Here is a 72,089-nt window from a genome sequence, read left to right as displayed (position 1 = left end):
GGGCGGCCCTTCGGGCCTAGCTTCGCCTCTCTTCTCTTTGTCATCACTTGAACCTAAAAGCCTGAGTATATCATCTAAGCAAACACATTAGTTCAAGTGTTGCGTGTGTCATCAATCGCCAAAACATTATATTGAAATATGGCATGAGAGGCCATTTTCGCTACACTTGGCCACTGTGACGCCGGAGAGTGCTCATCCGGAGGCTCATTCGATGCCACCCCCGATTGATTCTGCAAAAATGATGAGATACAAGATTACATTCCAAGTCAATATTTAATTTAGGCGGCAGTTGCAAGCAAATACATTAATACTCACGGGAGTGACTGTAGTAGGAAATACCATCGGTGCAAAGGGCAACTGTGGTGGAGGTGGAGTTGGCGGAGGCCACGGCATTATTGGCGGCGGTTGATAGTTTACCGATGCACCTAGACCTTGAATGTAGGCGAACATGGCGGCAACCCTTTGCTCCTGCTCCTCCCTCTGCCGCTCCTGTTCCAACCTCTCCGCCAACTCCTGCCGCTGTCTCTTCTCTTCGTCCAGCTGGGCCTACAAGATTTCACCCCAATGTAACAATGCGAAACAAAGGTACGTAAACAACAACCGATGAATGAAACAGAAATAACCTAGATTGCATGCATGCTGGCCACTGAAGTCTCGGGCCGTGGAAGTATGGGCGGGGTCAAGTCACTGGTCCTTGCCCGAAGCTGGGAGAGAGTGGGCGTACTGGCCGTGTCGACTATGCTGTCGCCGAGCCAGTACCGGCTGTGCTTCTTCCCTCCTCCCGCCCTCATGATGGCTTCTCCAGAAAGGGGTGCGGTGGCCGGATCCCATGTGTCCCCGTGGAGTGCCTTTCCTATATCCGTGTACCGAGTGATGCGAGTGTGGATGTTCGGGTTGATGTAGGCCTCGGGCGGAGCTGCCGGGTCGAAGGCAACGTCGGACGTCGCCTTGCCCATGTGAGCCATAACGTATGCCGGGAACTCGTTGCAAGGCTGCCCTTCACGTCATGCCAACTACAAAGAAAAACCAAGATGATTAGTAAGCAAGCAGAATTTAAAGTTAGAAATAATGAAACAGTGAATTCACGTACCAAAACCTCCTAAAACTCGGGAAGGCTACGGCTGCCTTGATAGTGCGCTACACCTGGCATCATCAAGCGGCGCTCCCGGCATAAGGCATGCTGCCGGGCCCACTCCTCGCTCATCCACTTATCGACCATCATAGCCCAGCACTCAGCCTTCCCGGCGCACCAATTCGGGATCACCTACACGTAATCAGGTGTATGTCATATTGGAATCTCAAATTCAAAAAAAATGAGTAGAGATGTTCCTGATTTACCTTCGAGTATTGATCCGGCCTGAGAAAGAGTTCCCTTGCGGGTCCTTTCTTGATCGACCTTTTCTCGTAATCGGCAATGTATCGGACATTGGCCTGAACGCGCACCTCGTAGTGCATGTCCTTCACCAGTTTGTAGCAGGCTTTGTTAGCCACTTGATTTGCCCTGGCCTCATAACCAGGAGCGCACCTATAGAAATCCTGCATATAGGACCGATACTTGCAGTAAGTATTCCAAGAATTTAAAGTGCATCCGATATATTGACCAATGTAGTGCCACAATTACTTACCCACAATTCCCCGACCACCCGCCTCGCCTTGGTGCCGAAATTCCTCCCTTCCCGATCATCTACATCTGCGGAGGCCATGTAGTGGTCCCACGTGTAGGCCGTCTCCCTGACCCCGGCATGCTCCATGAGCCCAGGGAAGTGCTTCCTACACAGAGCACCAAGGATGTCATTGGGCTTCCGGTTGTGGGCACCTCCAGACAGCATCACCCAATTCCTATAAAAGTGTTCAACATCAAGTATTAGTTTGTATTGTGATTTTGAAAATATCAAATGAAAAAGAATTGATAACATCTGAAGTTACATACCGAGGCCCTGCGGGTCGAATAATCGACCTTCTCTCTAGCGGTATCGGCTGCGGCAGGAGTGTCGACGGTCCTCGTAACCACACTCGCGTACCCCCTGCTGCCCTCCTCCTCACCCCCTCCTCGTCCTCCTCCTCCTCCTCCTCCTCCTCCTCCTCTTCCTCATCCTCATGCTCCTCCTGCTCCTCCTCCTCCTCCGCCTGTACAGGAGAAGGTGTCCTCTCCCTCCTCCTCCCCCCCCCCTTTCCTCCTCCACCACCTCCTCCAGTACCTCTCCTTCTCCCTCCCCTCCTCCAGTACCTCTCCCTCCTCCACCACAGCTCCCAGACGCCTCTGCTACATTGGACCCCTCAGGACGCGCTCCACCTTGATTCCGATACAAGGAGCTCAAGAAAGACTTCTTGCCACCGCCTAGCATCTCGATTCAATGACCTGCAATCAAGATGAGTGAACGAATCAGCAAAGATAAACATAGTAATAAATAGTGTAGATGATACTTAGAAAATGATACAAAATAAACAAACAAAATTGGAAAAAGATGCAAATGAACAGAATATTAGTTAAAATTAACATAGTATTAAATAATGCAGATCATACATGATTTAGAAATAGTCGTCATGATCGGGATTAGCTGGATCATAATCCTCATCATCACTATCATCCATGTCTACATAACTAGGAGTATCTGAAGGAGGAATGTCGCCTTCACTGTCTCTGCCTAAACGCAATCGCTCAAGTAATTCTAAGTCATGAACATTTTCGACCTCATCTCCTACTTCTGCCTCGTGGACAACCCTTTCATTGTCTACTTGCATTTCGATCACGTCTGTTAAGTCTATCTCGAAACTCCCTTCTAGCCCCTCTTCTTGAAAGAACTCTCTATCATTGTTGTAGTCTTCATTGCTTGGGACAGGTAGTTTGCCGTGTGGCGATATCTTGTACACAACATCCCAACCCTTAAGTCGTTTGTCGATTTGGCACGGGTACGAGAGATAATAAACTTGTATGGCCTGTTGAGCTAAAATGTAGACATCGTCGCCTAGTAACTTTGAATCCTGTCGAATTTCGACTAGGCCAACTTTGGGTGTATGCCTCGTTAATTTAGGATCGAACCAGTGGCATTTGAATATGACAGGAGTCAGTGGTACGAAACTATGAAACTGGAGTTCGTATATTTCTAATAATCTTTCGTAATAGTCGACCCCATCTTGGTCCAGCGTAAAAACTCCAATATTAGTGGTTCTTCGATTGGGCCGACTCTGCTCGTACCCCATTGTGTGGAAGCGGTATCCATTCACATTATAACCATTAAATGACTTGACCCTATAGCCAAACCAATCGATAACCTGTCTCAACTCAGCACTCATAGATGAATCGGTCTAGCCCTGCAAGCGCAAGTACCATAGTTCGTCATATTATTCGAACCAAGAAATGAAAGCGGGCTATGCATTGGAGATTACCTTCTGTTTGAACCAAGAAATGAAATCGGGCTGTGAATTTCCCGCGCCATATTTAAGAAGGGCATCCAATTCCTTCGGGGTAGGAGGCCTTGAGAGACGCCAGAATTGATGATGAAATTCCCTGTATCAAACATGAGGGGGTGGATTATGCATCCTATGTATTGGAGGCTAAACAGTGGAAACTTGTGATCAGGTTAGACAAGAACTTACCCTATGTATGGCTACACATCGGAAAGGTTGGTCAACAAATAAAACATGATATGGCGCCACTCTTCATAGTTCATAGTCTTGTACATCGCATCACTTGCACTTTCAAGTTGCCCTCGGAAAATGCTGAGGCTCGATTCATTATCGCCAGTATTGTAATGAGGGGGTGGATTATGCATGCTAGGAAGCTTCTCACCATAGTATTTAGTTGTGAAGTTTGACACCTCCTCAATGTGACAGCCCAGGTTTTTAATTAGCTAATCTAAGGTTGTTAGCACCAAATCATGCATTATTAATCAGAAAACTTTGAAACAAATGCCTGAATGTCTGTGTGTCCAGTGTATATGTGCATAGGTCGAAAACTTTAAATAGTTTTTAAACTGATGCAAATTTGCTTATGAAATTTCATAGGCACCTCACTAAAATCATAATAAACCAAAGTCTAGTTGAATCCATGGGAAGAAAGTGAGTTTTTGCACATGAAATGATAAGTCTATCCACATTACATTTTTCTCCCATAATTAATTTCAGAAAATGCTGAAAAGATCCGAAAATACAAAGTGCAAACCATAGCTTAAATTAATTTTTGCACAAAACAAAAGTTGTAGAGTTTTATATAACAAACAACTTTCATGTTCAAAGTTTTTCAAGTTAGCACACAAAATTTGGAGAAAAATTCGAAAAACAATGTGCATAGGGTAATTTCTTTTGCATTTAAATTTGAATTTGTAACTTTCAAACGAAACCTCAAATGGGAAAATGCCTGAAACAAAAGTTATAGATTTCGACATTTTGAACAACTTTTGTATTCAAAGTTTTTCGAGTTTCAATTGAAAATTTTGATTTTGAATCGAGTCAAAATCGTTGACCAAAGTACCCTTTCTCTCTCCCCCTTCCTCCTCTCTGCGTTGACGCCGCGCGCGCAGAGCGCTCGAGTGCGCGTGCTTGCGCTCGCTGCGCCACTGCCGCCCGCTTGCTGCGCCGCTGCCGCGCGCGCTTGCTGAGCCCGCTGCCGCCCCGCTGCTGCCCTGCCGAGCGCCATCACCACCCCACTCGAGCGAGCATGGTCACCCTCGTTGCGCCGCCCGCCCGCACGGCACCCCACCATGAGTGTGCCGCTCAGCGACGCCGCGCTGCTGCCTCGCCGCCCGCCCGCACGCTACCCCGCCATCATTGTCTCGCCATCGCTGCGCTGCTGCCCCGCTGCTGCCTCGCCGCTCGGCCACGCCATCGCGCCATAAACGCGTGCGCACGCGCCACGGCAACCCTCGCCGCCGACGCCCTACTTCCCTCGCGCACGCGCCCAGTCTTCCCCTCACGCCCTCACTCCACCCTTTAGCTCGCGCAGCACTTGTGCACACACGCACGCACTCCATTCCTCACGCCTGCGCCCAACCCCATTGCCCATTCCCGCTCCGCCGCGCCCCCATTCCCGCTCCGCCGAGCCACGACTCTTGTGGAGAGCCCAGCTCACCGCTCCTCCACCCACACCGAGCACACAGCGAGCTTCCATTCACCCCCATGCAGCTCCCAAGCCCGCCCATTTCCACCCCAACCTTGCCGGAGCTGCAGAACGCCGCTCGCCGCCCGCCATTGCCGCCGCCGAATGCCACCCCGCCGTGGAGACCCCTCCGCCCTCCCTCGGCTGCAATGACCTCGGGAACGGCTTCACCTCGCCCCAACGGAGCTCCCAAGCCCAGCCACCTCCCCCCAAGCCACCGGAGCTCCGCTGCCCACTGCAGCCGCCGCCGGCGCGCCTGCTCCGGCCACCCCGAGCCCAACCGAGAGCGTCCCAAGGTTCCTCTCGCCCTCCTCGTGCTGTTCCCCCTCCCCTCCCTCACCTCCGGTGACCGCCATCACCGGGAGCTGGCCGGCCAAGCCGCCTCCCCTGCTCAACTCCAGCCAGGGGCCATTCTGAAATTTATTTTAATCTTCCAGGGGCCCAACTGCAAGATTTTGTTTTCTTTTTCTTTTGTTTTCAAAAACAGCAAAATAATAAAATTGATATAAATTCATAGAAAAATAGGAAAAATGCATATTCAATTGATCTGAGTTCCTTGTTACTAGATCTACAACTTTCATTACATGCACTTTTTCATTTGCTCATTACTTTTTGTTCTAGATTAAATACAAATTTATTAGTCCTTTATTTAGATCTCAAGTTATAGCCATGATCTGTAGGTGATTTTTGAAAAGATTGTTGTAGACTGCAAGTGTAGGACTCTGTAAAAATTTGAGGTCCATTTGACACTCCTAGCTATAGGTTTTATTTAGGACTTGATGTATGCCTAGGATAAATAGTTTTATTTGTCCAAGTTGTTATGATATATTCATGGGTTCAAACTTTTATAGTACTTTTAGTTTGGTTCCCAGATTCTACAGAAAAAGTTTGAGAAGTTTTAGTTAAACCCAACTGGTCCAAATAATTTATGGTATGAAGGAATGCACTAAATCATGAAAAATAGTTCCTTTGCCTGGAAAAATCTAATATTTTTACTACAGTCTTTACTTATGTTTGGAACAATTCCTGTAAATTTTGAGGCTTATAATCTTGGTATATCAGTCTGTGGAATTTAGTTTTGATCCATGCAGCTATATATTGTGCTATTTTTCATGCCTTGTGTAATGTTAGTTAAATCTGAAATTTTTACAGTAGGTTCATCATCATATCCCCAACACTCAGTTAAAGTTTCGTTACTAGTACTCGCATGGTTTCATCTGTACAAATTGATCTTAATTCTAGTAGTAGCAGCTTACGCTATTTTATTAGTGATTAATCTACTTGATGAAAATGTCTGAAATTTTGACAGTAGGTTTGTGTCTAAGCAAAGTACTTTGTATGAAAATCTCAGCACCGGAAACTATATTTAACAGCAGTTATGAATAATCCATGTTTGCTATTGAAAAATAGCTTTTACGAAAAGGCAAAACCCTCACTTGCTTAATGAGAAATAGTTAATCTAGATAATACTCTATAAACGATTGCCCAAGTAGATGTAAATGAAATATTTTACAACTTTATAGTGAAGTAAATAAAAAGTTGTTACGGTCACACAACTCATGCATGCGCATTTCATATAGATACGCCTACTCTCGCCGACGGTACGTACGAGCTGGTGCCGGAGTCCGAGAGTGAGCAGCGTGAAGCCCAAGCTAATCTAACTGAAGCCGCCGAAGACCCGAACCAAAGTTCGGAAGAGCCCAAGGCTAACTTTGCTTAGCAAGGCAAGCCCCGGTGCATGTCCCGCCTATTTTAAATTTATGCAACTTATTGTTATTCCTATTGACTTGTGCATTTAAGTTTACAGGGGTTGATTGGAACCTTAGTTGCATGATCCTAGGTACCTATGCTTGAATACTAGTATGTATATGTCGTTAGTTGGCTATGCTAATGGTTCGATAGAAGTCGAGTGATTTCCTATCACTCGCGAGCTCATAGGAGTTGAATGTCTACTACGTGCTGCAATCATAAGGTTTACAGGCGGGGTTGTTGTACTTGTGATACCCCGTCTGTTTAGTGAAAATGAATAAGGCCGCGGTGTGTGGTAGTGGTGGTTAAGCGTTTGAACATACTAACCACATGCCGAGAAATATGGTAATCGGTAAGCTTAAGTACCTGATCGGCCCGGGGAGTGGACTTTTCCCTCACCCTCTTTGAACGTTGTTTCTCATGCGGCCACATGCGGGTGCAAGCGTGGTCACGACCCGGCGTCGACCGTGGCGTGGGGCTCTTGTAGTCGAAGGGGGTGACCCTATTCCACGAGCCGGAAAGAAAGGGGAAATGTTGCGTGGGGACTCGGTTCCCATGCGTGTGTTTAGATCTGCCTGGCCAGGGTAACAAATTCGATTCGAATCGTCCTCCTCTCACGGATATTGGGACTGCTTAACCCTTTTGCCACATAGAGTAAGAAGTGGAATAATGAGGATGATGAATATGGTTGAATGATGAAAAATAATTGTTTTGCACCATGTATGCTATTGGATAGATGCTCACTTAGAATGGTTAATTGAACTATAATTTTGAAGCTAAAATTTGAAATTAAGGATTCACTCTTAGTTGCTTTTCGGCGAAACAAACCCCTCCAGCCAAAAGCCTTGCATGTCTAGGTAGTGGGCTAAGTATACCCATAGTCGGGTAACCCTTGCTGAGTATTAGTATACTCAGCCTTGCTTGTGGCTCAATTTTGTTTTCAGGTGATACGTTTGAAGATCAGATAGCTAGCTTGACTTGGCCGGGTACTTTACCTCCTAGTTGGTCGGTGGAGTGGTATACGACTCTGGCCAACGATGACAATGCCGAGTGATGTCATGTACGGGCTTCATCATGACATCTTGTATCGTCGTTTAGAACTCGCTTTATTTTCCGCTGCAGTTAAAACTCTGAACTACTTTCAATTTGAATTTCAAGTACCTTTCTGAGATTTCAAACTTGGTTTGTAATAATTAAGTTAAGACTCGGTAATGTAATATATTTGTGAAATGTTGTACTCTCTGGACTCACCTTCGTGTGACTTGCATGTAAGCTTTGGGTTTCGAATGCAGCTCAGGTGGTTTTATCGGGACTTTACCCGACTGGACTGTCGGATTACTCCGTTTGAAGTGCGTGTTAGCCGGGATTATCTTTATGGTGATGGTTAGCGCACTTGAGCCGGATTAATTCGGGCGGTTCTGCCACACTCAAGAATATATGCCTCTACAATGTAAGCTTTGATTTTGCATTTATTTTTACATTTCGTTCGAAGAACCTTCTGACATCTCTCGATTGAATAGCTCCAACGATTCTGCACAGCCCCCCCCCCAATCGTGCCTCATACGAGAGGTGCAGAGGCAAATGATGCATCGGATTGAAGAAGGCGGGTGGAAATATCTTCTCAAGCTTACATAGCAACACAGGAGCCATTTTTTCCATGTCCGCAATTACGGCCCGAGATAACTCCTTAGCACAAAGCTGCCGGAAGAAATTGCTCAACTCTGCCAGCACTTGCCAGACATGATCCGGGAGTTATCCTCGAACCATTACCGGAAGAAGCAGCTGAATCCATATGTGATAGTCATGACTCTTGAGCCCATTGATTCGCATAGTAGTTAGGTTCACTCCCTTCCTCAGATTCGCAGCATACCCATCGGGAAATTGTAACTTTTGGATCCACTCTAGTGCTTCCTTCTTTTGGGCCCTCGTTAGGACGAAGTCGGCACGTGTCTTCTTCCATTGTCTCCCGGGTCCTGGAGTCCTCATTTCGTATCTTGGTCTATCACACAACGTTGCCAGATCCACTCTAGCCTTAACGTTGTCCTTCGTCTTAGCTGTGTCCATGACTGTTCCAAAAAGAGCCTCACCCCCAATTTTTTTTCCGTGTGCATCACATCAATGTTTTGTGGAAGAAGGTCATCAATATAGGGGAGCCTCCATAAGCCCGACTTCTGAGTCCAGGCGTGTTCCACACCATATCCCACAAAACCACCTTCAGAATTGTCCCGGAGAGCATCTATCTGAGCATGATCCGCGGCACCCGTCATTATCGGCGGTGTAGAATCTGTAACTATGGCACCTTTTGTGAAGCTCCAAATGTCTTGCCTAAACGGATGGTCAGCAAGGAGGAATTGTCGATGTTTGTCGAACGACAAATACTTACCCCCTTTTCTCAACCAAATGAACTTCATAGCTGCCTTACATGTTGGGCATGGGAACTTTTCGTGAGTACATCAGCCGCAGAGTATCCCATACGCTGGGAGGTCATGCAAGGAGTAGTGGTACCAGACATATATTTTGAACTTTGTCTGTGTCGCTCGGTCATAGGTCCAAACCCCTTCTTCCCATGCCTTGACCAAATCATCGATCAAAGGCTCCATGTAAACACTAATTTTATTCCCCGGGTGCTCTGGAATAATCAATGACATGAATATATTCTGTCGTTAAAATAGGACCCCGAGGGGGAGGGGGAGATTAAGAGGGATAACGAACACGGGCCAACATGAGTACGAAGCGGCCACCATTTCATAAGGATTGAACCCATCTGTTGCAAGCGCAACATGTACATTACGAGCTTCTCTAGCTTTCTCATGATGAATCGCATCAAAATGTTTCCATGATTCACCATCGGAAGGATGCACCATCTTGTCAGGGTTGTATCGAACACCTTTTTTGTGCCATGTCATCTGTTGCGCGGATTTCTCGGTCATGTACAGTCGTTGGATCCTCGGTATGAACGGAAGGTACCATATGATTTTCACGGGGATTGTGAGCAGCCTCTTAGGCTGACCATAACTAGAGTCAACCTCCAGGAACCTAGAGGCTTTGCACTTTGGACAGTAAGCGTCAGCCTCGTACTCTTTTCTAACTAAGGCGCACCCATTCGGACAAGAATGTATCTGCTCATATGGCATCTTAAGTGCACCAAGGATTTTCTGTGCCTGATACATTGTCTTTGGCAGAATGTGATGTTCCAGAAGCATGCTTCCAAAAACGGTCAACATACTGTCGAAGGTGTCTCGACTCAGGCTGAACTGAGACTTCAAGACCATTAGGCGTCCAATGCCGTCCAGCTAAGACACCTTTGTTTGGCCGTGAAGTGGTTTCTGTGCCGCCTCCAACATCTCATAATACGCCTTTGCGGTTGCCTCTGGCTCGTCCTCATGCGGTCCTTCACCGAAATGTGCCTCATGATAGTCATGTAACATGTCTCCAACCCCACCATCAGCATCACAATCATCGATTCGTTGCCTCAGGACCTCGCCCCTCATACGATGGCCTTCACCATGCAAGGTCCACCGAGTATAGTCTGGCATAAATCCGTAATTGAAAAGATGTTGGCCCATAACCGTCTTTGTTTTTCGTTTCTTGTTTGCACAACTGTTGCAGGGACACCACATGACACTCACTCCTTTAGCCTGACCCCATGAGGTTTCCAAGAAATCATTGGTCTTTTCAATCCATTCCATGGTGACGGCACCCTTACTTGGCCGTCCCGTGTACATCCACTGACGGTTATCCATGCTCTATAATGGCAGCGAGTACTAACAAAATTAAATGCAACTACACGTTGTCCCTACATTCCAATAGGTGAAGATATGTCCTAATCCCACCCGAGGATGCGTAGATGCGGTCAGTTTCCATGATCCCCTCTTATCCGAGATAGAATTTCGGCAGGACCTCCCTGTTGTTCTCGAGATACACGTCCCGGAAGGGAGATTGTGTATCCGGAGAACAACGGGGAGATGTTGCCAAGACTCTGTCTCGGATGGGAGCGAACCATGGAAACTAACCCCATCTACGCATCCTCGGGCTGTTCAAATAATGTGGACAATTCGAAACAGATACGGCCATAGATATGCAAAGATCTGCATATTTCGAACTGTATCTGTTTCGAACGGGAGACGCCTAACCGGGTTACGTGAACTACGAACATGAGGCGGTGCTTACCGTGGGTCACCAGTGTAGGCGTGGCTGGCATGGTGTGGACTTGCGGTTCGTCGAGATTAAGCTACGGCTCGTGATAATGTGCCTTGTGGCCGCCGAAGGGCTGGAGGCCGGCGATGCAACTGTAAACGAGCATAACATATATTGGTCAAATAGCAGGACTAGCTCAAGTGTAAATGAAAGCTCAAATAGGGAGACGGCACAATTTCATAAGCATGATACAAGCTTGTATAGTTCCTAAAATAACTTATTTGAAGATCTCTAAAATAAGCATAGCATATATATGGAGGGGACTAGAATCTCACTAAACATTACAGTACATTATCTCTTAAGTCATGTGGTGCAGGGCAATACTCTCTTAAGCACACTATACATACTAATTTGACTAATTTGCCAATCATGTGGTGCAGGGCAATACTCTCTTAAACATAGCATATATATTTGAAGATTACAGTACATTATCTCACTAAAATCCTAGCATATACATTAGCAAAGTCCTAGCATATTCCTAGCATATACATTAGCAAAGTCCTAGCATATTCCTAGCATATACATTAGCAAAGTCCTAGCATATACATTAGCAAAGTCCTAGCATTATCTCACTCTGCTTACCTTCTTCCTCAGCCGGCTCTTCCTCGCGGCATCCCTGTTCTGCGCGATCGGCGGCAGCGAAGTGTCAGGCAGTGGTGGCAGCGGGGGGTGGCGCCAACCTCACGCGGCGGCGCAGAGTCCTGTCGTGGCGCGTGGATGCTACGGCTCACCAGGCGGGCTGCAGAGCCGAGCTCACGCGGCGGCGCACAAGGGCGGGCGCGTGGAGTCTGGGCCGGCGGTGGCGCGGCGGCGGCCTGGAGGTGGCTCGTGGAGGCGGGGCCGACGTGGAGGTGGTGGGCCCACGGCTGCGCGAAGTCAGGGCGGCGTGGATCCCGCGTGGAGGTGGCGCGGGCGGGGCCGGCGTGGAGGTGCCGTGGGCGGGGCCGGCGTCGAGCGGCGTGGAGGTGCCGGGCCCGCGGCGGTGTGACGTCGGGGCGGCGTGGATCCAGCGTGGAGGTGGCGCGGGCGGGCCAGCGTCGAGGTGGCGCGGGCAAGGTCGGCGTCGAGCAGTGTCGATCCGGCCTGGAGGTAGCGTGCCAGCGGCGGGAGGCGGCGTGGGCGCGGCGGCGTGGAGGTGGCGGGGCGGCACGACGGCGTGGAGGTGGCGTGCCTGCGGCGTGGAGGTGGCATGGCGGCGTGAAGGTGGCGGGGTGGCGCGGCAACGTCGAGGTGCCGGGGCGGCGCGGCAGCGTGGCGGCGTCGAGGTGCGGCCGGGAGCACGAGGTGGAGTGTGTGCGTTGTGTGTGTGTTGTGTCCATGTGTCAGCACGACGCGGCTAAGTGTGGGGGCGGGCTTATGCCGAGTGCCAGATCTGGCAATCGGCATATGTCGTGTTTGCCGAGTGCCAGCGATACGGCACTCGGCATAGGCCTCGTTTGCCGAGTGTCACGATCTGGCACTCGGCAAACATTTTCTGTTTTCCAATTTAAATTCAGTTACTTTCAATTCAAAACTTTCTTTCATAAATTTCTTTGAATATAATTCAAAATTTAAATACCAAATGCACTCAACAAATCTTATTTCATGCGTCCATAAAAAAATATTCCATTATTTCAATCACTAATAACTAAATGTCAAATTATAGGAACTAATTCTCTACATTTGCCAAAAAAATTGAAAAATATTAACCAAATCAGAAAAATAACCAAAATTTAACACGAATCAATTTATGATGTCTATTGCCTATACAAAAAATTTCACAGGATTCAACGAAGAAAATTACATTATTTCATGCACTATTAGTTTAAATTCAAATTACATCAATATAAATACTATAGATAGAAAAAATTCTCAAAATTATCAAATGGATTCAGAAAATTACCAAAATTTAACATTACACAATCCATCATGTCTATTAGCTATAAAAAAGTTTATGAAGTGAAATCCCAATTCGAACGTCACTCTGACTCCTAATCTCAAAGAATACTTCTCAATTCTATGAAACTTCTTCGGAGATACTTTGTTTCAAAAGAGATATACTTGACAACTTTTGCAAAACCTTCTTAATTTTTTCTATAGACTCCCTGTATGTTATCATGATATCATAACAAATTTATGGATTTCCGACTACTTTTGATTTTTGTAGAATTTAAAATCTATTCGTCAACATCTCATTCTGTCCCGTTTCGTGATCAAGATGTTCAAATTTTACTTTCAATTGATTGACAATGTCTCAAATTGGACTAAATAACATGAATATAATTTTTCCATTCATTATACTATATTATTCGAATCACTTGCGGCTCCGGTTTGAATTATCCAAAAATAGCATTTTAATGAAACAAATTAATAACATATACATAACTTATAGAGAAATATACCAAATTTTGATATGTTGTACCTCGACTAGTATAATAAAAGAACAAAAAGTTTGGAAGGTAGAAGATGAAGTTTTTTTTAATTTTGCTGAGTGCCATGAGCCTGACACTCGGCAAAAGCATACTATGCCGAGTGCCATGATCTTGACACTCGGCAAAAGCATACTTTGCCGAGTGCCAGAAGCAAGGCACTCGGCAAATACTATGTCCGTAACGGCGTCGGGACGGCGTTGGGTCACATGGCGGGCACGTGGCCTCTTTGCCGAATGCAAGAATGCCGGCACTCGGCAAACTGCCGTGTACCTGGTGTGCAACACACGATAAAACTAGATTTTACCGTGTGTTTGTGGGTCAGCACTCGGCAAACATCTAATTTGCCGAGTGTCTATGCTTTGCCGAGTGTCTTTTTAATAACACTCGGCATATGTCTTTATTGCCGTGTGCTCGACTTTTGGCACTTGGCAAAGCCATCGGCACTCGGCAACAATTGGGTTTTCGGCAGTGAGCGACATATACGAACTTGAACCGGCATTATATTGAAGCTAAGAGCAGGGGAAAATATGTAACTAGTAGTACCTATTAGATGCAAATGCAATAATCATGAGCTGCGCAGATTTGATTTTGGTTAAGCAGAGGTAGCACCCATCAGGGTAGTACGAGAACTTCCTTCAGTTCTTGATCTTCCTTGCATGTGCAGCCTTGAGAAGCTCAATTACCACGGAGGGGCCAGTGTCCTCGAGACAACGCCCGAAGCCCTCCGTCGCCAACACCGCGTCCAGATTCTCGGCCAATCCTCCGGCGATGAACTCGATGCACCTTGCCTTGAGCTCGGAGCAGCCGTGCCGCTCCGCAAACGCCAGCGTCGGCGCCGCCGTGCCGGCGTCGATGGCCCATGCGAGCCTGCGCTCGCACATCGCCCTGAGCCTGTCCAGCCCGTGTTGTAACCATTGGATCGACTAGGGTGTAGATTGAGTGGGAGAGGCCTTTACAGAGCAAGAAAAGTCGCCATCTTTACCGCCGTGTAGGTCGGAGTCCGCCGGAGTAGTCGAAGCAGCGGCGGCTTGATGCAGAGGTGGCAGAGGCGCCAGCCAGTGGCGACGCCAAGCCGGTGGCGCTTCCCGTCGCTCTCAGCCCCTCTTTCTGATCGGTCTAAGTTTTGGGCGGTGGAAACTGTAGCTGCAGCAGCGAACCTCGTGTCTTGTGCTGCTGGTCTTCACCTCCTTTTATGGGGTTGCGCGACGGGGGCCCACCAGCCTTCCACGGGCTGAGCGCCCCCGATCAGGGCGCGAGTCAGGGTCCATTTGGTCCGTTGGGCCCAAATGGTGGAGATCAATACTAACATTCTCCCCCTTGATCTCATCTTGTCTTTTAATTTATCTCAATCTTTACTTTCTTCATTCTTGATTCTTTATCTACCTACTCCATTACGGATTAGTGCATATGAGCATGCCTCATCGTCACGGTCAATAGCCGATGGACTTAACAGCTACAACACACCTCTCGGTTCTGAAATAGATTCTTTAGCTTTTGGGCCCTTTATTGTCCGGAAAACATAGGCTATACCGTAAACCCATGTCGACTGTGTGTTCTCTGTACACACTGGGCGGCAAGCCTTTAGTAAGCGGATCCGCAACAACTTTCTGTCATTTAAACTCACAATCCATTTCAATCATGATTCCGGACTTTCTCCTTTACAACGTATAACTTTGTGTCAACGTGTTTGGCACCACAGTTGACTCGTTGTCATAGGAGCAAACTACTTTAATGGTTATTGCTGCTGTCAACCATTATCAACTCCGAGTACATATTCTCTTAACCAATTTTGCCTGTCCCTCGGCCTCGTATTATGCTATACTATATCTTTGCATCATATTGATCATAATTGCTTTGTTTTGGAGCTTTTCCACACAAAACCTCCAAATGTGAAAGTTAGCGACAATTGTGGATTTCGCTACATATTTCACAAATTCTATTTTTGTACTCACAACCTTTTGAGAGTACTTGATCTTTCCAACTTAGCATAAGGCCAACATTCTCAATTTCAATTCCAGTGATCTATCTCTGGATTGTACTTTTGCCAAAATAACCCGGATACACAAAATATGTCAGGGTAAGTTCTTTACTTGCGCGCTTATAAAGCTTCCAACAGCTGAAGCATATGGGACTATTTCTGTTTCACATTGATTCCTGGAACATTAAGGTTCCCAAAATCATTACCCTTGACGATAGGAACAGGCGTAGGTTTACTCCTTTGCATACTTCATTTCTTTAGAATCATTTATGAGTATGACTTTGTGATAATTATAATACCCCTTTCTTTTATCTCAATGAGTCTCAATCCGTAGAATGAAAAACTCATCACCGATATCAAAATTTGAGGACAAGAATTCTTTATCTATAATAACATATTAACACCACCACTAGAAAGTATGATGTTATCTTTATTTAAGATGTGGAAATCAAATTCCCCATTCTTTAACTTTTCTTAAAAGCTATTGTCCTCCTCAATCTGTTGGAAACCCAAAATTTCATACTGTTTCATTTAAGCTTTAGATACCACCATCTCGTGGCTTTCTTCAATCCATAAATGAATTTACTATTGTGGTATCCCGTATGTTCTTTCTTCTCTTTGACTAAAACTTTTGTCACAAATTTTGCTTTATATCTTTCAACATTCCTTCTGGAATCACATTGCGTTTTATAGGTCCATCATAACATACTGTGATGGCTCTTTTAGGAATCATTTCTTTTTCCATGTTCTTAACCCATGGAATTCTTGTGACTTCCTCAAATGTTACTCCTTTTGCCAAATGGCAACAGAACATGATCCTTCTTTATATTATTCATTTTCTTTGACAGCTAACAACAGGTGTTGTATGCAACATCAGTAGGCATGAGAAACTTTTGTTCTTGAATCATCGAAGTGGGCATGCATTCCCGCTTCTCTTCAAGTCTTAGGTATCTACATACCATGCTCCCCCAGATTTTGCCATCTTTTGTAAATATGGCATATCAGTAAATCTCTTTATTTGGGTTCCATCTGTTAAAAACTTTATATATGCTCTGTAAGCATCATCTTACTATTTTTGAGGGTCGTCCAGCATAAATACTAGAATTTAGCCATTTCTTTACATAGGGGTATTAGTATAGTGACCGTTGTACTCCCCCTGACGGTCACATTCATTCTTTAATAGATCATCTCTTGCTTTCAATACACATTACAAGGGAGTATCTTTCTTGACTGTCTCATATTTCTCCCCCTCGAAATGTGGCTTGAACTTTTCTGCCACAATTTCGAAAAACTTTTCACAACTTTTGTGAATGAGGAAATTTTTATTACTTCATCCACATGGTTGCATCATGCAGAACAAAGTAATTTTAATTCGTATGGGAGTACCTTTTACTCATTTCACTTTAAGAACTCAACAAAGTCCTTTATTTCATATGACAGTTCTTGTTCCTCATTTCACTTTAAGGACTCAACATAGTCCTTTATTTAAGACCTTTTGCAAGTCACGCTCACATATCATTCTTATCTTGAGGTTCGTATGTAACTTTTCATTCTTTTTAAACTCATTGAGTGCTTAATCACTGTGACACAATAGAAGTGCCCGATAAATTGAATAGCAAAACTACTCCAAACTTTTCATGCAGTGTGGGATAAACCAGCACATGAGTCATCACAACTTTCTCCCGCCATGCAGGATTAGCACTTTGCCAGTTTTACCCCGTCATGCGGGTATTATTTCATACTTTTCCAGACATAAATGTCATAATTAGCTTATATCAAATTCAGAAATAAATCTGAATATTCCATGACACACATGCTTAATCCGACGTTGGTCAAATTAAACATGTATGACTTATAACAAGTTTGAATAAACTCAAAATGTATTCTACTTGATAGAGAGTACATAAGAGACATTTCTCAAAATGAACTCTTATTGCTTTATCTACTCTTTTTGGATAAATATCCTGAGTACTTTTCCTGTCAAGCCGTTCTTTACAGAGAATATATTCTCTTATGTAATGACCTTCTTTCTTTCTGAGTCACAAGTACCCTAGTTCAATGTCTTTGGTCCTTCAAGGACAACATAGAACTCTTTGTCTGAAAAGTCAATAATCAATACTTTAAGTTCTATTCTATATCACCGTTGGGCAGAAATAAAATAATCTTTTACATTAATTATGTATCACCGTTGGGCAGAAACGGAATTAATGTATGGAAAACTCAATGAACTTTAAAACCATATATCTGCTCCTCAAAATTAAATTCTCTCGTTGGTTCGAATTTAATTAGAGAATAATCAAATTTATTGCTGCGAAAACTAGAAAAAATACATTTCTCTAGTTTAAGAGCAGTTCTTTATCCATTCTCTAAAAAAAATCACTATAATGCAACATTTACCATGGACTTTAAACTTTAAACTATAACTCATAAAAAATTATAATATCGTTATCATCAACGTTGGTCGGAAAATAACAATACCATAATTAACTTTAATTTCTTTTTCTTTGAGAATCATCTTTATGATTCTAGTGATGCTCAACTTTGAGACTTCAAATGGCATAAAAATGCCAAAACTCAATTTTGACTTTAAACAGCGGAAGCTTTTCTATCTTATACCCACAGGGAAAAACTCATTTAAGACTTTTAGACCATTCATCCAATTAAATCTTCTCGTTGGTTCCGATTTAATTGGAAGATAGCAACTGTATAACAGCGGAAAATTTTTCCTTTCTTTATGGCAGCGGAAAACTTTTCTTTCTTTTCTTAAACAGTACTTTGTACTCATTTTCTCTCTAAACAATTTATCTCGTTGGTTTAAAATTGAATAGAGATAAAACTATACAAAACATACTCAAAGTAAGCTCTTTAAACATGATTTTTAAGAGCAATAACTTTGAAACTTTACAGCGGAAACGGATAAAATTTCTACATTCAGAAATATTATTGTACACTTTAATTCTCTAAACAATATACACGTTGGTGCAATATTGAATAGAGAACAAATTCTAATCAAAATCATTAACATATCAGTCAAAATGCTTCTGAAAAATAGAAAAAAAAAACCCTTAAAACTTTCTTTACTGTGCTAGAGGCCCGGCCAGCAAACCGGCCCATGGCCTGCTCGCGCGCCTGCGAGCGGACTGGCCCATCAGCGCCCCCCGCGCGCGGCCCAAACACGGGGCGCTCGGCCCGCTTCGGCACCCGCCTGGGCCGGTGGCCCAGCTCGCGTGGTGCCGGCCGCCCTTGGCCGTCGGATGAGATCCGACGGCTGTCCACGCATTTCGCCAGGGCAAAACCGGGTCCGTGTGCTCCCCCAAACCCTAGCACCATTTCTCCTCTCTCTGTAGCCACCGAGCGGCGGCTGGCCCTTGGTGGCAGCGGCGCCACCGGCTCTCTCCCGCCGGCACGCCGCTGGGCCCGAGCACCGATTTTATGGCCGGCGACGCGGACCACAGTCGCGCGACCCCGAGCCCTTTCTTTTCCTCTTTGGCGCACTCCTCCCTTTTCTCTATGTGTTTCGATGGAGGCGGCGGCGACCGATGCGGCTCGCCGGAGATGCGGCTCGCCGCAGGGCCCCTTTCCCCTGTTCTCTCTCCAACGGAGGCGCGGCGGCGGAGGCGGCCAGCGCCGCCTTTCTTCTTTCTTTCTTTGCGCCGCACCAAGCAGGGCGGCAGTGTCGGTGGCCGCCCATGGCGACCTGAGGAGATGGCGGCTCCGGCGTGGGCCCTCTCGCCGGCACGTGCGTCCACCACAATGTGGCCGCGCCGCCGTCGAGGGGCTCCTCGTCGGTGCTTTGCCGCGCGCAGGCGAAAAACCCGCGGCGGTTCTCTCTACTGGGCGAGCTCGAGGCTCGGCCGAGGCTTTTCCGCGGCGGTGGAGCACCGGTGAGCCGGCGGCTCATGGGGCTTCCTCCGTGGCTCTGGCCGACGGTGGAGGTGAGCCCGCCAGCTTCGATCCCTTAGGGTTAGGGTTTCGTTTTTCTTTAACTTTGTCGATTCGAGATCGATTTCTCTCTTGTTCTTTTGATTCGTGAAACGAATCCTTCCCTATCTAAATCTGCACACTAGATTGGCTCTTGATGCCATTGTTGTAACCATTGGATCGACTAGGGTGTAGATCGAGTGGGAGAGGCCTTTACAGAGCAAGAAAAGTCGCCATCTTTACCGCCGTGTAGGTCGGAGTCCGCCGGAGTAGTCGAAGCAGTGGCGGCGGCGACGGTCGGAGGAGCACCGGAGTCGGAGAGGATGACGGCGGCTTGATGCAGAGGTGGCAGAGGCGCCAGCCAGTGGCGACGCCGAGCCGGTGGCGCTTCCCGTCGCTCTCAGCCGCTCTTTCTGATCGGTCTAGGTTTTGGGCGGTGGAAACTGTAGCTGCAGCAGCGAACCTCGTGCCTTGTGCTGCTGGTCTTCACCTCCTTTTATGGGGTTGCGCAACGGGGGCCCACCAGCCTTCCACGGGCTGAGCGCCCCCGATCAGGGCGCGAGTCAGGATCCATTTGGTCCGTTGGGCCCAAATGTGGAGATCAATACTAACATGCCGTACCTGTCGGCGGCCGCGAGCAGGTGCCGTGCCAGGGCAGCCGCCGTCTCCGCCGCTTCGTCCAGCTCCGGGACGGCGTCGGTGTACACGAAGCGGAGCATGGCCTGGAACACGAACGGATCCATCTCCTTGATCTCGACGCGCGGGGAGATCCTCTCCAGCATCTCGCCGGCGAAGAACTGGGCCATGAAGACGGGGGACCTCGCCGCAAGGATGCTCCTGTGCGCGGGGAAGGACTGGCCGGCCACGGCGAACGTGACGTCCGCCCCGGCCCCGCTCGCCAGGAGCTCGCCGAGGTGCCGGGGCAGGTTGTTTGACGGCACGGCAATGATGGGGTTCAGGTCTCTCAACACGGTGACCGTGCACTCCAGCGTCAGGCAGCCATTCTTGACGTAAACCACAATTGATTTTGCGCGGTAGAATGTTGTCCGGATGGTAAGCAATTCAGACCGATCTGAGGGGTGCTGGAATGATGCTGCCGCAGTACCCTTCTCTCGTGACGGTCCGGTGGCCCCGCTCGGATCTAGCAGCCGGCAGCTTAGAGCCGCCGGGACCTTGTTCGCGCCGGCCTCGCCGAGGAAGACGAGCTGGAGGGGCACAACGTAGCCCTCCACAAGATAGTCCTCAGGTAAGCCCTCCACAACATATTCGGTCTCAACTAAGCTGTAGTAGGGAGGGTAGACGACACGGATTTCCCAGCGGTAGCCGTCAACCTGGCAGCTGCATTTGAAGTGATGATCGGTGCCGTCGTCGTCCGCGATCTTGGTGCCGATGTCGTGGAACTGGAGCAGGTGCGTGGAGCGCGCGGCGTCAGCGAGGTGAGCGACGCACCATGCCGGGATTGGTGGAGGTCGGCTTGAGAATGGAGGGATGATGAGCAAACGATATGGCAGTTTCTTTCTTTCGGTGCGTGCGTGGGTTTCTCGCAGTCACAGTTTATACACACAGCGCTTGTTGCGTTAATAAGATGGGTGGAGAAGGTAATCGAGGCGAGCACAGGCGAATCAATGGCGAGTCCTCGAAACTCGGAGAGGAACCAGCGAGGGCAGCGAAACCGATGCGCCGCAGAATACCATCCGTCGCCGGCCGCTCATGCGTGTCAATTTTTTTTTTGAAATGGAAACATGCGTGTCAAATTAATGGTACAGTTAATAACCGGTTGGCCGCGCATGCGGATGCGGCAGCGGAGCTCTTTTTAGTTGCAAAATTTAAAATTTTAAAACTATCATATCGAACGAAAATCTTAATGCATGGAGTATTAAATCTAGACGAAATAGAAAACTAATTATATAGTTTGCTTATAAATTACGAGACGAATCTAATGAGTCTAATTATATCATGATTAGACACTAAATTACTACAGTAACTATGTGTTGATGAAGGATTACTTAGTTTTAATAAATTCATCTAGTAGTTTAAAGACGAGTTCTATAATTAATTTTGTGATTAGTCTATATTTAATATTTCAAATATTAAAAAATTTCATTTCAAAAACTTTACAAACGCAACTAAATAAAGCTCAAGTCTAACAGATACGCCCGCTACTCGCCCGCTCCTGGCGGTAAAGCGCGCGCCTTGATGGCGGGGCCCGCCTCTATTAAATGCATAGAGGGCTGCTCAGCCAGTAGTTCGTGAAACGCCCGTCCGCTTCTTTCTCTTCGTTTCTTTCTCATTCATGTAGATAAAAACCATATAGTCGTCTAATACTTGCTCTGATACGGATGGTCATTTCTCATTTTGCGGTTGGTCAAGTACTAGATGACCATGAAGGCGGCAACGACGCCTCCATTGAACCAGCCCAAATTGAACGGAGTCACATCGGAAAAAGGCTCATCATGGATTGTTTACCGCTTGCATCTGTACGTGCCCCAATAAATCAACCCAAATTGCTTACTCCCTCCTTCGTGAAACGTAGGTCATTCTAATATTTTTTTAACAGATTATGGATATGGAAAAAAAGTCTCTCATACCTTTAATTATTAAGCATTGGAACTCTATTTGGGTAACTAAATATGTACTAATTAATGTAGCATGCTCTTTCCCATAAACCTCCCCCAAATACACCTCCCCCTACATAGTTGCATGTATGTTTTTCTATTGAGAAAAATCCAAAAACGATGCACAATTAAAATGGTCTGATCTACTCTCAACCTAGAATGCCTTACATTTGAGTACAAAATTTGAATTCTAGAATACCTTACATTTCAGGACGGAGGGGTACCTAATATCCAATGTTCGCCTAGAGCCTAGGCGAGCTTAAGCGAGCCTAGACATTTCAAGGCGTTTTTCTAAGTGTTTTAATATTTTAATACACATAAGGAAGAAATACGAAATCTGTGAATCTAAACTTGAAAGAAAGACCCATAAAAAGAGCCCGGCCCATCTTATACACACTCCTCCTTACCATATATAGTTATTAAGAAAGGAAAGGGGCAAAATGAAAAAGAACCCAATCTCATCTCTTACCTTCAACAGCAGCAGTTCATCTTCTTCCACGCCCCCTCGCTCCCTGCCTCCCTCCTCCCCGGCGGCAAATCCCGCTGGCCGCACGTCGTGCTCTCCCTCCCCGGCGGCAGCGGGTCGTGTTCTCTCTCTCTCCGGCGGCCGTGGCTCGTCCTCCCCTGCTTTGGCGGCCGCAGGGGCCCATCCAGCAGCGCGCTCCGGTGGCATAGCACCATCTCCGGTGTTTAATCCTGCCCTCCTCTCATTGTCGATGTGCCGGGGCCGCCTAGGGTACCGCCTACCCCCCAGGCGATGCGGTAACCCTTCGCCTAGAGCTTAATCGGGCCTAGGCGGCCGCCTAGAAAAGCCTTTTTGAACACTGCTAATATCTATACAGCAGTACATACTTTGAAGTAAAAAAATTATATTATTAGAAAAATCTATTTACCACTCCCTCCATCTACTTTTATAAGGCGCACATGTATATTTAGATTCAAACTTTGCAATTTAATCAATAATTTGACTATTAATTTATTATTTTTATAATATAAACTTTATATGATTGGATTCATAATCAAATATACTTTACGAAGATTATAAGTTTATAATCATAAGTGATATAATATATAATAAATGAATGGTCAAAGCATTATTTGGAAGACTGTGCAATGTTTAAATGTAATTTTAAATGTAATTTATAATCATACGATTGGATTCATAATCAAATATACCTTATAAAAATGGGAGGACTCGATGTCTTCAATACTATACAAACACTTAGCTATATTTAAATGTAATTTTCTCTATAACTTCTTTTATAACTAGAACGATCTCAGCCACCTTTATGCGCGTCACCTTAGAACATTTCTTACATAGTGATAAAAACAAAAACTTTTTAAAATAATTTCCATCGTATCTCTCATATTGAACCCACCATGCAGTCACTCTATACTATAAAGTCACTATATACTATAAAGAACGAAAACTTTTTAAAATAATTTTCGCCTAAATTAAATCCACCGTATCTTTCATATTGGATCCATCCTGTGTGATGATGAATATTCACTAAATAAAACTCTTATTTATTATTTTTTAAAATATGATATTATTTAGTAGACATTTTATGAACATATAAAAACCTTATTTACTAGATTTGAAAACATGTGCGCACGGCACATGCACATTACTAGTATATATAATTTTCCTCATTTATTTGAATGGCCAAAGTAAAGGCCAATATATAACCAGACATGAAGTCATTGTACTTGTCTAACCAATGAGATCTTGGTTAGTTTTAGGCAGCTGCTGGGCACCTGGGTACTTGCCAACCACAAACAGCAGAGTACTCCACTGCCTATCTGTGTGTTGATTATCGTGATTAAACACCATCTTAATCAAAACAACTATATAGCTTCGTATGAATTTTTATATAATTAGTTTGTATTCCAACTTTTGATACAAAGTACATCTATGGATGCATTATGTATGTATGTTCCAACTTTGAAAAAAAATTTAGCGATCGAAATGCTTGTTTGACTCGTTCCAAATCGTATTGATTATTTGACTGACTTCATGGGACGACTGGAGCTGAACTAGTGATTTGCGCGCGCCCATGCGCGCGATAAAAAGCAAGGTTTATATCAACAATTTGTAAACATGGAAGATGAAATAGACAAATCCATTAAAAAATGGCTACACATATATTACAAAGCATGATGGTATGCAGTAGAGCAATTTTTCGATTTTTCTGTAAAGGACTAATCCATGAGAACTATAATCAATAACAACAGAGCCATATAAATTCTGCAGATGTAAAACTACTTGAAATGTGCCTTGTTCATAGGCAGTTGCCTCTGTTGATTCCGCTCACGCCCAAAAGAAAAGTTATCTCGTGCAGAAATCGGTACCATTTAAATCACAGAAAAAGGTATGCATATATTTTTTTTGTGATCATATTTGGTTTCGAAATGGATGGGAAAATTATATGATGTAAAATGAGAATAATTGATTTCTACGGGCGTGGATATTTTGCAAGTCTATCTGATGCTTGCATTAAATATAGGATGAATGTGTCTTGGTTATGACATGATTTATGCATAGAAGGCAGATGTCACAGGCTCACAGCATATTATACAGGTTGCAGGTAAAAAGTTTCTAAACTGTTGGTAGCAAAAAAAAGTAGAATCAAAGTAGGAAAGTCTCGCTGCCATCATGTCACTAAGTGATCCGGTGGTATGCCAATGGATTGTTTGATTATCAAAAGAAAACATTCTCAATTGATATTTCAGAGGTCCAAGAGCAGTAGAAAAAAAAGATATGCTTTGTGATGCATCTCATAGCTACCTGGTATTTCTAAACTGCTACAAAAGTTATTCCTGCCAAATGATATCTTTGCATGGTATCTTTCTTTGAATCACGTCTAAATGTTGAGGCTATTTGTTCCTCTGTTTTCTTTCCCTTTTCCTTGCTTGCTGTTTATGGGGGAACAAACAATCATCCTAGAAACACACACATTAGAACATCTTCACTTGTGGCCAGCTTTTCTAATCATACACCAAAAGGCGAAGGAAAGATGGTTGGTTATATGGTTTGATCTGTTGCCAGTCTCAAGCATTCAAATAGCATCTGGAGTTCTGAACTTGAACACACTCAAACTCCTCTACCTCCGCTTCATTTCTGAACATCGAAGACAAAGGATGAGCATAGCAAGTAGGGTCTTCAAATGTACCTATTCTGTTTTCCTTTTTGCTGAACTCCATATACAGTAGCTTTTCATAAAGCAAAATCGTATCTTACAAATGAAAAAGGTAGAATATATATGCATAAAACAAAAGCACTGCCCCTACAGGGACCTGGTTTGTTGAACTAATAATCCGTCACAAATAAAATAAAATAAAATAAAAGAAAGATATTCTTGGGCCAACTCAAAAGAAGCAAAGAGGCCGAGTATATATACTCTTGCACTATATTTTGAGCCAACAAAATAGAGTATTAACTATATACATATTTACTTTCGATTTTCAAATGAAAAGAGACAGGTCATGAACATATAGTGTGGCGTGGGGAGAAAATTGTAAAAGTATATAAGTTCGATCAGATGATGTAGTGTGATTGAAATAGCTATAGGTAAGCAGTTTAGAATAATCTATATGCAGTACTTCTAATCGACATATATAGGAGCATCATGTCCAAGGTACTTTCATATTGCTAAAGTTACTGCTTCATAAATAAAATTCATGTTCTTGAGCTATCATTGTTACCTTAGGCAAGGCATGTAGCCTGATGCCTCTTCATCAAGTAGGACTCCTTGTCAGCTGCAGTTGTAGTCAATTTCATTCTTATTTTTGCAGAAACCTGAGCATCCGTATTTGGCTGGCCAGTATTGCAGAGGCAAACCATCAAACAAATTGTGTGGCTCCATGGCATGGCACAAGGCCACATCTCATAAGCAAATCATCAAGCACATGGTGTGCATCTCCAATAGATAACAGGACGAGCCACTTGAAAGCAACGGGTGATAGAATTGGATAGGATGCAGCAGCTGCATCGCATGCCTTGGCAGTGAGACGTGCTGTCCCCATTCGTGAGCTGCATTGCCGTAGCGTAGCCCCGCCTTCTCCGGTGAGCCATCCCTGCCAGTAAGCTTTGCCTCTGTGATGCAGCATAACCCCGCCGGTGAGCTGCGATGCTACATCAGCTGTTGGCTAGCGCAAGGGTCCCATACCAAGCAGAAAACGTGCGAGGCGAGAACGTTGATCTGCAGTGCAGAGGGGATGGGCACAGTGAATAGATTAAATGGATAAAATGGATTAATGGAGGGAATCCAACAATGTCAGATTGAGATGATGCAGTGAGAAGAAGCACCCCGGAAGCTCTACCATTAAGGGAGAGGTGGCTCGGGCTTGGCGGGTGCCGGGAAAGACGACAAACCGTCGGAGCGGAGGCACCGAGGTGGCAAGGTTGGACGGCGCCGCTGCATACGGGGCTGAGAGGAGCGGTGCGCTGCGAGGAAGGCAGCCACGAGGAGAGGAGCGATGTGTTTATGTTTTGGCAGCTGAACGGCCCCGCCGGCTGCGTCGTGATACCGGAGCTGGCACTGTCACCGGTGAGCCGCTTCGTCTGAAAACCGCCGGCTCCCGGAGGAGGTGCCGCATGGTGGAGGCCGGCGCAACGCGGCGGAACGCAGCAAATCGCAAAGAGCAGAAAGCAATTCCAACCTCAACGATATAGGCGACAGAGAAGAGCAAAGACGGAGACGACGAAAAGCAAGAAAAACAAACGAGAGCGAAAGAGATTCAACGCGAGCGGCGGCCACGAAGAGGCACGCAGCGACGGCAGCATAGCAGCGGCATGGCACGCGGCGTTCCAAAGGCTGGGGACACGTCGGCGCAGAAGTCAGGCAGGCAGCTGCGTGGACGGCGAGACGAATTCAGCCGGGCGACGGAAATCGCAGTGCGAGACGCCGCAAGCCACACGACTAACATCGCAAGGCCAGCGAATTTCGGGCGACGTGGCCGGGCTGCCCACGCGCCTCCCCCGACACGAATGTAATCGGAGATCCGATCCTCGCCCACCCTCCTGATTCCTGAAGAAAAGAATCCAACCCTATAGGAGCAAGGCTAATAATTTAGGCTATTGTTGGCCGCAAAACTCTTTGCAGCTCATCTCAACCCACTTGTATAGCGGTTTAGTTCCCTATTATTAATATATGACACACTTGTCTATCTCATAAACTTTCTTGATTCTTGTGTTAAAGCTGGCTGCAAGCTTACAACCCTCTCTCTCCACCTCATCATTCAGTCTGTTTGTAGTCTATCATAATACTTGCTCTTATGTGACTGAATTCTTGCACGCACGGAAATGCTAGTCTAGGAAGATGGTGAATGATACTCCCTCCGTTTCAAATTATAAGTCATTCAAAGAATCTTGGAGAGTCAAAGTTTTTCAAATTTGATCAAATTTATATGACAAAATAATAACATTTATGATACCAATTCAGTATCATTAGATTCTTTGTTAGCTATATTTTTATAGTGCACCTATTTGATGTTATAAATCTTTATATTTTTCTCTATAATTTTGGTCAAATTTTAAGATAATTTGATTCTTCAAGATTTTTAGAATAACTTATAATTTAGAACGGAGGGAGTATTTGCTTAGCTATTTGGATGGTGGTCTTCGAAATAAAAGGTTATTCCAGATGGTAGTGGGAGGTTGACATCATCACATGAGGCAGCAGGTCATAACCGGATGGACGGTATAAGAGAAGATAAAAACAAGTCGTCCATGTGGCGTCCTTGCGGCCGGGTACCGGCGGAGCCAGAGCAAATTGAAGAATTGTATTAGTCTTGTGGGAAAATTGAGTTGTAGGTGTATATATGATGAAAAATTAAATTAAATTATTATTTTTACAAATAAATTACTCCCCTCAATTATAGCTAAAGTCTAGATAACTTCTAAACTATAACTTGGTTCAATTTATCTCTAAACTATGCATGTTAGTTTATTTCACCCCTTCATACAATTTGTCTTTTTCTCCTTAAAAAAATTGAATTTTAATTTCAAATTTCGCAGGTAGTAGCGTACATCACGATTGCATATTAAAAAGTTTTTATATAATTTTTGTTGTTGTTTTTCATATAATATTTAACTCCAATTATTAATTTATTATTAAATATCCTAACCTATCAAAATAATGATAAAAATTATGATGTACTTTTTAGCATGTGTATGACATGTACTATCATCCTGTAAAATTTCAACTGAAAACTCCATTTGGAGAAATGAAAAAAAACAAATTGTATTACGAGTAATTTGAACTAACTGGCATAATTTAGGAGGTAAATTAGATCAAATTATAGTTCATGGGGTTACGTAGGCTTTGGCTATAGTTGAGGAGAATAATTTATTTTTTTTCCTTTTACAAAATTTCATGGGCCTGATTACAACCTAGCTTCGCCCGGTGGTGATGGAAGGCGGGAAATCTCTCGCTCTTGTCGTGAACAAAATATTTGATCCTTGCGCACGGGAGGTTGAAGAAAACATGAGGGACGCCCGATCCAAATTTAACGGTTCTCCACTATCGACTAAGCGATAGCTAAATGAATGCACTATCAGTACCTAGTATCATAGTGGATTTAACAAATCTGACTAGAAGTTGTAAGATGTTAGGACTTGGTCCAAATTAGAAAATGTTTTTTTTGCGAAATACAGTACAGACACATACGCTCACAAACGCACGCACATGTACTCTTATGAATACACGTTCGCAATCCTACCTCTATTTATAGAATCTTCGAGATTGACGAAGTCACCACTGACACTTTGCTATTGACAGGCACGTGACCTACCACTAAAAAATAGTGTCGGTTTAATCCTAAAGTCAATCCGAAAAATTACGAGCACCAGTGCCGAGTTGAGTACTCCAATCCTGGTGGGCTAGTTCCACAGGGTTAGAGGACTCACAAATGTGTGAGCGGGGAAAATGAGACGGGGCTCAGGAAATTCAATTTCCGTCTCGTTCGCACGGGTTGCGTAGGATCCACCCCTGCCAGCACCTAGGATGCCGGCGGCAGTAGCGGTAAGAGCCAAATATCCCGATCCCCAAGTTCTTCGCTTTGTCGGGCGATCCGTGCTGTCGTAGACTCGTAGTCGAGGTCTCTGGGTGCTTGCGTCTCGGCATTTCTGGGCCTCGTGCGAACTAGCGATCCCTGTCTGGGAGGGGGTTTGGGCGGCGCAATGAGGTGTTTGTTGAAATGCCTGCGTGGACTGTGCCCTTTTCCCCTCTGCTAGTTCTGGCTTGGACCGCGGAGAAGCATCAGTACTAACTGAACATTGGTCCTGGCCGCCTGCAGGCTGCAGTGTCCATCACAGAAGTACATCCGGTAATGCATCAGGATGCCATTTTGATCCGTAGACCTTCCACCTCCACGCAGCATTGCCGCGGCAGGCTTTCACCCATTTGTGGTGACTTGTTCCCTGCTTGCATGGTTTGATTTGGGCATTGCAGTGATGAATGGCCGGGGATCTACATGTTTTGGACATGTTTGATTTCCAAGTCTGACATGATATCTGTATGCATAATTTGTGTGGATGCTGTCTGGTATGGCTCTTGTTGTTTTGGCCCTAACCTATTCTGAATGTGTTTTGTGCTTGCAGATCAGTTATCTGGATGACAGGTACTGAGGTACAGAGTTCACAAGGACACGATTGACCTCTGTGTCCTGCAGCGCAAGTCCCTTGGCTGGACTTCAGTGCAGGCAAATAATTTGTCTCAGTCACTGCATGGTGTGGATCTTGTGATCACTGTTTTGGTGGTGACGGCACTCTTCTACTGTTCTACAAACTAGCCACTTCTTGGACATTTCAATTCCTTTTTGGGGTTTCCATTCAGATCCTACTTGTCCGAAGGAGGCAACTAGTGTTTTTTCTTGACTGACAAGACCTATGGCTTGAAACCAAGGAGATGCAGTATGCTGGTTGTACGAGCGCAATAATTATGCCTGATTAGGTCTAGTTATAAGTTTGTAGCTCTTGTGCAGGTTGACCAGTTAACTGATGAATTTGATGTGAAGAAAAGCATATGAATCTTTCTGCAGCTACTGCAGGAAACTTTGAACAGTTTATTTTATCTCCATGCTGTTATTAGTTTTGGTGAATTTGAACAACCTTTCTTGAAACTTCAAGCTTATCGTACTTCTTTATAGAACTGTATCATTAGTGATTTTTGTAGTTCCCAGTTTTCATTTCTACTAAACTTTCCATATTCTCAGATCCTTGGTGCAATGCTTGATGGCAGTAGGTGTCCTAAGTAGCTGTAAAGGATTGGTGAAATTATATAGAACTCAGGTACCAATTTATGCTCTGAATGATTGGTGGCACACCACTGTCCAGTAAGTGTTGCACGTCTCATTTAGGTATTTTGTTTGAGCTTCCTCATAATTTGAATTTCTTGTGATCAATTCTGAATTTCTGATTAGTATTATTGTAGGAAAGTAGGATGCATATAATGTGGTCGATGTATTGCATTGAGCTCCTTGGGCGGTATATATATAGAGTACAGAGTCTTGGGGGTAAGGCACCTCCCCGATACATATGGCAGTCCGGGATTACATATCCTAATCTACCAAATAAACTCTAACATCCCTCCGCAGTCATAGCAGTAGCAACACGAATGGACAGACTGGAGAACAATGGAGATATCCCCCCTAGTCGGAACGCCGGTGCGAATGCTTCGACTAGAGTAGCTCATGCAGATGATAGCCCCTTAGTGCTGAAGTAGCCGAGGTCGAGGTGGATGTGGTCGAAGCCGTGGAGGAGGGCGCGGGTCCGAAGCGTCGTCGACGCGCCCGAGTACACAAGATCAGCAGCTTCTGGCCGAGGACAGCAGCAGGATGGTGAGCAACGGATGGCGATGGTAGACCAGGGCAGCTGAAAAGCGCACGAGGGTCTTCCTTCAGCAACATCGGCGGCGGTGTCCACGCAAGAATGGCAACAGGCGTGGATTTGGATCAGGCACCAGCTTGACGAGGACCAGTAGTGGATGGCGCCACCGCTTGAAGAGGCGGCGACACCGGCGAGGGTGGCTTGATCACGAGCGGCGTCGCTGCAGCCTAGAGGGCGCAACAACAACTTCGTTCTCGGGAGTGTCGCCGACGGAGCGAAGACGAACGGCAGGGCGACGCAATCCCGATCACTGATCGGGTAAAGAAGAAAATCAGCAGCAGCTGACGAACCTTGGGGGTACAATCTAGGGTACCCCTAGCACTGCTCCCTCCATCGTCCCTTATCTCCTTCCCCCAGTCAAGGACAGGGAAAGGGAAAAATCAAACGGGGAGAGGAGGAGAGGCCGTCCCTCCCAGACTCCATGGCGGGGCACCGCCCGCCCTCAAGGATGCGGGGCTCGTGCTTAGGTTGGAAGGACCCAGCAGCAGGGCGCCGGCGGTGAGGGGGAGCGTCGGTGCTCTGGTGGATCGGGAGTCATCGGCGGCGAGCAGCAGGGGGTAGCGAGATGGGGCGGCACCCCATGGCGGCGCGACCCGCCAACAACGGCGGTGAAGCGACGCGGTGGAGGTGCGTGGACGCCAGGTCGGGGCGAGGTTGACCCGAGCAGCCTGTCTAGACGATGGATCTTGACGGAGGGCGTCCTCAGCAACCTGGTGACTCCAACATGCAGCGGTAGGCGCATGGGAGGAGATGATGGGGAAGGCGCGACGAGGCAGCTGACGAGATTGAATCACCATGGCAGGTAGGTGCATTTGCTCTTCTTGACCACGACGGGTGCGGTGGATCAGAGGGATCCACCGCGCATCCTATGAGGGCGCTGCCCCCGGCGGATATCGATCTCCCCGGGGGCGGTGCGACGGCAGTGGAAGTGAAAGCCTAGGTCGAAAGCCTAACTCGTGATACCATGTAGGAAAATAGGATGCGCATAATGTGGTCGATGTATTGCATTGAGCCCCTTGGGCGGTATATATATATATGGAGTACAGAGACTTGGGGGATAAGACAGCTCCCCGATACATATGGCAGTCCGGGATTACATATCCTAACCTACCAAATATACTCTAACAATTATCATCTCATTAAAAGAAACAACAAGGGACAGACCTTGCACTTAATTAATTGTATTCAATTGGTCCGAAGGTCTCACTCTGAACAGCTGCTGTGTCAACTACTACCATGCTATCCCATGGAGTGTTATGATGGATAAGTCTTTAATGTTGGTCTTTGTGGTCCCTTTACCCCTGCAGCATAGTCCTTAGCATCTTGGACTGCAGGACAGCAGTTAGTGTCCTCTCTAGAACAACAGTTAGACTAGTGTTAGACTATCATTATTGGCTTTGTTTGCTGCCCAGCAGCCTGCTGTATATATATGTGGCCAGGGCGGAGGTGGAAGCAGAGGCGGCGGAGGATGCAGCGCGTGCGGCGGAGGTCGAGGTTGAGACCTTGCGCGACAGTCTCAGCGGCTCCATCGCCGGCGACACCATCGCCGACGGGGACCTTGAGGAGTTAGAGAGGGAGAGAGCGCGGGAGCGGACCGCGCGGTGGGCAGCAGCCCACCCCGGCGGCGGCGGCGGCCTGGAGGGCGGCGCGCCCGGCGACGGTCCAGGGGCCCGCGCGCCTAGCGGCGGCCTGGACGGCGGCGCGCTCGGCGGCGGCCTGGAGGGCGGCATGCCCGGCGACGGTCCAGAGGGCCGCGCACCCGGCGGCGGAGGCCGCGCCCCTGGCGACGGCGCGCAGGGCGGAGGCGGCGCCCCTGGCTGGGGTGCGCGCGGCGGTGCCCCCGGCTACCACGGCCTCTAGGCGTTGGTCAGGGACGTCGGTCCCGGCGGTGGGTGGCCCACCCTCACCAAGACCAACTACGTCGAGTGGGCCGCAGTCATGGAGGTGAAGCTCCAGGTGCGGCATATGTGGGAGGCAGTCCGGTACGGCGACGTCCACTACGATGAGGATCGACGGGCGCTGGATGCTCTCATCGCAGCAGCCCCGCTCGAGATGCAGTTCACGCTTTCCAAGAAGCGAACTGCCAAGGAGGCCTGGGACTCCATCGCTGCGGCACGTATCGGCAGCGACCGCGCCCGCAAGACCACTCTCCAGGCACTTCGCAAGGAGTGGGAGAACCTGGACTTCAAGCCAGGTGAGGATGTTGATGACTTCGCCCTCCGTCTCAACACTCTGCTGCAGAAGGTGGTGCAGTTCGGCGACGACACCTACGACGAGGAGAGAGCCGTCGAGAAGCTCTTCCGCTGCGTCCCCGAGAGGTACAGGCAGACCGCTCGCTCGATCGAGTCTCTGCTGGACCTCTCCACCATGACGATCGAGGAGGCGATAGGTCGCCTCAAGGTCGTCGACAGCGACGAGGCACAGCCTCCCTCGGGAGGCATCTCCATCGGTGGGAAACTCCACCTTACTCAGGAGCAGTGGGAGGCTCGGCGCGGTGACAGGAGGAGGGGGAGCCCTCTTCCTTGACTGGTGGCCGCAAGCGCGGCAAGCCGCGAAAGGGGCGCGGAGGTGCCCAAGCCGGGGCACGAGGGAGCGCCGAGGGTGGCGCCCGCGGAGATGCTCAGGGCGGCGGCGCCGATAGGCCCAAGGCGGCACGAGACGACGCCTGCCACAACTGTGGCAGGCCCGGCCACTGGGCCAGGGACTACCCGCAGCGGAGGCGTGGGGCCAAGCCCACGTCGCGGAGGCCCAGCCGGATGACCAGTCGGCTCTGTTCCTACTCCACGGAGACATGGAGCCGCATCCGGCGGCACCGCCTGCCACCGCTCTACTCCACCTTGGCAAGCCGCGTGCCCTCCTCCTCGGCAACGGCTCCGATGACGACAGGGTCGATGGCTGGTACCTCGACTCTGGCGCCACGCACCACATGACCGGGCGGCGGGAGTTCTTCTCCGACCTGGACGTCGACGTAGGTAGCTCCGTCAGGTTCGGGGACTCCTCCGCCGTGGAGATCAAGGGCGTGGGCTCCGTGATCTTCACCGCCAAGTCCGGAGAGCACCGGATGCTCACCGGAGTCTACTACATCCCGGCGCTGCGGAACTCCATCATTAGCCTTGGGCAGCTCGATGAGAGTGGCTCCCGCGTGGTGATCGACAGCGGGGTCCTCCGCATCTGGGACTACCGTCGCCAGCTTCTCGCCAGGGTGGTTCGAGGGAAGAACCGCCTCTACATCCTCCACGTCGGGGTGGCCCAGCCTCTTTGTCTTGCAGCTCGCAGGGACGACGAGGCATGGCAGTGGCACTAGCGCTTTGGGCACCTCCACTTTGAGGCCCTGAAGCGGCTCGGCGCCAAGGAGATGGTGCGAGGCCTCCCATGCCTCGACCACGTGGAGCAGCTCTGCGACGTCTGCGTGCTGACGAAGTAGAAGCGGCACTCCTTCCCCCAGCAGGCGAGCTTCCGAGCCAAGGAGCAGCTCGAGCTTGTACACGGGGACTTGTGTGGCTCGGTGACACCGGTCACACCAGGAGGACGGCGCTACTTCCTGCTGCTCGTCGACGACCTCTCCCGCTTCATGTGGGTGATGATCCTCGGCAGCAAGGGAGAGGCTGCGGACGCCATCAGGCGTGCTCAGGCTGCTGCGGAGGCGGAGAGCGGCCGCAAGTTGCGCGTGCTGCGCACCGACAACGGCGGCGAGTTCACGGCGTACTGCGCGGATGAGGGCATCCAGCGCCACTACTCCGCGCCGTACAGCCCGCAGCAGAACGGCGTCGTCGAGCGGCGCAACCAGACGGTTGTGGGGATGGCCCGGGCCCTCCTTAAGCAGAGGGGGATGCCGGCTGTCTTCTGGGGAAAGGCGGTGGTGACGGCCGTCTACATCCTCAACCGCTCGCCCACCAAGGCACTCGACAACATGATGCCGTATGAGGCTTGGCATGGGCGTAAGCCGGCGGTCTCCCACCTGCGGGTCTTCGGCTGCCTCGCATTCGCCAAGGAGCTTGGCCACATCGGCAAGCTCGACGACAGGAGCACTCCGGGAGTGTTCATCGGCTACGCAGAGGGTTCGAATGCCTACCGCATTCTCGACCCGGAGACACAGCGTGTGCGCACGGCGCGCGACGTTGTGTTCGACGAAGGGCGAGGATGGGCGTGGGACAAGGCGGTGGACGACGGCTCGGCTCTGACGTACGACGACTTCACCATCGAGTACGTCCACTTCGAGCGAGTTGGGGGAGGAGGCAGCTCTTCTTCACCGAGCGTGCCTACCCCGGTACCCGAGCCTCCACCGACTCCGGCACTCGCCACACCGGCGGCACCACGCCCTTCAGCTACGACTCCGGCTGCGCCGAGTTCCTCGGCTGCACCACCACAGTCGGCGACGCCGCGCACTCCAGTACCGATAGCCACTCCTCCGGGCACGTCTACTTCGACATCTGCTCGTGCGAGCCGTTGCGGTACCGTACGATGGAGGACCTTCTCGGTGATCAGCCGGTGCCGGGACTAGTGCCTCACGACCTGGAGGCGCAGTGGCACCTCGCGTGCAACGACGGCGAGCCTCGGTCTTTCGCAGAGGCCGAGGGACACGCGGCATGGCATGCCGCGATGCAGTCGGAGATGGACGCGGTTGAGAAGAACCGCACTTGGGAGCTTGATGACCTCCCTTGTGGTCACCGCGCGATCACCCTTAAGTGGGTGTTCAAGCTGAAGAGGGATGAAGCCGGCACCGTCGTCAAGCACAAGGCTCGCCTGGTGGCACGAGGTTTCGTGCAGCAGGAGGGGATCGACTTCGACGATGCCTTCGCTCCCGTGGCACGGATGGAGTCCGTGCGACTTCTCCTTGCGCTGGCTGCCCCGGAGGGCTGGCGCATCCATCACATGGACGTCAAGTCGGCGTTTCTCAACGGCGACTTGAGGGAGGAGGTCTACGTGCACCAGCTGCCGGGGTTTGCGATCCCTGGCAAGGAGGGCAAGGTGCTACGCCTACGCAAGGCCCTCTATGGCTTGCGGCAGGCCCCGAGGGCGTGGAACGCCAAGCTGGACTCCACGCTCAAGGGGATGGGCTTCGAGCAAAGCCCGCACGAGGCGGCCATCTACCGGCGGGGCAATGGCGGAAATGCCCTGCTGGTGGGTGTCTACGTCGACGACTTGGTGATCACCGGCACCAAGGATACGGAGGTGGTGGCATTCAAGGAGGAGATGAAGGTCACCTTCCAGATAAGCGACCTGGGGCCTCTCTCCTTCTACCTGGGGATCGAGGTGCACCAGGACGACTCCGGGATCACACTTCGACAGACCGCCTACGCCAAGCGCATCGTCGAGCTCGCTGGGCTCACCGACTGCAGCCCAGCTCTCACTCCGATTGAGGAGAGGCTGAAGCTGAGCCATGACAGCACGGTAGAGGAGGTGGACGCTACTCAGTACCGGTGCCTTGTGGGGAGCCTCCGCTACCTCGCCCACACACGGCCGGACTTGGCGTTCTCCGTCGGCTACGTTAGTCGGTTCATGCAGCGACCGACGACGGAGCACCAGCAGGCCGTGAAAAGGATCATCCGCTATGTTGCGGGGACTCTCGACCACGGTCTCCACTACCCGAGGTGCCCTGGAGCGGCACACTTCGTCAGGTGCAGCGACAGCGACCACGCCGGCGACATCGACACCAGCAAGAGCACGAGCAGGATCCTCTTCTTCCTCGGCAAGTGCCTCATTAGCTGGCAGTCGGTCAAGCAGCAGGTGGTGGCCTTGTCCAGCTGCGAGGCCGAGTACATAGCGGCCTCCACCACGTTGACTCAGGTGCTCTGGCTCGCTCGACTGCTTGGTGATCTACTCGGCAGAGACACTGGAGCAGTGGAGCTCAGGGTGGACAGCAAGTCCGCTCTGGCCTTGGCGAAGAACCCCGTTTTCCACGAACAGAGTAAGCACATCCGGGTGAGGTATCACTTCATCCGAGGCTGCTTGGAGGAAGGAAGCATCAAGGCGAGCTACATCAACACCAAGGATCAGCTTGCGGATCTGCTCACCAAGCCCCTTGGGAGGATCAAGTTCCTTGAGCTTTGCTCCAGGACTGGGATGGTCCAATCTTCCCACAAGACGACGCACAAGACTTAGGGGGAGAATGATGGATAAGTCTTTGCTGTTGGTCTTTGTAGTCCCTTGTACCTCTGCAGCATCTTGTAGTCCTTAGCATCTTGGACTGCAAGCATCTCTTGTACCCCTGCATCATCTTGGACTGCAGGACAACAGTTAGTGTCCTCTCTAGGACAGCAGTTAGACTAGTGTTAGACTAGCATTATTGGCTTTGTTTGCTGCCTAGCAGCCTGCTGTATATATATATGTGGCCACCCCTCTCGTTGGAAGGCATGGCACTGTGAGTGTGAATGAAGAAAAACCTAGAAAACTTCCCCAACTTGAGTGTCATCCTCTCAGCTCAATGAGAGTGAAAATTGAGCTGCTAACATGTTATGCCATAATTAAGCTGTGAGCTTCAGTATATACTAAGGGAGCCCATTTTGACAACAAACCACTATTGCATGGTTTAGGTTCAGTTAAGCAAGAGCAACACATGCTTGCCGTCTGGTAGAACCAAGTGGGTGCTGTGTATGTTGATGGTTGACATGCAGTGCATGGTATTTAGAATAGGGACACACTTGAAATATCCTTGCTCCAACTCTAAAAGTTGTCTTGCCATAACATTTGCTAAAGAAGGCACCTGACTAGTGAAATAACAATATTTTTTAATGATGCTTATTGACTTGGTATGATGTTTGAAGTGAGCTGAGTTATTGAGTACCTAACTAGTAATTAACTACAAACGGATGGAGATTTAATGAGAAATTTATAATCTAATTTTGAAAACAAAAGCAAAAGGGTCAGAGCTCAGAGAACAGAAGGAACTTCTAGTGCTGCATCATGGTCATCATTCATTACCTTAATATTCCCATGGAATCTGAAGCAGAGACAGCTAAAATGCTTCAAACGTACCAGAATTAAACGATTTTATGCTAAATTATTGCTACTTGATATTTACATTGCACTGTTGATACTTGATAAGTTGATATAATCATACTGGCATATCCCTAATAGTTCTTACATGTACACCTGGTTTATGATGCACATCATCTTCATCTAACTTATCAATGGTCTCAGGCTACCATCTATATCTATGGTTGATGGTTCATTAGTGTCATTATACGAAGCTTCTGCTGTCAGGCTCTGGCTCTCACTTGGGTTTTGCCAAAAGTTCCGGCGTACACCACTTGAGCTCAGGCTATTTGCTGCAAGGCTGAGGTCTGACAGCAAGGGCTGGAGAGGGGTGTGGCCCTCAAGCAGGCTAACAACTTTCGACATCTTTGGTCTGAGTGTAGGCGCCGCAGTTGTGCATAGCAGGGCAACATTCAACACCAGGAGTGCCTCTTCTGTTGAGTAATTAGATCCTAGATCTGATTCTACCAATTCTAGGAGAGTTCCTCTCTCATGTAGAACACAAGCCTGAAACACATTTAAGAGTCGCGATTAGCTTACAACTCAAGGTGTGTAAATCTAAAATATTTTTTGGTTTGAAAATTTTTCTAAACAAAATGAGAACTGGTAGGGTTTAGCATGCTGACATAACCCAGTTTCTTTCAGTTTTGCAGAAACTAGGTACTGTTTCCTCTATTGCTTGAGAGGTAAAATCATAACATTGAACGCTGTGTGGGATGGTAAGAATCTCATTTTTCTTTAGGACCAATTAAGTTAGAATTTTAATGTATGGTAGGAATTCATGTATGGCCAGTGGAAGTTTGGTTAGTATGGAAAAAAGATGGGATGCAGGGATCAGGATTGAACTGATGTTCCTGTTTAAGTAATATGATTTTTTTAAATGCGCTCACATATTAAACATCCTAGGGTTAAATGAAAACTGATCATGTCCCTGGGCATCTAATATTTATAACACTAATGATTGTCTGGGAGTCCATAATTGCTTTGGATGCAAGGTGATCACGTAGGAAGTCCCCATCCAAAATGGCCCAAAAGGCTCTTTATGAATGGATGAAGGTTCAAGAATTACCCAATCTAGAAGATAAACAAAGTCTTCCTTCGGCCTGTAGTTTGTGTTACTTTTTCCACTGACAACTTCCAAAGCAACAACACCAAAACTGTATACATCAGCTTTGTCTGTTAAATAACCACGCATAGCATACTCAGGAGCCATGTATCCGCTGCATGAATACAGAACAATCAAGTCAGCTGTAGAATGCAGTCCAACAGACTTACTTATAAATGCACAGAAAAGTGTTATCCACATAAGAACTGATTACTAACATTAAGGGTCTTCATTCAAGGGAACTGTCAATATGCTGCTAATTGCATTTTTTTTAAATTTATTTCTGTTTATATGCAGCAATGACACCTCCCATATACATGTAGTTTTTCTCTAGATCTTAGCTGATGATTTTATATTTCTGTGTTTCTCCAGTGGTTAGGCTCAATGTTTTCAGTGTTCATTAGGTTTTCGGTATTCTTCATTAGGTTAAATGTTGCAATGCTCACTGTTACCATTCCTTATAACTACCTTTCCTTCAAAAGCTTCTTATCTATAGCCTTGTGGTCAATCGGATGTGTGGATCTAATTCTAAGAAGAAGAGTATGGAAGAAAAACTCTTACATTGTTCCAGCTACTTTTGTGCTTATGTGGGTGTGATCGTCTTCATTAAGCTTTGCTAGCCCAAAATCTGAAATCTTAGCATTCAAATCTTTGTCAAGCAGTATATTGCTGGCCTTGATATCTCGGTGCACAATCCTTATTGCGGATTCCTCATGCAGATATGCTAGACCTCTTGCTATCCCAAGGCAAATCTTGTATCTTGTTGGCCAATCCAGTCTCAGTCTGTATTGTTCAACTGGACCCAGTATTAACAGTCCATAGAAAGAGTCTGAGTTCTAACATGTAGCATAAGTGTAAACAGGATAAATGTAGAAGCAGGGGGTCTTTTTACCGAAAAGAGCTCGTGCAAGGCAATTGTTTTCCATATACTCATAAACCAGTGACAGCTGGTTTCCTTCTGTACAACAGCCATAAAGTTTGACAAGGTTAGGATGCTGGAGTGCAGATACCATGCCTATCTCATTCACAAATTCCCGGTTCCCTTGTTTAGACCTTGATGATAACTGCTTGACAGCGATGATGGTGCCATCGGATAATAAACCCTGTTGAATCAGTGAAGGCAGTTCGAGTAAGAGTTGTATTTTAGCAGTTTTGATGTCTGCATAATTTATGTGTGGGAAGCAATGCTGACTGACCTTGTAAACTGAACCAAAGCCACCTTCACCAATCTTGTTAGCTGCATCGAAGTTCCTAGTTGCCGCTTTGATTTGACGCAAAGTGAAGGAGCCAATTTGCAGGTCAAGAGCTCTGAGTTCTAAAGAAAGTGTTTAGATGCAGTCACTAACATAGATAAGGATGATTTTTCTTTGTTTTCATAATAATATGCAAAGCTTTAGTATCCTGACTTAATTGATTTTGTTGGGAAAATGGTATATGGGGTTTCTGTTTATTTTGTTCCACCGTATTATCTTGCAATTCCAGTGCAGCTCAGCAGTAATAGTGCTCCAGCATGTGGACCACATTTTACCAAAAAGTGAAGTTGGTTACCAGTTTGTTAAATAGCATACAATTTGAAATGAGTGGAATGAGAAAATAACCACAGTACCTTTATCCATCAAACTCCTTTTCCGCTTCTTAATACAATAAATGCCAACAATTAGAGTTGTGAATATTGATATAGTTGGGATTCCAATCACTAAAGCAATGGATGCCCTTGAACTCCTTTTGCTATCTCGAGTTGCTGGAGGTTCAACAGCCAGCGGAATCTGGAAATCTGAACATGATCAACATAAACCACAACTGTCGGATCATTATGCTGGTAAATAACATCTTTCTTTTAAAACTATAATCTGCACAGCTCTCACTACACAAGAAGTTCAATATTGTGTCCCAGCTCATGGTAATTAGTGGAACAGAATATTCAAAATTGAAAAATCCAGGGTATGATATTGCAGAAAATCTATATGGAACAGAAAACACACTTGGAGTTACTGATATTGCAGATATCAGAGGGCCATAAGAACCTCTATATGGAATGCCTGTTGTCCCTCTTCCTGCCCAATAGAACTGAATCTCTAGAGTATGATTTGTGACATGTGTTTGGAAAGTCTTGATAACTGGTTTTCCAGCTGCACCAGAGAACTGCTCAATATTGAAATTCTCGAGCACCATTCTTCCCTGAGGGTAGAAAGCCTATTGTTAGTATCACTGCTAACAAAAAGAAAATGTTACAATAAAAAGGAAACAGCAAACATCTAGTTTACCTGTATGAACACGTTGAATCTTCTTTTGCCAAGGCTACAATATGTGGTGTCATTTGTGAAAACAAATTTCAGCAAAGTGGAGATTAACTGTGTAGCTCCCACTTAACATGCAAAGCCCATAATATGTGAGCAAAAGAGGAGAAAGACGGGCTTTAGTGTACAACTCTGAATTGGGCACGGTCAATTTTGATGCACTTGTTGCAATGTAGTTGTCGTCATTTATGTTGTCGTCCATAAAATTCCCAGTGCTGCTGAATGCCCAGTTTGAGCCTGGGGTTACATACAGCAATGAAGCCCCTTTGGGTGTTGTGTCAGCTTCATATTTAATTCCATTGATAGTTGCTTCTTTGTCACCACAATTAATATACAATGAAGATCGATCTGTGAAGATGTGTAGGTAAACGTTCCTTTTAGATCCAGCTACAACTAGAAGAAAACTAGCTACAACCTGAGCTTTATGTAAATGAAAACCAATGTACTCTGTGGGAAGTAGCCCCATATTACCAGTAGGCAGTTATTGATTTTAATGTGTGTGTGTACTTACTTCGACTTTACCATTTTGATTAACAATCCAACAAGCAACAGCATGCAGTTTGTAACTTGTTCGAAGTTCCTTAATCACTATCAGCGCTACCATTGTCTGTCATAATTACAAGCCATATGGAATGCATGTAAACGAGCCATTTCTATGTTTCTCTACAGGAGTGCATTATGGTATACCGTTGCTTTAGAACTAATTATGAAGCAACACTCAAAGCGAGTCAACTTACATTGCCCATTCGAAGCAACACACGGGAAATTCCTCTTTAAGCATGGCTGAACACTATTTCTGCAAATAAGGCAAATGTGAAATTAGAAATTTTTATTATGTCTAAACAGGTCCATTGGTATAAAATTTTTTAATGTATTGATGCAACAAGCTAAAGAATCTTACAAACTGTTCATTTCAGGTGAATAGCTCTCCACCAGATTGCTGCAATAGAAGGATCCACAGGAAAAGGTTATGTATTTTCATAAGGATTCTGAAAGGCAAGAAATTTGGTTACCATGCCAAAGGTTTCTTACACACTCCCTGGAAGGCATTGGCTCGGTCCTGAATTCCCCACTGTGAAGTTATTGAAAGATATGTCTCTGCGTAGGATTGTTTTTCGTTATATTGGATTGTACTTAGTGGAAGTTTGACTTCTAAGTTCAATAATGACAGTCATACGTATACTGAACAATGTTTCTCTATTCAGCCACCAGTTACACAAGAGTGGAGGTAGGAAGATAACTCACTGACCGGAATCAATGTTCAGTATCACAAACACCGTGGATTCATTTAAAAATTAGAAAGCATTTCATTAGTTGGCTACAATCTTGTATAAAGAACGGTAATTTGGCAATTGGCAGGGGTGGAGCTAGTGCACCCCCTTGGTCTGAAAATTTTCAGGAGCTCCCATGTGATAGAATCCTTAAGTAGCTAGGTACTATGCACATATAATTATGCTTTTTATGGATCAAATTTCCTTTACTTGGTTCTTGTCTCTCACAAATACTTTATATTATTTGCTGTGTCGCTTCCCATGTCTATGATATCACAAATAATTTCAAGCTGAGGTTAAAAAAATTCCCTCGCCTGCCTACACGCCAAAACACATGGAAATAGGTCCCGGCTCACCCCGGCCCGCTCTCACACGGGTTATGGCCCGCTCTCACACGGGTTACGGTATGGGTTACGACGCCCCTGTGTAAGGGTGGGGCAGGGGTTCGAGGGTTTTCTTGACCTATGTGAGAGGTCTTCTTCTTACATTAATGCTCGGGGGTCGGCTTGCCCCTCGCAGGCCGAGTTTTTTAGTTTGTCTCTCCCTTTGCAAGTTTTCATGGATATCTGTAGGTATCAACTCGTGGTGGTGGACTTTCTATCTTCTATAAAATAGACAGAAACTTACGCGATCTTGTTTCTTCTCAATATCCATCCAGGTATGTTCCCAGTGAGTGAATTTCCCGTCAGATATCTGTATGACAATTTTGGTAGCATTCAAGAAAGGAGCAAAAGGGAATGCCATCTTTATTCAATTTATGAAAAAGCCGCAACTTACATGTAATCTACACCTCGCATGTTAGCAAAAGAAGGTGGTATTTCTCCACTTAGTTTATTAAAACTCAGATCTCTGCGTAGACAATGTTGATAATAAAATGTGCGAATAAACATTTAGAACTTCTGTAAATTGTATCTTTCTTATTATGTGCGTAGTATTTACGAAAAATGCTTACAAACAGTTTAAAAAAAGAAAAAGTCCGATTTACACCCCCGAACTATCGCAAAAGTCTGATTTTCAACCTTTAACTACAAAATCTGATAACATAGACCATCCAACTGTCGAAACCGGACAAATTTGGCTCTTACCATAGTTTCGAAGGTGGTTTTATATTTTTTTTAAAAAAATAAAAATTCTAATTAGATCTAAAAAATAAAAAAATTTATTTTAAATCAAAAAATTATGAAACTAGTAGCAAAAATTTTCTAAAAATGTAACCTATCTATTATTGCTCTATTCGAATCTTAGTTATTCAAAACAATAGGCATGACTACAAACAACCAAATATTATGAACATAAAAATTGGATCTAAATAACTAACAAGTATTATGCCAATAGATATGTTATATTTTTAGAAAACTTTATAGCCATTTCGTATTTTTTTATTTAAAATGAATTACTTATGAATTTTTTAGTTTAAATTTGAGTATTTTTAATTCTCATAAAATGGAAAATCATATTCGAACCACCTAAGGGGCCAAATTTGCCCGGTTTCAATAGTTGGATAGCCTCTATTATCTGGTTTCGTAGTTGAAGGTTGAAAACTGGACTTTTGCGATAGTTTGAGGGTGTAAACCGAACTTTTTTTCTTAAAAAAATGCTTACAGATGCTTAAGAGTTGTCCATGAGCCAATATAAGATGGGATGCTTCCACTGATGGAACATTTCCTAAGTACCCTAGATTTCAGAAAAAAAAAATGTATCACATGAAAGCCAACACAAGATGACCTTGAAAACTCAGCAAACAAAAAACTTACAATGTTTTCATGGATTGCATTCCACTTAAATCAGGTAAAGCTGATCCACTCCCTCTAAGATCACTAATTCTCCTGTTTGCCAAAGTAACACCACAACCATGATTTAGTGAAAACTAATCATACCTTCTTTTGGTGGTATTGTAAGGACTTATACCCAGTAAGTGATTAACATAATATATGCAAAATTATGAGAAAAAAATCCAAACATTTTTGCTCACATACAGATCGTAAAGGTTTGTCAATTCTGATAGGCTTAAGGGAATAGGCCCTTGCAACAAAGATCCTTCGATTTGCCTGCACCACGGGGAGTTACATCTCATTAAAGAAGATACCTATCTGTAGTACTTCTGTGCATACAAAATGTGTTCCATCACAAATTCGCTGACTCACAATTTCTCAAGTCTTTTCAATTTCCCCCAGAAATCAGGCATCCTTCCGGAAAAATTGGTGCTAGAAATCCTCCTGTTAGCAGTTTCAATAGTTAAACATTACCAAAAGACTCTTCATAGATAAACAGAGTTTGAAAATAATAACAATAAATAGATGAAGGTGTACCCTTACAAGTCAGTTAAATTACTGAACAATGAAAGAGCAGTTGGAAGGGGTCCAGTGAACTCATTGGCTGATAATATTCTGAGTTTCAGGATGAGAATGTAAGTCATTGGAAACTATATTGACCAAACTCTAGCAATAATATATCTTCTTTGGGCATGACAATACGAATACACTCACAGCTTCTGCATTCGAATGAGACCTCCAATTTCAGGAGGGATTGGCCCATGGAATTCGTTGCCTTCAATGCTCCTGCAGATTAGTTTGCTGGATATAATTTGGAGGAAACTCATAGACTAGTGAACAGAAATTGTTTTCGCCACACTTGTTACTTACAGGTTAGTCAGGGTTGTGATCTTTGTGAGAACCATGGGAAATGGCCCTGACAATCTATTTCCCATCATTGACCTGCATGACTTTGACTTCACCAGATCAACAACATGCTTTTGTGATTCTATTCTACAACGTGATTAAATTATATTATACTAGGTTTTATGCTTTCATTTGAAAATCACATTCATTTTACTGCAGTAATGGCATGGCCATGGACATCAATATCAATTATATGTGGCACAATTAGATGATCAAGAATGCATTGGCATTGATATCAATTGTATCTGGCACAGTTAGATCGTCAAGAATTTACTAGTACAACTAGACTGCAATGTGGGGGGTTATGTACTGTTGCTCATTGTTTTCTTGTGTTGAATATTGAACCTAACAATATCTGCACTTTTGGAAAAGTAGGTATAAGTGCACAATTGATGGACTAGTATTCACAAAGTTAGCTTTTGGCGTAGGGCAAAAGTCACCTAATCTTTCACAAGTTAGGGGGGGAAATGTGCTTGCGAGTGGTCTGATTTGTTGCCATCTTAGATGCTCTGTTTGCCGACACCCTAGGCCCTACACCATATTTTTTTTCGAAATACCTAGGCCCTACACCATAGACGAGACAATAACTGTTGCTTCACAAATTGCAGGAAAATCACCATCCAGTGGCATGAATCTTTCTTTCCCTAGGACTCCATGATAGCTCCACATGCTACATTTCGTTGCAATACTAGTCAAGCGAACTATGGGGGCAAGAGGAAAGTGCAAGGCCACTCACAGTCCTTGTAGCTTATTCATTCGGGCCCACTGGTCAGGCACTCCACCATGGAACAAGTTCCTGCTCAGATCTCTGCAACAAAGGAAACAAAGGTGACATTTTTCTTTCTCCACGATATTACTACATGGATCATGCCACCATTGTTCTTAACAGCCGAAGCTTCTGGTGCAGATGAATCTGACAAGATGTTGAGAACTCACAGCTGGAGAAGGTTGGGGAAGTCGGCGAAGTCAGGCGGGAGCTCGCCGGAGAAGTTCTGCTTCTCGAGGGATCTGCATAGATCGTCATGGCCTCAAAACCCCTCACGCCATTTTGTTGGCGAAAGAAGTGTGAATAAGTAAGAAGTGAAGCGTACATCTCGGTGACATAGCAGACGGTGCCGTTGGAGAAGGAGCAGTCACAGTGCACACCGGAGCCGCTGTAGTCGCAGGGACCGGCGGCGAAGTCCCAGTGCGACACGCCGAGCGCGGCCGCGATCCGGCGAAGGACACGCCCTGCAAAAGAAGATTGCAAGCACACGGTTTCAGCAGAGGAGGAGAACAGAGCGTTTGGGTTGAAGAGAGGAAGGGGAGCAAAGGGATTTCTGGTTGCAGCAACGTGCCCTGGTTTGCAGCTGTTCAGGCTCTGATCGATGAACACGTTCACAAGTGACAGATGATCGGTGAGCAGCACCCAACCAAATAGGGCACATTGCGCTGAATTCTCGGGTAAGCACTCTGAGGTTCCGTTTGCTATTTCAAAGAGCATTTTTTCCTTGGTGAAAAAAATGACTGTTTAGTGGAGATTCTTGGGCAGGTTGGGTGTTGCAGTAATCAGGCAACTCAAGACTCCCGAACAAGGTTGAAGAACATGGTGCGTGCGCAGCCAGTTCTCCCCAAACCGGTGCGGGGAGGCAAGAACTGAACCAACCAAGAAAGGACAATGCAGTAGGCAGGAGCACGAGGAGAGTCCTACAGGACTCACCTTCTGCCGGGACGAGCCTAGGAGCCGGAGGAGGAGCGGCCGCCTGAGCCCCTGCGCCATGGACGGCCTCCGCGAGCAGCAAGCCGAGGAAGAAGACCAAGCTCCAGGCACTTGGACATGGCCGCCGCCACGCCATCCCTCCCTCCCTCCCTCTAGTCCCTCCCGTCTTCCAGCCGGAGGTCAAGGCAGTGGCAGTGGATCCTGGAAAGCAGTGAGTGACTTGGCTTTCTCTCTCGGGTCTCTCCTATAAAGGCGTACGAGTCTTTTGGAGCCCTTTCCAGTATCACTATTCACTGGCGCCGGCATGTCATGGGCCCCTGCAGGCAAGCACCAGTGCAAATGCCTCACGAGTGCGCACTTGGAACTGCAGCTCTGCCTCTGCCTGTCCGGGGCGAGACCGCGAGAGAGGGACGCGTAGGGGACGCGGTGGCCGGTGGATGTCGCTCTTGTGCCGTGCTGTGCTGCCCTGGACGTTTGTGGGTGGCTGCTGGCTGCCGCTTTTGTTCCGGATGATTTCTTTCGAGTGGTTGCCTTTTGCTGCATTTCCGTTTCCTCTCCGTCGAACAAATGTCCATAGAATCGATCGAACCATTAGTCGTTTATTATATACTATATGTTCACCCTTAGCATAATTATTAGGAGGGCCACATTCTGTCAGACCATGTATGATGATTGATGAACATGCAACTTATATGGTTTTCTTGAAGACGAATATGGTATTGCTCTCGTACTTTTTATATTACCATAATCAAATTTAGTTTTTATTACTCAAGTATTTGGTCTTTCTTATAGTGAGTCCGGTAAAAATTCCCATATATCGTATTCTAATGACAGCTTCGATAATAGGACATGGAGACTACATTTTTTATTTTGCTGAAACTTCATTCTACATAATTAATTTATTTACATTACAAAAATATGAATATGGCGAAATTCAAACTGAACACCTAAAAGTGCAGTGTCCATTGAAGTTCAGCGTATATTAGGAATACAAGAAATGGTTATTTGGACGTGGACATGGTATCTTCGTCTTCTTAATACAAATATACGCAATTCTCCTTTTGCGAATTCTGAGAAAAAAAAAGGATTTTCACTATAGTTCCCATCACCCCGAAAATTAAACAACCTTATGCTTGGCACAACTATGCTACTATGCAACAGGGAAGTAATCATGGTAACAGTATCAACCTTTGATACGGTGTCAACACTCTATGAAACATCCAAACCACGATTGAAGACGGAACAAAACGGGCGAGACACCATCACGTTGCACTTGCTTCACATCATCTTTCTCCTTCTATCAGAGAAGAGAAGACCTTTTAGCTCATTTTCCAGGAATCTCTCTTTTCCAACTTTCCAGCCTGGCGGGCCCTGCCCGGCCTGGTCCAAGTCAACCGTTGACTAAAACGACGTCTACGTTGGGCCCACGTGCGATAGCCTGATCGAAGGCCATGCATGCACACATCGCTCTCTTACCATGCTGGCGGACTGGGACCGAATTCTCATAATGGATTTGGTATTTTGGACTCGATCTGGTCACACGGACGTACGATGTGCAAACAATATGGGTGTTCAGTAGTCGAGAACGGATTACGGATGGGTGTAGCATTTAACCACGCAGACAAACCTTCTTCCACACAGTAATCACCACTGCAATTTCCAAACATTAACCAGCAGGTCAGAGATTGTTCATAGAATCTAACTGCTGATATGCGCATAACGTAACAAAATCTATACAAGATGTACTTTTTTTTGTTGAGCTGTTCAGGAAAACAATCTATGTATACTCAAACAGCTAAAATAATCTGCACCCTGCGTTAGGAAAAAAGTTGAAGGAATGAATAGTTTCCGAACCATATATATATGATTCGATTCCTTTTTCGATGCTGCCATAATCAATCCAAACGGTACCTCTTGAGAAAGAATAAAGAACAAAATATGTCCCGTGAGATAAACTGATAATAAAGAAACTTTTGTTCTCCGAGCGCACCGATTTTGACTCATTCTGAACTGCATTGACAATTGTTTGACACTTATTTGGATACAAAGGAATGACTTAATATTCAAAGGAATTCAACCCTACCAGAACTCATGTCAACACTTCAAGAGAGAATTTGCTTTAGTTATTCTAAGAGTAAAGATCAGTTACAAAACCCCCATGACTTTATGGCTAGAAGCCCTTGTGTAATCTTTTTTATTTTCTTTGTTTCCTTCTTTGTCTCTTAACTTTGTTTCTTCTAAACTGTACTCCTCATTTTTACTTTTTAATATATAACCAGTAGGGGATTACCCCTCCTGTTTCATAAAAAAAACAATTGTTTGACACTTGTCCCATGAACTTATTGCATTATTAGGTGCTCATAAGGTTCGACACAATCTCTGAAATGGATAGGAGCCCGAATTGTACATTTTGGCAGCCTCTTGAGAGAAGAATCTGACATACTCTTTTTATATTTCCTTTTATGAGATTCTATATTTGAATTTTAAAAATCTTTTAAGTATATACTTCGTATATACCAGTTACTCATACAGTTTATCATCATTTGTTGTAAAATCCATCCATATTACAAAAATATGTGGAATGTTAATATACTAATGCAACTTTCATCTACTAAGCATGCATGTACTTTAAATAGTTGTTGGTCAAATTTATGAAATCTAAACTGCCAGTATGCATGAAACGATGATGAAAGTGAAAAGGTACACAAGTTGCTTGTGTTCCACCCTCGAGACCCATAAAACCTAAAACATATACTTCACAAACATGTACTTTAGTCCGGAAAACTATATTATCGCTCAATCATCCAAGCCACAAACTATGGCCTAGAGGGCTATTTGTTGTATGTTTATTGTGGTACTAATACTAGTAGTTCTTACACGTACATCTAGTTCATGATGCACATCTATATCTATGCTGATGATTCATTGGTATCGTTGCATGAAGCTTCTGCTGTCAGGCTCCGGCTCTCGCATGGGTTTTGCCAAAACTTGCCGTGTACAACACTTGAGCTAAGGCTATTTGCTTCAAGGTTGAAGTCTGACAACAAGGGCTGAAGTGGGGTGTGGCCCTCTAGCAGGCTAACAACTTTCGACATCATTGGTCTGAGTGTCGGCGTTGCTGTTGTGCATAGCAGGGCAACATTCAGCATCAGGAGCGCCTCTTCTATTGCGTAATTGGATCCTAGATCTGGATCTACCAACTCCAGGAGAGTTCCTCTCTTATGTAGAACACAAGCCTGGAACACATTTAAGAGATGCAATTAGCTTATAAGTTGGCATATATGTGCATTTGAATAAAACAAGAATTGGTAGGGTTTGGCATTCTGATATGACCCAATTTCCATTGGTTATGCACAAAACGATGTGGCCTTTCCTCACGTTGTTAATCTAGAGGTAAAAATCATAATAACAAACAACACTCTGTGGCTTTCTTGGGTGGAAACCCACTCCTATAGCTCTCCCTCTGTAGTTTCCCCTGTTTTTCTTCTTCCTATTTCCCCCTTATGTAACTATAGCTTCATATAGTTTCTTACCTCCCTTTTTATATATTTATTTATAAAAGGATGTATGCTACCGAGCAAATGTTACGTTCAGATAATAAGGTAGTGTTAAATGCACTTTGATACGAAACATCCTAGCGTCAATCCAGAACCGCACACGTCCCAACAACTGATATTTGTAACATCTACAATTGTCTGAGGACCAACAACCTTGCTTTGTAAGCTTAATTATTTATGGGCTATTTTGGTAGTGCTCCACTCCTTGATTCTTCGGCTTTAGGTCCTGAATTCTCTGATAGAGTGATTCTGGTGGGAAGTAGGTTGAGGAGCAGGTGAGAAGTGATTCTGGTGTAGAATGAAATTGGAGTGGGTTTATTATTTTCAGCTCACAGTGTAAATGGAGAAGTGATTCTTGTCAGCTTCTAATCAGAATCTAGTTGTTTTTTTAGCCATTTGGTAGGGCTTCACTGAATTGGTTCCAAAGAAGCTTGGAGTGGAGCTCTACCAAACAGGGCCTATTGTCTAAGGTGATCACAAAGAAAGCCAAACTATGTGGGTGTTACCCAATTTAAACTATCGTTTATGAATGGATGAAAATTAAGGAGTTACCCAATCTAGAAGATAAACAAAGTCTTCCCTTGGCTTGTAGTTTGTGTTACTTCTGCCACTGACAATTTCCAAAACAACAATACCAAAACTGTATACATCAGCCTTTTCTGTTAAATAACCACGCATAGCATACTCAGGAGCCATATATCCGCTGCATGAATACAAAACGATCAAGTCAGCATTAGTCCAATAAACATACTAATTCCAGTGGTTTGGTTGGGTTAAATGTTTTAGTGTTCATTATATTAGGTATCGAGTGATTTTCATTAGGTTAATACAATGTCCACTATAACGATTGGTTTGTCACTTTGTAGGTCAATTGAATTTCACAGAGAACAAGGGTATGGAATAAAAGCGCTTACATGGTTCCAGCTACTTTTGTGCTTATGTGGGTGTTGTCATCTTCATTAAGCTTTGCTAGTCCAAAATCTGAGATCTTGGCATTCAAATCTTTGTCAAGCAGTATATTGCTGGCCTTGATATCACGGTGCACGATCCTTATTGCGGATTCCTCATGCAGATATGTTAGACCTTTTTCTATCCCAAGGCAAATCTTATGTCTTGTTCCCCAATCCAGTCTCAGTCTATATTGTTCAACTGAACCCAGCAATAAAAATCCATAAACATAGGTTGTGAGTTCTAATATATAGCATAAGTTTAGAAAAGGTTAAACCAAGAAACAAGGAGATAATGGTTACCGAAAAGAGCCCGTGCAAGGCAATTGTATTCCATATATTCGTAGACTAGGGATAATTGGTTTCCTTCTGTACAGCAGCCATAAAGTTTGACAAGGTTAGGATGTTGAAGTGCAGATATCATGCCTATCTCATTCACGAATTCTCGATTCCCTTGTTTAGACTTTGATGATAACTGCTTAACAGCAATGATGGTGCCATCATGTAATAAACCCTGATGAGTCAGAGAAGGCAATGTTCCAGGGTAAGATTTGAACTTTAGTAGTATTAACCTCTGCGTAAATGATGTCCAGGAAGCAATGCTTACTGACCTTGTAAACGGAACCAAAACCACCTTCACCAATCTTGTTTGCTGTATCGAAATTCCTAGTTGCTGCTTTGATTTGACGCAAGGTGAAGGAGCCAATTCCTAGGCTCTGAGTTCTGTACAAAGGGTTTATATATGTTTCATTAAGACATATATACTAACATTGATAGGCCTAGCCAAAGAAAAGAACATAGAAAATATTTATTTGTTCCTGCAATATTATGCAAAATCTTCACAATCCTAAATTAATTGTTTTTTGTGGCCAAGCAATATTGTCTGCTACGATATTTCAATTTATTTTCGGTGTATGGTATCTTCTTGCAATTCCTAGTGCAGCTGAGCAGTACATGTGCTCTATTTGTGGGGTTTTGCAAAAATGTGAAAGTTATTTACCAGTTTGCAAAATAATTTAAAATTTGAAATGGGTTGAATGAGAAAATAGCCATAATACATTTTTGCATCGAACTCTTTCTTCTCTTCTTAATACAATAAATGCCAAGAACTAGAGCAGTGAATATTGCTATAATAGGTATTCCAATCACTAAAGCAAAAAAAAATCAACATAGCTAGAAAATATTTCTTAGTTCCCGCAATAATATGCAAAATCTTCACAATCCAAAATTAATTATTGTAAAATTTCTCTAATTATTTTGTTGTCAAGCAATATTGTATGCTATGATATTTCAGTTTATTTTCGATGTATAGCATCTTCTTGCAATTCTTAGTGCATATGAGCAATACATGTGCTCTATTTGTGGGTTTTGCAAAAATGTGAAAGTTATTTACCAGTTTGCAAAATAATTTAAATTAAATTTCAAATGGGTTGAATGAGAAAATAACCATAATACCTTTTTGCATCGAACTCTTTCTTCGCTTCTTAATACAATAAATGCCAACAACTAGAGCAGTGAATATTGCTATAATAGGTATTCCAATCTTTAAAGCAATAGATGCCCTTGAACTGCTTTTGCCCAATGGAATTGGGAAATCTGGACAAGACCAACACAAAGCACAACTGCCAGATTAGTGTGGGAAATAACAGCTTTCATTTATTAAAACTATAATATGCACAGCTAAGAACACCACACATGACTTTCAGTATTGTGCCCTTGCCCATATTAATTTATGGAACTGACATGCGAAATTGAAAAACTCAGGAGTCAAAAGGACACACTTGGAGTTACTGATATTGCAGATATCAGTGGCCCGTAGGAACCTCTATTTGGAAAACCTGTTGTCCCTCTTCCTGCCCAATAGAACTGAATCTCTAGTGTATGATTTGTGACATATGTTTGAAAGGTCATGATAACTGGCTTTCCAACCGCACCAGCTGACTGTTCGATATCGAAATCCTCGAGCACCATTCTCCCCTGAGGGTAAACAGATTATTGTTAGTATCACTACTAAGAAAGGAAAGTGTTTTATCAGAAAGGAAACAACTAATAATCTAGTTTACCTGTATGAACACGTTGAATCTTCTTTTGCCAAGGCTAGAATACGTGTTGTCATTTGTGAACACAATTTCAGCAAAGTGGAGCGCAACCGTGTAGCTCCCACTAAACATACAAAGCCCATAATATGTGAGTGAGAGAGGAGAACGACGGGCCTTGGTGTACAACTCTGAATAGGGAATGGCCAATTTTGATGTGCTTTGTTGCGATGAAGTTGTCATCAGGGTTATTATCATCCATGAAGTTCCCAGTGCTGCTGAATGCCCAGTTTGAGCCTGGGCTTACGTACAGCGATGAAGCCCCTTTGGGTGTTGTGTCAGCTTCATATGTAGTTCCATTAATAGTAGCTTCCTTGTCACCGCAATTGATATGAAAGGAAAACCGATCTGTGGAAATGTGTACGTAACTACGATCTGAGCTTTATGCACTTTAAAACCATATCCCTTTTTCCCGTCGGTTTTCTTTTTGGAGCTTTGTACAATGCAAACTCTTTTGTTCTTGCATGTCGGGCACCCTTCTTTTTAATATAGCGGGCAGAGCTCTCCTGCCGGTTTGTTTCAAAAAAAATCCCTTTGTGCAGGAAGTAGCCTCAGCTTACCATGAAGTGATTTTTATGGGTGTGCTTAATTCGAGTTAAGCATTTTGTGGGACCGAAGCTGGCGACCAGAGGAGGGGTGAATGGGAGCCGATCAAAATTTCTTCCGAAATTCAAACCGTCGGCCTATATCCCGAAAATCACCCAAACCCTCAAGCGTTCTGGCCAAAGTTTGGGATAGCTATTGAAAAAGCTAAACCAACACAAAAGGCCTCGAACGAACGAGTGAAATCCCAAAGTAATTCGGAAGCGATTCGGGAAAACAGCTGATCTGAACAGCCAGGACCGGTCTGACCGGTCGTGTCTGTTCAAAAATGAGCAGACCGGTCTGACCGGTTTGTCCTACCGGTCTGACCGGTAGCACCCAGAAAACCCCCGAGAAAATGGATTCAAACGGTGAATCTTGAGTAAACGACCACGAAAAGCGGTGAAACTTGGGGGATTGCTTCGCCCCTACCCCGTGAACATATCCCCAAAAGATCTCGGCCTAAATATCAACGAATCTAGAGAATTATGGGGGAGATCAAAAGGGATTGGGGTTTTCTCAAATACTCGAAAACTTCAATTCTGAAGAGCTCATGATTCCAGAGGGATTGACACAAAGCTAGAAGCACAGGAATCACTCCAAAGAACCCTACGAACCGTCGCAATCAAGTGCATCAAAACCAAAACGAAAATCCATCACAAAAAGCACAAGAGGGACGGGATTGGTTTGATTCAAAAGCCCAGAGGGCACGAGGAGGATAGGGCCTCCTTTCCCAATCAAATCAAATACAAACTCTCACAAATCCATGGACAAATCTACTCTAAAGAGAGAAACAGGGGGAGGAGAACACAGGGGCAGCGGCCTGGAGAAACAGAGAGTCCACGAACAGATTACAAAAGCCGCACTTGACCTAACACAAGTGAAGGGGTATTTATACCCGCGGGACCGGTCAGACCGGTACGCTGGATCGGTCAGACCGGTTGGTTAGACCGGTCAGACCGGTGCCAGGGACCGGTCAGACCGGTTGGCCTGCAGCACCCCCTGTACACGATCTCATCCGACGGCCGAGGTTCTTTCTTCGAAATGAAGTCTTCTCCGCGATGCCGCCGTCTTGATGAAGATCCAGTCCGCGGTTTTGGAGGGTCCGCGAAACCCGGGTAGGTGGCCGGTTTTGAGAAAACCGCCAAAACCTCACGCGCGGGAAGATTCCCGCCTCCGCGCCGTGGCCCTAGACGCCGTTCCCGCCTCGGCCTTCTGACGGCCCTAGACGCCGCCCGACGCCCGTCACCTCCTCGCCCGCAGCGAGGCCCTAGACGCCCGTCGCCTCTGTCAGTCCCGAGACCGACGCCCGTGCCTCCACGACTCGGCGTCTTCAACCGCCGTCCGCCTCCCTGGTTTTGTGGCGCAAACCAAGAAACCCGCCTTCCGTCGCCGCTTGCGCCCTCGATCCAGGAGTGGACGCCACAGCTGCCGCCCGGTCCGAGCTCCGATCCCGGCTGCCCTTCACCGCCGTCCACCGCACGGTCCATCGGCCACAACACCTCCACGACAGCTCCCCGTTGACACTCGACGCCCGTGTACCTACAATCCAAAGACCAAGCGCACGATCACACCGCACGGTTGACAATTCACTCATCACAAGCAGGATAGAGTACTCTCGTTCCTCAATCTCCCCCTTGATGAGTGCATTGTCAACACACCACAAACGAACCAAGAGAAGTGAAACCAAAGAAGAACAAAGAAGCACGAAAGAGAAGAACCCAAGCAAGTGACACAAAGCTCAGAAAGGCAAGACCAGTCACTTACTCAAGCACAGATCGATCCCCTAAGACAAGGGCAACGGCTCGACGCAATCGATCAAAAGCTAAAACATGACTCCTCAAAGACAGAGGTAATGCTCGACGCAGTCATGCAAGAAGCAGAGGGAAAAAGAGAAAACCAGGAGCCAAAACCAAAGCAGATACTCCCCAAGCAAAATTTTTCCCTCTCACAAGTGCAACTCTCCCAAAATGATGCACTCACAAAGCCCTGTGCTCAATAAGTTTTTCAAAAATCAAACAAGTCTCCCCCTTGTTCGATCACTTCTCTCAAAATTCTCCCCCTTGTTGGCACATGCACACATCAAGGCTACAAAGACCTAAAGCTCCCCCTGAAGCTGAGACTCCCCCTGAACGAATGCTATGCAATGAATGCAATGCAGGAGGTGTAAGTGAAAGCATTCAGGGATACAAAGATATGAGCAACATCTAGTCTCAAGCATGTGTGCATCCATAAACAAGACCTGCATCTAGCTCAACAGGGTATATCAAATCAGTCTAGAGCTAGGCAAGTTCAGTTTAGGAGAAATAAAAGCATCACCCATGATCTAGCACTAACAAGTAGGGAATGGAAAGCAGTGCTACTCAAACTCATACAGGTGAGCCAAACCAGCCAAAACAAGTTTATATCAAGCAATTCTTAATGCCAGGGGTTGAAAGCTTGTCATGCTTCACTTAGCAACGAGGCCAAGCCTATGCCAAAAGACAATCAGAAGCTTAAAGCACACGTTTCAGTCATGCACAGCCTTGCCCGGGTTCTCACAAGTGCAAAGTGAGCCGTCCCGAAAGCTCGATCAGTGCGACAAGCAATCCCACCTGGATCTTTTCAATCCATTTCATGAGCAGTTCAAGCAATTTTTATCAGATTTAGATCATTTCAAGTATGAATTGCTGAACGAAAAGCTACACTAGCATGAATAAGATAGCAAAGCATATCAACACGCCCTAACATGCTAGTAGCCAAGACAGGGTGATCATGTTTTTAGATTTTCAAATCAAAATAGCTTAACTCAAATGATGTCATATACACAATGGAGCAAGCTATACATGATCAAGTTTATCAACTCACACTAGCAGACACTAGAAGATCATAGCAATGTATACAAGAATGCTAGTGCAAGTGAGACAATGCAAAATGCAGACATATACAATGCATATGCACAATGCAACTACCAAACCTAGAAAACAAAGAGAAGCAAATAAAATCTACAAAGCTAACCAAAGAAAAGTCAGCAAATACAACGTCTCAAAGACACACAGGACAAGACCAAATGGATCCAACTGAGTACCATGAAAAGGCAACAATCAGAAAGCCACAAGCCCATCCTAAGAGGAAAACATACAAGCCGAACGCTCACATACCTCGATGAAGATCCCGCTGGACCTAGAGCATAGCAAGCTCGAGGTCACCTCCCCTGCGTCCTCAGCGGGCCCACCTTCTGCTTGAACAAGTTCTTGTAGAGGTGAACGATCGAAGTGGAAGTAGTGGTACTGGATCGTCCTCCTGAGCTGAGGTAGTCGAAGCAGAAGGGGCTAGAGCCTGCAGCCGGCGCAGTAACTCCGGATCATCATCGGCACCTGAGGTAGAGCTCCCCCTCAACAAGTGATACCTAGCACAAGAGAAGCTAGGACACAAGGAAATAGCAAACATCAAAAATCCAGAGCAAAACTCAAGCAAACGATTAGGTGTTAGTCAAGCTACATGCAAAAGTATACCAAAAGACACTCTAGAACATTTCAAGACAAAAGATATTCCTAGAAAAGTCTAAAGGCACTCAACAATATGAACCAAGACAGCAAGACTATATGAAGAAGATACTTGAGCTAGCAACCAGACCTAAGGAGCACAAGCTACACAAGCATGAGGGGAACTGAACAAAGCACACACCCTGAGCTAGCAAGAGTCATGACAATATGAAAACCACAAAAACTAGCATACAGAGTAGCTAGTCCACCATAGCACAAGTACAGACCTAGCAAGCAGAGCAAGTATGAGATAAAGAATCTACAACAAGTCACAAGCAGAAAGTGTACAAAGAACTCAAAGAGCAAACTCAAATGTACATAGGATACAACAGCCACCATGGGCTATCCATCAGCCTTGGAGAACCATCAAGTCTTGATCAAACCAGCATAAGACCAAGATCCATGGAGCACTTGTTCTCCAGGCCTCCAACCTGCATCACCATCGAGACAAAGGAGGAGCAAACGTCTCGACACTGGGGTTAGCAAAGTGAGAAGCAAACCAGTGACGAGCCATTTGCTCTACAGAAGGGTAAGCAAAGTCAGACAAAGCGTATCCCCTGTCCCGCCTACCACGAGGCTGACGAACACCACCGCGAGGAAAGCGTGGAGCCTCAAAATCTCCTCCAAAGCCTCGGTCTCGTGGTCCATAGCCGTACTGAAAACGACCAGGAGCACGGCCGGCAAAGCGACCACCTGCTGGAGCACGGTAACCACCGCCGTCTCCCTGACCTCCACCTACACGGCGCGCCCTAGCATCTCGCCTATCACCACGCCGAGAAGGATCATGCACCCGAGCAGAGTACATGTCCGCGTTCAGTCTCTCCTGCTCTCTCCTCACAGCCCGCTTCCTCCTGAAGCAAAACTCCTCCATGTGACCTTCCCTGTCACAAAACTCGCAGTGGTACCTCACCTCACGCTTGGGAGGTGGAGGCCTAGCCTGCGGACGGGGAGGAGCAGCCCTCTTCTTCTGGGCAACTTGGGCTGTGGCAGCAGGGAGCGTGTCGAGGGAGTTCCTCAGCTCATTGGGCTTTGGAACCCAAACCTGCTTCTGCGGAGGTGCTTTCGGTGGTTCTTTAAGCACACCATCCACGGGGTCAACAAGCGAAGGCTGCGTGCTCGTGCTAGCAGTGTTTCCAGCAGCCTTGCCAATCTTACCGTACAACCTGTCAAAGTCTGACTTCGTGTACGTGTAACCGACCCCAAACCCATCACCACGCTTGAACTGCTTGATCATCATGCCCAACTGCGGCTCACTAGCAGAAACCCAACTAAAAATCGCCCTAAGATAGGTATTCTCATTCTCCAGGTTGGCTTTCTCTATCACAAGATTATCCAAATCAGAGATCAAACCAGGGCAAACAGAGCAGTCAATAGGTGGGCTAGACTCTACGACCTTAGTCTTTCCAAAAGACTTGATCAAAGCGTTCTTCTCCTCTAGCTCCAACCTAAGCGTGGGACAAAGCTTACAAGCGCCAAGCAAAACAGGCCTAGATCTAAGCTCCTCTAGTTCACAAACAACAGTAGCAAACTTGGACTGCAAAGAAGCTAGATCAGACTTGAAAATAGGACACTCATCGCATTCAAGCACATCACTAACAATGGGAGCGTCCTTGACAAGTTCAAGCTCATGCTTGGCCTTGGCTAGCTCGTGAGACACGTCAGAAAGCGAAGTCTTAGCAATATCTAGGTTCACAATGTTCTCATCATGCTTGGCACGGAGAGCAACAAGATCGTTCATGTGAGATATGCAGCCAGCGCACTCATCCTCACTAGACTTCTCCCTAGCACAAGCCAGCTCAGCCCTAAGCTTTCTACGCTCTCTAGCTGCTTCCTTAAGCAGCCTCTTCTGGTTGTCGAGAGCGGCGTACAACTCCCTAACCTCTGTATCAAGTAGGTCGATTGTGGAGTTTACCTCTGAATCGCTCTCGGATCCAGGAGAAGAGCCGGAGTGCGTCGGTGTAGCATGTCCACCTGAAGACGCACGAGCACCATCGGCTTTGCCCGCCATGGTGCAGAAGCTCTTGCGCCGACCGGCCGCCAAGCAAAGGCCGATGAAGCCGGTGGCTTCCTTGTCCCGCTTCTTCTTCTTCTTGTCATCGTCGTCGGAGGTCGGTGAAGAAGAGCGGTCGGTGTCGGAGCTCTTGTCGAGGTCGCTGAGCTGCGCCAGGAAGGCCTTCTCCCGCTTCTTGGCCTTGTACTGGAAGCACTTCTTGAGCGACTCCTTGTCGAAGCGTCCTCCCCAGTCACGACTGCGGTGCTTGTGGCCCCGACGCTCCTTGTTGGAGCCTCCCTCGTCGCGGTCGCGGTGGCGGTAGTAGTCGAAGGAGTTATTCTGGCCACCGCCGGACTTCTTGGGGCAATTGGCGATGAAGTGGTTCAGATCGCCGCAGTTGTAGCACCCGGGGTTCTTCTTCCTCTGCCTGTTGTGGTAGACGCGCTGGAACTTGCTGATGAGGAGGCACAAGTCGTCGTCGCCCAGCGTCTCCAGCTGCTCATCTGAAACAGAAGGCAAAGAGGCAAGAGAAAAGCCAAGAGCAGAGTTAGCGTTAGAGCTCGATCCACCTGGGCCAGTCACAAGAGCGACGCTCTTGGAAGGAGGGGCACCATTGAGCTTGGCTCGTGTCTGGTTATCCACCTCCGTGGCCTTGAGCTTGCTAAAAAGCTCGTTCACCGTCAGAGTCTCATAGCCAGCAGACTCAATAATGGTGTTCACCTTGAGATCCCACACAGAGCGATCAAGTGCGTAAAGCAACTTGAGGGCCTTCTCGTGCTCTGTGTACTCAAGGGCACCAGCAGATCTGTTCGCATTGACCTTGTTCACAATCGACTGAAAACGACAGAACATCAGGTCAATGCTCTCACCCGGCTCCTGTGTGAAGTTCTCGTACTTACGCCGGTGAGTCTCGAACAGTCTGGCCTTCACCTGAGGTGTACCCTTGTGGTAGTTCTCAAGGCACGTCCAAATCTTGTGGGCTTCCTTAAAACCCTGGACATGTGAGAACTCCGCACGAGAAACGCCAGCGAACAAGGCATTGACAGCCTTGGCGTTAGCCTCGTGCTGGGTCACCTGAAGAGGCGTGGTCCGAACAGCCAACACCTCGTAAAGCTGGTTCTTGGTAATCTCCCAGACCTCGGCTCCCATACTCTGCAAGAAGGCTCTCATGCGAATCTTCCAGTAGGCATAGTCCTCGCCGGAAAACAACAGGATCTTACCAAGACTCGCCATGGTCGCCAAGTAGTTTTCGAACCGGTTAAGGTATTGAAAACCTCAACCTTGCTCTGATACCAATTGTGGGACCGAAGCCGGCGACCAGAGGGGGGGTGAATGGGAGCCGATCAAAATTTCTTGCGAAATTCAAACCGTCGGCCTATATCCCGAAAATCACCCAAGCCCTCAAGCGTTCTGGCCAAAGTTTGGGATAGCTATTGAAAAGCTAAACCAACACAAAAGGCCTCGAACGAACGAGTGAAATCCCAAAGTAATTCGGAAGCGATTCGGGAAAACAGATGATCTGAACAGCCATGACCGGTCTGACCGGTGCGATGGACTGGTCTGACCGGTCGTGTCTGTTCAAAAATGAGCAGACCGGTCTGACCGGTTTGTCCTACCGGTCTGACCGGTAGCACCCAGAAAACCCTCGAGAAAATGGATTCAAACGGTGAGTCTTGAGCAAACGACCACGAAAAGCGGTGAAACTTGGGGGATTGCTTCGCCCCTACCCCGTGAACATATCCCCCAAAGACCTCGGCCTAAATATCAACGAATCTAGAGAATTATGGGGGAGATCAAAAGGGATTGGGGTTTTCTCAAATACTCGAAAACTTCAATTCTGAAGAGCTCATGATTCCAGAGGGATTGACACGAAGCTAGAAGCACAGGAATCACTCCAAAGAACCCTACGAACCGTCGCAATCAAGTGCATCAAAACCAAAACGAAAATACATCACAAAAAGCACAAGAGGGACGGGATTGGTTTGATTCAAAAGCCCAGAGGGCACAAGGAGGATAGGGCATCCTTTCCCAATCAAATCCAATACAAACTCTCACAAATCCATGGACAAATCTACTCTAAAGAGAGAAACAGGGGGAGGAGAACACAGGGGCGGCGGCTTGGAGAAACAGAGAGTCCACGAACAGATTACAAAAGCCGCACTTGACCTAACACAAGTGAAGGGGTATTTATACCCGCGGGACCGGTCAGACCGGTACGCTGGACCGGTGCCAGGGACCGGTCAGACCGGTTGGCCTGCAGCAACCCCTGTACACGATCTCATCCGACGGCCGAGGTTCTTTCTTCGAAACGAAGTCTTCTCCGCGAAGACGCCGTCTTGATGAAGATCCAGTCCGCGGTTTTGGAGGGTCCGCGAAACCCGGGTAGGTGGCCGGTTTTGAGAAAACCGCCAAAACCTCACGCGCGGGAAGATTCCCGCCTCCGCGCCGTGGCCCTAGACGCCGTTCCCGCCTCGGCCTTCTGACGGCCCTAGACGCCGCCCGACGCCCGTCACCTCCTCGCCCGCAGCGAGGCCCTAGACGCCGTCGACGCCCGTCGCCTCTGTCAGTCCCGAGACCGACGCCTGTGCCTCCACGACTCGGCGTCTTCAACCGCCGTCGGTCTCCTTGGTTTTGTGGCGCAAACCAAGAAACCCGCCTTCTGTCGCCGCTTGCGCCCTCGATCCAGGAGTGGACGCCACAGCTGCCGCCCGGTCCGAGCTCCGGTCCCAGCTGCCCTTCACCGCCGTCCACCGCACGGTCCATCGGCCACAACACCTCCACGACAGCTCCCCGTCGACACTCGACGCCCGTGTACCTGCAATCCAAAGACCAAGCGCACGATCACACCGCACGGTTGACAATTCACTCATCACAAGCAGGATAGAGTACTCTCGTTCCTCACATTTTGATCAACAAGCGTACAAGCATTAGTGATTTGTGACCCATCCAAATTTTAATAATCATTCCCAATGCTACCTTTGTCTCATAATTATATATGAACATCCACGTAATAAAGAAACAGTTTTTTTCGTTCTTTCTCTACACGAATGTCATGGTGTTCCAATGCTTTAGAACTAACTGTGAAGCAACAAGAAGCATAAACTTACATTGACCACCCGAAGCAAGACATGGAAAATTCCTCTTTAAGCAAGGCTGGACATTATTTCTGCATACAAGGCAAACGTGAGAGTCGGAACATTTTATTCTCTCTAGGAAGGTGCGTTCTTATGAAGTTTTTTGATGTATTAAGGCAACAAGCTAAAGGATCTTACAAATTGCTCATTTCAGGTGAATAGCTCTCCACCAGATTGCTGCAATTGAGGATTCACAGGAAAAGGTTATATGTTTTCATATGGATTCCAAAGGGGCAAGAAGGCTAGGTACAATCCAATAGGTTTCTTACACAGTACTCTCAATTGGGCATTGTGGGCTAGGACCTGAACTCCCCGTCGTGAAGTTATTAAAAGATATGCCCCTGCAAATGAATGATTTTCTATTATGTTGGGTTGTATTAAGTGAAAATTTGACGGTAATAATAGTTACAGTGTTACTGAAATTGGCATTTTCTATCAGTCTACCACAATCATATAAGAGGATAAGTAATTCAGCAATTGGCATTGTATTAACACACTCCATGCATCTTAAAAAGTCAAAAAAAAAAGAATCGCAATCGGTGGGGGCAGACTGCCCTGCGGTTTTTTTAAAAGAAGGTCAACCTATCATGGCCGAGAAATCCTCCAAACCCCAGCTTTGAGGGGGATTTTTTAACCCAGAAATTTGCTCTCAAGACCCTGGAGTTGCTACATCTAAGATAATTGCATTGATGCTGTACTTTATTGACATTTCTTAGAAAGATATCTGTAGGTGTCAACTCGTGGACCTATCTATCGTCTTTATAAATGCGTTCTTGATTCAGGGTTGGTGTAAATAGACAATAACTTACGTGATCTTGTTTCTTGTCAATAACCATCCAGGTATATTCCCGGTGAGTTCATTTCCAGTTAGATACCTGCAGGTCAGTTTTGGTAGTGTCATATTCAAGAAAGGAGCATATAATGAAACGCTATGTTTGTTTCAGTTATTAAAATGCCACAACTTACATATAATCTACACCTCGCATGCCAGCAAAAGAAGGTGGTATTGTTCCATTCAGTTTATTAAAGCTCAGATCCCTGCATGGACAATTAAAACATTCAGCATTACAGTACAATGTAATTTTGCAATCTTTACAAACATGCTTACAGATGTTTAAGATCTGTCCAGTTGCCAATGTAAGATGGGATGCTTCCACTGATGGAACATTTCCTAAGTACCCTACATTTCAGAAAAAAATTTGTATCACATGAGATTTGTCACATGAAGACCTTGAAAACTTCAGCAATGCAAACTTACAATTTTTTCATGGATTGCATTCCACGTAAATTGGGGAAAGCTGATCCACTACCTCTCAGTTCACTAATCCTCCTGTATGACACAGTGACACAACCATGATTTAGTGAAAATCATTATAAATGTAAAATCACTGAGAAGAAAATTCAAATATTATTGCTGACATACAGATCAGAAAGGTTTGTCAGTTCAGATATGCTGAAAGGAATTGGCCCTTGCAACAAAGATCCTTCAATTTGCCTGCACCAACAAGGATTACATAACAGAAAAAGATAAACTTCTGTGGATACGAAATATGTTCATCACAAATTCACTGACTCACAATGTTGTAAGCCTTTTCAATTTCCCCCAAAAAGCAGGCAGCCTTCCGGAAAAATTGGTGCTAGAAATCCTCTTGTTACCATTTTTTATAGTTAAACAATATAGAAGAACTCTTCAAAGTGAACTGAAGGAGGAAAAAGATACATGAAGGCCCCTTACAAGTCAGCTAAATTGCTGAACAAGGAAAGAGCAGCTGGAAGGGGTCCAGTGAATTCATTGGCTGATAATATTCTGTGTTTCAGGATGAGGGTGTGAGTCATTGAAAACTACATATTTATCAAACTGATCTTTCGATCGAGAAACTTGATTGACCAAACTCTACAAATAACCATATCTTCTATTTGTGCGTCATAATACAAATACACTCACAATTTCTCCATTCGAATGAGACGTCCAATTTCAGGAGGGATTGACCCATGGAATTCGTTGCCTTCTATCTCCCTGCATATTGATTTGCCAGTCAGAATTCGAAGAGCAAACTCATAAACTAGATGACAGAAATTGTTTGTTTGCCAGATTTATTACTTACAGGTTTGTTAGAGTTGTGATATTCGTGAGTACCATGGGAAACGGTCCTGATAATCTGTTTCCATTCAGTACCCTGCATGACTTTGGCATCAACAGATCAACAACATGCTGTGTGATTCTATTCTACGTTATGAAGTGAACTTTACTCTGTTCTACCATCATTTGTACTATCTCCATTTTAATTATTTGACGTTGTTTAGCTCAAGGTCAAATATTAAAGAATGGAGAGAGTAGTAAATAAGTTTTATGTTAATCATCACAAAAATATATTTATGTGTCAATCCTAATTGATAGTTTCTTCAAAATAAATAATCGCCCTCCAATCCCCGTTCTTCTCTCTCCTTTCATGACCCTATCCCTTTTGTTCGTTTATATATGATTCTTAAATAGACCTGGTCTTGCATGAGAAATTATTTCCTTCTCGCCCATCAATAATTCTCTTGCCACCTTGCCAACTGTTTACATGACCGTCTATTTAATGCTATGGAAAAACTATCTTTTTCAGTGGGTTGGGACGGACAGGGATCCTCTGCAGTAGTTGCTCTTGCATTTGAGTCGCTAACGTGTGGGCCTGGGTCCATATGTCGGTGACTCAACTGTAGAGGATCCACGCCCGATTGGACTACACTAACAATAAATGAACTACTGAAAAAGCAGGTATATATACACAAAGTGCACAAACTGATGACTAGTATTCACATATCTAGCTTTTTGACATAGGAAAAGCCACCTAATCTATCACATGATAGAGAAAAAGTGTGCATGAGAGTGGTCCAGATTTTTAGTATCTTAGATTAGATGCTTGCCGACAGCCGAGCCCCTAGGCTCTGTCATGAATCTATTGCTAGTCATCAAGCAAACAATGGGGCAAAAGGAAAGTGCAAGGCCTGCACTCACAGTCCTTGTAACTTCATCCGGGCCCACTGGGCTGGCACTCCACCATGGAACAAATTCCTGCTTAGATGTCTGCAACCACGGAAACAAAGGTTACGTTTATTGCTCTATCTATATAATATTACTACATGCGTAACAGCCGAAGAAGCTTTTGGCGCCAGATTAGTTTGACCAATTGTTCAAGAACTCACAGCTGGAGGAGGTTGGGAAAGTCGGCGAAGTCAGGCGGGAGCTCGCCGGAGAAGTTCTGTCCCTTCAGGTATCTGCAAAGATTATCTGGTGTCACGATTTTGTTGGCTCAAGGAACCAAAAAAAAAACATTACGCAGAGATACCGAGCTCATGAAAAAGAGGCCAAAAGGATCGTGAAGAAGTGACCAATAGTGATCGAATTCGTACATCTCGGTGACATGGCAGGCGGTGCCGTTGGAGAAGGAGCAGTCATACCGCACACAGTTCATCTCGTCCCTTTTGGAGTCACGCGGACCGGCGGTGAGGTTCCAGTTCCAGCGCGGCACGCCGAGCCCGGCCGCGATCCGGCGAAGAACGCGCCCTGAAAAAGTGTGCAAGCAGACAGTTTCAGCAGATGAGAAGACAACATCTGAATCGAGCACTTTTCCTGTCTCAAAGGAACTGTCTCTTGGAGATTCTTGAGCATCTGCTGCGTGCAGTAATTTGATAGCGGCCAAATTTCTTTTTCCTCAAAACCGGTTAAGCAAAACTGCAAAAGCCTTCATGCACAGCATTTTTCTTTTCTCGAAACCGATGAAGCAACAGCTGAAGAAAGAAATCTCAATGCAGCACAGCCGCGGGGCGAGAGAGCTGAGAAACACCTTCAGCTGGGACGAGGTTCGCAGTCGGCGGGGCGACCGCCTCACTCCCTGCGCCATGGACAGCCTCAGCGAGCAGCAAGCCGAGCAACAACACCAAGAAGAAGCACCTCGAGCCACATGGACATGGCGGCTTCCACGCCATCTCTCTTTTCCAAGAGGAGGTCAAGGAAGTGTGGCCAGAGTGGTGACTTGCTTTGTCTCTCCAGGCCAAAGAGGAGATATCTATACACAAACATATACAATGTCTTCTTCTCCCAATAAAGACGTCTTGACCTCTTACTAGTCTTCTGCAGTATTATTGGTGGTGCTCGTTATTATTTATACTATAAATCTATACTATAAAGATTAAAAAAAATTAAAAAAAATTCATCTATATTGGATTCACCATACCCCTCACACTAGACCCATGTGTCGGGACCGAGAGGGGTGGGAGTAAGAGAAGACCCGTAGAAACTGCGAGCTGGAGCGTGTTACTGAAAGAAAAACTTAATTTTTTCTCACCCGACACCCGCCTACCCGCCTGTTCTTTCTCAGACTCTACCCGTTCGGGCTCATGGAAGAGAATCAGACTCCACGTTTCGCACCATGTCCACTCACCTCCTCGCAGGCTGCATCTCCTCATCGTGGGCTGCATCTATCCCCTCGGCATCCGCATGTCCAGCTCCCGTGTAGGCGACGCTGTCTTCGAGCATGGAATCCGTTTGACTCTACCGGCGGCCGTGGGCCCAATATGCTTCCGAGCCTCGGCGGGCTGCTCCCTCCTGTACCTCTGCCTCTTCCTGCTACCCCAGATGTGCCTCATTGCATCGATGCAGGTGCTGTGATCTCTGGCCGGTCACCATCCACGCACGCTACCCCTAACCCCAAAACGGCTAATGCAGCAATCCGACGCTGGGAGAGCCTCCTGTCCACGGCACGGTGGTGGACAGAAGGTATAGCGGGCGACGGCGACTGGCGGTGGTGGTGGGCGGCTCGCTCCGAGAAGGGCTGAAACGGATTGTTGGTGATGTGGTGAGGCTGTGTGCGCGAGGAATCAAAGAGGGATTAAGCGAGGATGACAATTTTTGGTGCCAAGATGAACTTGCGCATGGGGATCAACTGATAGGAAAGTGATGAACGGATTGATCTAGGGGGGTCTTATTCAAATTCTTAACGCCATCCCTGAGCCACCTTGAGGCTGCTTGCTTGGACGTGGACGAGTTGCGAAATCGACGTGTGGAGTACCTTGAATTTGCTCGCGAATTCACCTAGCTGCTCGAGGAAGATAAAGACGCCATGTACTATAGCGTTCTGAACTTACTAAATCTGCATTTACACTGAAACTGAAACTTGCAGCCCTTGATTCTCCAGATTTCATTATCAAACAATGAAATCTCCCAAAAGAAAAGTTGTAGCTCTGACAAATGTCTACAGCTTTTGTTTCAGGCAAACCTTCAAAATCTGCCTCTAACTTGATCAAAAGTCGCTTTGAACATGTCATATTAATCTGAAATTGAGAGTTTCAGTTACTGCTCAAACATGCCATGTTTGGGTCCAAAGATAAACCTCTTTCTAACCTATGAAGTATAGAGTTAATAACGTTTGAACCCCTATTCTTATATCTTTAAACTTTAAACTTTAATTTTTTAACTCCATTCTTATTGTAATAGGTTCGTATCGATAGAAGCTACGAGATAGCAGAGACATCTATTATAGTACATGTTTTTAAGATTTAATTTAATATTAATTGAATTAATGTATAATTTAATGTATTTTTGAATTAAAACTAATTAAAATTTTAAATTATGTGTGCGTCTATGTTAGTCTTATAAAGGACCTGAAACAAGTCAGTCAATGGCCACGAGCTTTTCTGTTCCAACGCGGTTGATTGCGATGCTGCTCTGCAAATGTTACGTACGTTGTGCCTATTGCCTGAACCTGGCAAGTGGCAAGTCATGCTTCCCAGTTAATTTCCACGTACCCAAGCGTCGGCAGAGAAGACAAGGCAAGGGAGAGGGAAGAGAATTGCGTCAGGATCTCACTTCTCAGCATGAGGCTTTGTTCCAAGTCATTCCCATTTTGGTTACCTGTTGCTTTCTCTATCATTTTCGCGAATTTTTTTTCCCAACCGAAAGATTAGTCGTCCGTATTTACAAACTTGTTAGGAAGGCTGCAGTCGCTTATCCTCGAGCTTCCCTTGGTCAGCATTCAGCACATGCACCATTATTATTAGGATTAATTGGATTCATGCCATTATAATTTTGCAACTTCTGAGTTATATACCATCCGTGTATTCCGAACGATGCCATCACAATTCGTCCGAACACAGAAACATGCCATTTTCTACGTCTCTGACGATCTCAGGTCTACGTGCAAGCGTCTGTATTACTGTATAGACTAAAATGTCCTTACTATGCTCCACTCTCTCTCTCCACTCACTGACATCCAGCACAACATGTCATCCCCTTCCTCCTCTCTTCTGCTCTTCTTCATCTAGCGATCATGTCCACGTCATCGTGGAGGAGCAGTGCTTCGGGGATGGGAACGAGCGCCTGCATTTCTACTGCCTTCAACTCCTCGGATCGCCCTTTGCTGCTCTGCCTCCACCATCTCCACTGCCACCGATGCGAGTGGGAACTGCGGTCGCTGGGATAGTAGTGCCCTCAACCTCCACTGCTTCTCTCTCCCACCCTTATGCTCGTGCTCCCTTCCTTTTCCCTCCACAATCACCGCTGGTTCTCCCTCCCGCATCACATCCTTTTGCTCTTGCCTTTCCCCTTGGCCACTGTCACGCGGCCCTGCTCCTCCCCTTCTCCGCCGCTGAAGGCCACCGTCTATGCGACTGTGCTTCTCCGCTTCCTCTCCACCATCATCGCTACTTCTCCCTCCAGCCCTCATCGTGCTCCTTCCCTTCCATCCGCCACCGATAGTTGTGCTCCTCCCCTTCCTCTTCCTTTGTCAAACACCCAACCCGCCACGCAGCCGACCAGTACCGCCGGCACCTCCACCTCGGCCGCTTGCCCAACCCCGCATGGTGGTCGTCATGCTCATTATAGATGGTCAAATGGGCGGCCCAGCCCGACACGACACGGACCCGATTTAGGCATGACCCACTTAAGCACACTAAGTTAACCATGTCGTGCTGGTTCATGGGCTGAGCCAGTGGCCTAGGCACGACACGAAGGTCGCTGGATCGTGTCAGGCCAGCCCATCTAACCCATCGAGCATGCTAGCCCGATAGCCCACCGAGCACTCCGCCGCAGCTCGCCGATCGCCCCCGCAAGAGTGTGCCGCCGCTGCTCGCTGGCTGCCCCAGCCCGTGCGCACTCCGGCCGCCCCCGCCGGCGCGTACCGCCACTTGCCGGCAGCCTCCGCCCGCGCGCGCCGCCTCCACTTGCCGGCAGCCCCCGTACACGGGCGCCGTTGCTTCACCTGCAAGGGAAGGGAAAAGGGGCTGCGGAGGAGATGAGAGGGTGCGGTGGGGAGGGGAGGGGGGAGAGAGAGAGGAAGATAGTGATCAGTGATGTATGGTAGAGAGTTATTGGTTGAGGGATGGGCTTTAAATGAGTCAAATCGTACCAGGTCTTTAGTCGTGTCGTGTCCGAGTCAGCACTATGGGTCGAGGTCCAAATCCAGACACGACCCTATCCATCAGGTTGGGTCGACACTGACCCCATTGTTCGTGGGCTAGGCTAGGTTAGGGTCGGGTTTTTTTTTGTGTCATGCCTCGTGCGGCCCATTGGATCTAGCCCATTTGGCTATCTATAGTGCTCATGTGACTTTGCTAGATGAAGAAGAGCAGAGGGGAGGAGAAGAAAGGACGGAGGAAAGTTTGCACTATAGCTGTGGTTCAGATTGCCGGCGCTTAGCGCAGCGACTATATGTCGCTCGCGCTACAAAATCATCATCTGTCGCCTGAAGCATAGCACGCACGGCCCAATAGTATCCAGCCCAATAAATATTCGACCTGCTATATTGATTGGTTCGTATTGATTTGTCTACACTAATAGAGGCGTACTAGTAGACGTGCAGCATGCTTGGACTGTGGATTCCCTGGTCAGCAGAGCAGTGGGTGTGGAGAGGCATGCCTTTTTTTTTAACGATTCTCTTATAGAGCCATAGAGAGTGGGTGTGTTTCTTTTTTTTTTGCCATACTATTTTAACAGATTTTTTTCCTGATCTTTGGCCTACGCGACATGAGTTTTATTTTTTCATTTTATTTTTCTTTCCTTTCCTTTCCTATTACTTTCATTCCATCTCTCTATTTTCTTTTTTTATTCTTTATCCTTGTTTATATATAATTATTTATTTACTCTTCCTTTATTTTTTCTGCTTTTTCTAACCGTTAGTCTTGCTTCATTTGTAATAATCTAGACCATTCATTATTTTCTTATAGAATTGATTGTTAATAAATTTATTTTTAATTGTTTGCCTAGCTAAACTATTTCTAATCCTTTCCAATACATTGTCTTCTCATATGTGATTAGTCATTTTCAATAAATTTTGTTTAATACTTTATGCATACAAGATTCTCTTGTAGCGCCAGGTGTTCTAGCGCAAACCAAACAGGGCCAAACATAGAGGCATGCATGTGTAGCTAACCAGCAGAACCCATACACATATTACATCTCTTTATCCGTGCGCATGGCTTCAGGCAATATTTAAGCTGCACCCCTTGCTTTCTTTTCTTCTTTTTTAATTCTCATTTTTCTTCTTCTTTTTTATGTGTTTCTATCATTCTACAGATAGAAAGCGAGTTGCACATTTGCATATTGCTATTGCCATGTGCATATTCGAGTGCACACATTAAAAAGAGTTAGAATTTTGTTTCTTTACTTTACTTTACTTTTCTTTTCTTTTTCCATTTCTTCTCCTTTTATTTTATTTCTTTTTTAGATTTTTATATCATTGATTTTTAGTAATAAAATATTTATTTATTTTATTTATTTAGTTTGTAGATAAAATTGTGAACATGTAAGAATAATTTATTTATCTTGTAGATTTTTTATTTTCAATAGATAATTATTTGTTCGTGATGTTAAATTATTTGTTCATTTTGTAGAGTAAATTGTTCTGTGACGATGATCTATTTGTTCGTGATATTTATGTTTTATTATTTATTTGATATAACTAAATGTTCGTGATGTATAATATTTCTATTCGTTGTACATTATTATTTGTTCGTTTTGTTTAATTTTTTGTTTGTAAAAAATAATTATTTGTTCGTGTTCTTAAAATATTTGCTCCCAGTTTTTGAAACTAAGTATTTGCTATTAAAAAGTAGTCTTAGAAAATATTGTGCATGCATAGGCAAGTGTGGTCTTGTTCTGAAGATCTTATCATAAGAAAGATAATGGTGCAATCGAAATTTGATTTGGATTCTCGATTTGATAGTTATAGTTTTTTTAGATTCAAAATTGCACAGCATGTAAGTGATGTCAGCAATTTTGTCTACTAATGCATGCATGCGCAGATTCTTTTTCTATTTAGCTGGCAACTTGCGTGCGAAAATAGTCTACTCAAAAATTATCTCACGGGAAAAAATGCTAATAGATCTAAGATACGG

At 45.8% G+C, this 72,089-nt stretch overlaps 1 protein-coding gene, 2 long non-coding RNA genes and 2 pseudogenes across 5 annotated transcripts; 1 reads left to right on the top strand and 4 right to left on the bottom strand.

Moving 5' to 3' along the window:
• Positions 1–14,087: 14,087 nt before the first annotated feature.
• On the bottom strand, positions 14,088–22,647 carry LOC120695301 (BTB/POZ and MATH domain-containing protein 1-like). The gene is made up of 3 exons (XM_039978587.1): positions 22,520–22,647; positions 19,971–20,824; positions 14,088–14,356 (listed from the first exon to the last, which is right to left on the bottom strand). Exons 1-3 carry the CDS (start codon positions 22,645–22,647, stop codon positions 14,088–14,090), a joined length of 1,251 nt encoding a protein of 416 aa, XP_039834521.1.
• A 1,999-nt stretch (positions 22,648–24,646) lies between these two features.
• LOC120677191 lies at positions 24,647–26,838 on the bottom strand. Of its 2 annotated transcripts, XR_005676227.1 has the most exons (3): positions 26,290–26,838; positions 25,672–26,168; positions 24,647–25,087 (listed from the first exon to the last, which is right to left on the bottom strand). It is a non-coding gene; the product is annotated as an uncharacterized LOC120677191 (long non-coding RNA). The 2 variants fall into 2 exon arrangements; XR_005676226.1 differs by having other exon boundaries at positions 24,647–26,168.
• Positions 26,839–37,747: 10,909 nt separating this feature from the next.
• Positions 37,748–47,044, bottom strand: LOC120677147 (annotated as a pseudogene). The gene is made up of 24 exons (XR_005676214.1): positions 46,882–47,044; positions 46,274–46,412; positions 46,119–46,190; positions 45,919–45,990; positions 45,147–45,218; positions 44,991–45,062; positions 44,820–44,891; positions 44,649–44,720; positions 44,481–44,552; positions 44,259–44,330; positions 44,107–44,178; positions 43,282–43,353; positions 43,132–43,197; positions 42,266–42,331; positions 42,135–42,173; positions 41,971–42,029; positions 41,201–41,581; positions 40,919–41,114; positions 40,543–40,710; positions 40,133–40,251; positions 39,829–40,039; positions 39,498–39,732; positions 38,901–39,051; positions 37,748–38,338 (listed from the first exon to the last, which is right to left on the bottom strand). The product of XR_005676214.1 is annotated as a probable LRR receptor-like serine/threonine-protein kinase At1g07650 (transcript).
• Positions 45,212–47,653, top strand: LOC120677180. The gene is made up of 3 exons (XR_005676225.1): positions 45,212–46,010; positions 46,090–46,625; positions 46,714–47,653. It is a non-coding gene; the product is annotated as an uncharacterized LOC120677180 (long non-coding RNA).
• A 1,900-nt stretch (positions 47,654–49,553) lies between these two features.
• On the bottom strand, positions 49,554–66,842 carry LOC120677164 (annotated as a pseudogene).
• Between the last annotated feature and the right edge of the window lie 5,247 nt (positions 66,843–72,089).

The sequence above is a fragment of the Panicum virgatum genome, chromosome 2K (genome assembly GCF_016808335.1).
Source record: "Panicum virgatum strain AP13 chromosome 2K, P.virgatum_v5, whole genome shotgun sequence".
Classification (NCBI taxonomy): Eukaryota; Viridiplantae; Streptophyta; class Magnoliopsida; order Poales; family Poaceae; genus Panicum; species Panicum virgatum.
The sequence above is the reverse complement of the archived record's forward strand: the minus strand, read 5'-3'. Positions and strand labels throughout refer to the sequence as shown.

Coding starts and splice junctions, on each gene's coding strand:
- LOC120695301 (XM_039978587.1), bottom strand. CDS start 22,647: ATGGTGCTATGCCACCGGAGCGCGCTGCTGGATGGGCCCCTGCGGCCG. Junction 20,825..22,519: donor CCGGGGAGGGAGAGCACGAC/GTGCGGCCAGCG, acceptor TCCATTCTCAAG/CCGACCTCCACCAATCCCGG. Junction 14,357..19,970: donor GCTCGCGGCCGCCGACAGGT/ACGGCATGTTAG, acceptor AATGGTTACAAC/ACGGGCTGGACAGGCTCAGG.